The sequence below is a fragment of the Hibiscus syriacus genome, unplaced genomic scaffold, assembly GCF_006381635.1.
Source record: "Hibiscus syriacus cultivar Baekdansim isolate YM2019G1 unplaced genomic scaffold, ASM638163v2 tig00116951_pilon, whole genome shotgun sequence".
NCBI lineage: Eukaryota > Viridiplantae > Streptophyta > Magnoliopsida > Malvales > Malvaceae > Hibiscus > Hibiscus syriacus.
The window spans coordinates 2,170,937-2,228,543 of record NW_024063482.1 but is presented as its reverse complement, the minus strand read 5'-3'; the positions used below and the strand labels follow the sequence as shown (position 1 = coordinate 2,228,543).

The 57,607-nt window shown below is 31.8% G+C and overlaps 5 protein-coding genes and 1 pseudogene across 5 annotated transcripts; 4 read left to right on the top strand and 2 right to left on the bottom strand.

Moving 5' to 3' along the window:
* Positions 1-21,949: 21,949 nt before the first annotated feature.
* On the bottom strand, positions 21,950-23,536 carry LOC120188982 (putative pentatricopeptide repeat-containing protein At1g12700, mitochondrial). The gene has a single exon (XM_039192338.1). The coding sequence runs from the start codon at positions 23,534-23,536 to the stop codon at positions 21,950-21,952; it is 1,587 nt and encodes a 528-aa protein (XP_039048269.1).
* A 2,481-nt stretch (positions 23,537-26,017) lies between these two features.
* LOC120188743 lies at positions 26,018-26,706 on the top strand (annotated as a pseudogene).
* A 1,286-nt stretch (positions 26,707-27,992) lies between these two features.
* LOC120188592 (cytochrome b5-like) lies at positions 27,993-29,273 on the top strand. The gene is made up of 4 exons (XM_039191984.1): positions 27,993-28,063; positions 28,190-28,284; positions 28,612-28,678; positions 28,895-29,273. Exons 2-4 carry the CDS (start codon positions 28,198-28,200, stop codon positions 29,155-29,157), a joined length of 417 nt encoding a protein of 138 aa, XP_039047915.1. The 5' UTR covers positions 27,993-28,063; positions 28,190-28,197; the 3' UTR covers positions 29,158-29,273.
* A 5,749-nt stretch (positions 29,274-35,022) lies between these two features.
* LOC120188927 (BURP domain-containing protein 17-like) lies at positions 35,023-37,653 on the top strand. The gene is made up of 2 exons (XM_039192303.1): positions 35,023-35,139; positions 35,235-37,653. The coding sequence occupies exons 1-2, from the start codon at positions 35,068-35,070 to the stop codon at positions 37,419-37,421; spliced, it is 2,259 nt and encodes a 752-aa protein (XP_039048234.1). The 5' UTR covers positions 35,023-35,067; the 3' UTR covers positions 37,422-37,653.
* A 3,248-nt stretch (positions 37,654-40,901) lies between these two features.
* LOC120188569 (AAA-ATPase At2g46620-like) lies at positions 40,902-42,309 on the bottom strand. The gene has a single exon (XM_039191958.1). It carries the CDS (start codon positions 42,292-42,294, stop codon positions 40,903-40,905), a length of 1,392 nt encoding a protein of 463 aa, XP_039047889.1. The 5' UTR covers positions 42,295-42,309; the 3' UTR covers position 40,902.
* A 12,555-nt stretch (positions 42,310-54,864) lies between these two features.
* Positions 54,865-56,253, top strand: LOC120189151 (proteoglycan 4-like). The gene is made up of 2 exons (XM_039192484.1): positions 54,865-55,448; positions 55,506-56,253. Exons 1-2 carry the CDS (start codon positions 54,908-54,910, stop codon positions 55,934-55,936), a joined length of 972 nt encoding a protein of 323 aa, XP_039048415.1. The 5' UTR covers positions 54,865-54,907; the 3' UTR covers positions 55,937-56,253.
* Positions 56,254-57,607: the final 1,354 nt, after the last annotated feature.

The following is a 57,607-nucleotide window of genomic DNA, read 5'->3' as shown; positions in this document are numbered from 1 at the left end:
GTGGGAACGAAACAACACGTAAATGTCAAATCCTGCATCTTCCAGCCCAGGTTGTCCACCTCTTCACTTAGTTATATATTAATCATAATAATCTTATCAGAAACAAAAGTTTCATAATTTAAAAATGGGTATTCAAAGTTTCACTTTTTTCAGTGGCCTTAGGCTTAGCCTTAACATGTTCACTCTTCTCCATATGCATCGTCACGTGCTATTCCACCGTCTTTCTCTTTCAAAGGTCTACGCCATTTGGGAGAGCAGTTGAAAAGAAGGGACAAAGTTTTAAACTTCAAACAAACTTTAGGATCTTTTTGCTCAATTGGGTGTTTAAATCGAGAAAATGAGAAATATATAATATAGTTATATTTTCGTACATCATCTTCCAATATTATTGATCATATTTTCATAGAAATCTTTTTTGAAATCAGTTATAATATATAGTTAAGACATTCGTATAAGATTTTTGATCTGTATACAAAATCCAGAGTTTAATCATCAAATTTATCTATTCTTATCAGTATACAAAAAGTCATCATGACTCTAGGATTAACATGCACAATAAAAGACCATTATAAAACTCTTAATCAAGACTGGAATAGGGGCTGCTCAACTTAATGATCCAGCTTTCTCTTATTGTCTCTTCCTTTACTATTTCATCTCTATATTTATCAATAGTCAAATGTTTCATTAATCGCGACTCTTCACCCAAATAAAAAAATATATATCCTTTCCATCCGACAAATCAAAATTTTTTTCTATAAACAACTATAAAGCAAAATCAACATACAAATGAAAGAGAAAGGGGTTCATTAGAGAATAAGAGTTGATATAGCTGAAGTTGGTATGTTGCGTGAGCTGAAGGTGGTATGTTACGTGTAGCTGAAGGTGGTGCTGAAAGCTTGTGAAGTTTGTTAGAGCTATTATCAAAGATGTTAAGATTTCCAACTAGGAGTTGGTTATGCCAGCTAGGCTAGTAGTTGGTTATAGTTTTACCTATATAAACTTGCCATTCTATCTTTGAAAATGTGTGAATGACAATATACACTTGTGATACTTTTTTTTGAGTTTCTTAGCATGATAATTTTCGCCAAAGATCCTGGAGCTTGTTTGGTTGCGTTTTGAGGGGTGTGCTCCAGCATGTGGTGTTTAGTTTGTGGCTTCTTCCGGTAGTGTCAGGATGTTTATTAATAAGAAGGTGAACGTGGTTCTTGACGAGATGAAATTTCTTTTATGGAAACAACAAGATCTTCTTACTATAAGGAGTCATCGCCTTGAACGATTGCTTACCGGTGCGATGCAGCCCCTGCCTGAGATGGTTGCTGGTGAGAATGGAGCCTTGTTATCCAATGAAGCGTATGAGGATTTTGTTGCTCAAGATAGTGTAGCGACCTCCTGGCTATTGTCTACTATTTGTGCTCATTTGTTGCCTCAATTTGTAGATACTGAAACAACTGTTGCTGTTTGGAGTACGATACTTCAATTCTTTGCTAATAGATCTACAACTTATGTTATGAATTTACACTATAAGTTGCAGTCTCTTTATAACACCCCAACCCGTATCCGACCCGAATCTGAGTCTGAGGTGTCACATCGACTTTTCAAACGTTTTTCTTTACAAATAGGAAAAAAATTAAAATTCATAATACAAAATCAAATTATTACTTTTCATTAAATAAAGAAAACAATTGGTTTTACAAAACCTATCAGAGCATATTCAATTCAAATCTAATAGTACATGTCAACTATATCCGAAAGAACAAAAATACATATTATCTTTATTTTTCTGATCTGAACTTCGTAAGGAAAATGCTGACCTGTCTTGCTCATCTTAGCTTCTCTTCTCGCTTTCCAACCTACGTGTGAAACACTCACACGCTAAGTCGATGACTTAGTGAGGCATAAATAAAATTATGATATAATTATAACTTCTACAATGCATGAAAATTTAATACTTCTATATCATACAAAAAAATATATTATTCTCTATCACATATACACACACATGCACATATCATGTAACATGACATCATACATATATACATACTTAACCCCATCATTAACCTGTTTAACATTACTTATTTTATCATTACCAATTTCCTTTTATACCGTATCAACATATAATGTAACTCTAAATCACACCAATGCATGAACCATTACCATCTCATATCATATACAAATAGATATCACCTTATAAATCATGTAATAACATTCATATCACAAACGCATATACTTCATAGGTATTATGTTTATTGTTATCTCTTTCTTTAGCCCATGTACACTTCTGAGAACTAAAGATATGTGAGTACATAGAGGTTGTGCACTATGCTCTCACCACAACTCGTATAAAATCCCACAAGGGGCACTGAATATTTGTCATGAATGACCACTATATCCCGAAGGACTACTATGTCCCGAAGGACCACTGATAATCTCTCGACTCTTGGCATGCCAACTATACCTCTAGCTCTCATATTACATAACATGGGCATTATCATTTATTCTTATCACATATTCACATAGTTACACAATTTATCACATAGTTATACAATTTATCACATAATCGTATAACATTTCACATGTAATCACATGGGTCATATAACATTTTCATGTACTCACTTAAATCATTGTCTTATAACACATATCACATAGCTTCATCTCTAATCTCATATAACGTCAACCAGGTATATCCATACACACATGTAATCACCTACCTTATTTTATATAATTTACTCTTTATTCTCTCATGATCACCTTTTAATTCATATAATTTAAGCAGATACTCTTATATTAATACAATATAATTTACCTCATCGGTTTTTTTTTTCGTAATCATCAATAACATATAAAGTTCATACTATTTTCGTATATTTACTTAATTCAACTTCAAATATTTTATTACCTAAGCATATATTCACATATGATTTGTTATCTAATTATTATACAACTAATATTAAATGCTAATATAATTACTTATACCAGTATTTCTTAGTTTACATCTGATTTTCATTTCATTTCATTATCATATATATATATATATAATGCTACTTAACCTTTATCAGTTTTCATGTAATCACATAAGTCCATCATATTAATTCACATAGATCTAACTTATATAACTTATACTTGCTTATTATATTTTAGCAACATCATTATCATACCATATACTATATGTTATATAATTCCCCTCAACTTAAAATATTCTTTATGGTTCATGTGCACTTATTACATGTTCACATACGTACTTAAATTGATAACACATAAATACATAAATTCTTATTCTATAATTTATCTATCGTTCTTATCTCTTCTCCTTGTCATGTAGAGACATAACTACTCTTTACATAAACTATATTGCATGTCCATATAATTATTGGTATTTATACCATAAAGCTTATGTCACTTCCTCTTGTTATTACTTAATTCTTTGTTATCTACATAATTCATGATCATGTAACTTATATCATATTCTTATACAATCACATTACTTATTTATATTTATTCGCATGATTTATTACACTAACATGTATTCATACATATCATGTAACACATACCATAACATATAGCACATACCCAAACATATCAACTCATATAATCAAGCATACATACATTTCATGCCATTGATATACTTATGTTTATGACTTCACGCACTAGACTTAGAGGAAATAGACTTATCGCATGTCAAATTTTTTTAAAATCCTATATTTAAATAAGATGCACTCACATTGGCCTCACTGACTATTAATTATTCTTATGACTTATTTTCTTTCGATCGAATTCTAACTCGGCGATCGTTCCAAAGCTTGCTCGAGTCCGGTATCTACATAATCATACATTATACATATCAGTATTCCACATGACATACTCTAATCTATCATTTCTTAGACCAAAAGAAAGGTCTATTATATTTTCCCTTGAAGTGCATCGGTACACACTATAGTGTATCGATGCATTCCTTAACGTGTGTATCGATGCACTACCTATGCATCGGTACACAAATTACATTTGATATTTTCAGTTTAATGGGTGAATCGATGCATTTCCTGTGCATCGATGCACACTGAATAATTTTTGGAAATTTACCCTCGATGCATCGGTACATGATGAATGTGTACCGATGTAAACTAGCCCAGAATTCCAATTTATGCACGAAAATCACTTCAATTTCCCTTAAACACTTCATATTTCATCCCCTATCATATTCTTAACTCACATACATACGCTTAAACTCATTAATATACATTTATCTCATCTTAAACTTCAAAATCCTATCCACCACATGAAATTCAAGAATTACACCCAATTTGCAACATGTTCTAAATCTAATTCTAACCCTTCATATGTCTTAATTATATTGATGACAAGTCAAATTTAACTTCCAATTTAACTTATCAACTCTCATACAAGATTTCCTTTCAAAGTTCCTTAACTTTAATTTCTTCTAACTCCTTCATCTTATGATTTTAAGACAACTTTTTCTTAAGCTTAAGTATCACCCAATGATCAAAACCCAACTTAAATTTAAGCTAATAATCAACTACTAAGAAATCTTAACTTTACAAGTTGGAGTTCACGGCTGGGAGAAGAAAGAAGAAACTGAAGAAGACTCTGGAGAAATTCTCTCCTTTCGTACGTGCTTATTACCCTTTATAAAGGGAAATAAAAATCTTCCTTGTGAAATGACCATAATACCCTTATTATTTTCAAAATTTGCTATTAAATCCAACATAAAATTTCTCCAATAAGTCTTCGAACTAATAATCTTTTCTAAGATTGGTCACTAAATTTTCAAAATTTTATTTTAGTCACTGACCCGACTTTTGGGATGTTACAAATCTCCCCTCTTTTTAAGAAAATTTGTCCTCGAATTTTCACTGAACATATCAATAAAAACATATCTTCTAATGTTCTCATGTTACCTGATTTACTTAATCTTTCCTTTCTTTATTTCTTCAACTACCTTTTTCTTTTTTACATTCATTTACTGAAGCTTATCATATAAACAACAATCAGTAACCTTAATCATTTCCATTCAGAATCATGAATCAATTGATTCATTATTAATTTCTAATTACCTCACTACAATAGCCAACTTCTTATTCCATCACCATTTGACCCAGAACACAACCTTAAATCTTCTTAAAATGTGATTAAACATATATTTTATGAAATCAAACAATCTTTTCACATCACCTTGCACCCTTTTCTTACTTCTATATCAAACTTATCATCTACACTTCTATATAATCTTTATTATATATAATCCTTTAAACTCAATCCTTTTCATTTCTTTATTTATTCAAAATCGAAATCTCTTTATACACAAATCCTATCTTTCCTTTCATGTTCACATACTCTTGTCTTATCATCTATACTCATCTTTGAGTACCAATTATCATTGTATCCTCGTAACTTTGATAACCCACTGTACTTATACAGAGCTTCATTCTTTACCATCTTTTGTACTTGTAATTCCTTCACTTAATTCATCAAATATCAAATCAGAGTAATCACTCAATCCCTTTGAATACTTGTTCTACTTCCTTAAAGCTATCTTTAAACATATAATTACTTTTGTCTTTAACTACTTCATATCTACATAACCATGATACATAATTATATTCAATTTCCTCAAGTCGATCATATACATTCTTTTCCCATCAAAATTTTTCCTCAGCGATATCTGACTCAACTTTTCCAACTCATACTCTTACTCATACACAGTACTACTCCCTTGTTCCAAATTTAAACGTTATAACTTCCTTTATCTTATAAACTGATCGCCGATATACTCATTCTTAAACTTTTCTATTACTCTGTAACTTCCCTTAAACATACGAATTCTTGCCTCTTTCACTATATCACATTTACATACTCGCGATACACAACTATATTCATATCTATTTCATACCTGGTTAACTTATCCTAACAATGTCTTAAAATCTTATAACTCCAATACATTTTTCATCACATAATCTTGTTAGCCAACGCTAACTCTTTCCATCTTAACTGCAAATCTTTATCATATCCACACTCTTGCTTATACGCAATACTATCCCTTCGTTTCAAACTCATAAGCTCTGACTTTATATATATAGCTTATACGCTTGTCACTGATACACTTATTCTTGAACTCTTCTACTAATTTTCACTGCATCATTTGATCTTTTAACGTTCTTATGGTGACACTTGTTCACCACATTCTATTTTATCTGTAAAATAACAAAATTACTCCATATAACTTTTTCAATTCAAAACAATGAATACCTTATATCACTATTCTGATATGATTTCAACTTCCTGAAATCAACCTTTAATCTTATGAGGCACTTCCTGAGGTATCCGCTCTTCATCCTTCCTGGCCAGGGCAAGTGAATTACTATCACCATCAGGTTTACCTCTAACTTCATTTCGAAATCATCATAATCATACTTCTATTATAACTTAATAGTCTAATTCTATTAGCAAGACATCATACTCCTTACATAATCAGATCAGAAATTTTCACTCTATGTTGGCATGTACACATTTTTAAAACTCCTTTACCTTCGGTTTAAGCCTAGAATCGGCTAAAACTTAGCTTTGACTCCATTAAATGTAACACCCCAACCCGTATCTGACCCGAATATGAGTCCGAGGTGTCACATTGACTTTTCAACCGTTTTTATTTACAAATAGGAAAAAAACTTTAAAATTCACAATACAAAATCAAATTATTACTTTTCATTAAATAAAGAAAACAATTGGTTTTACAAAACCTATAAGAGCATATTCAATTCAAATCTAATAGTACATGCGAACTATATCCGAAAGAACAAAAATACTTATTATCTTTATTTTTCTGATCTGAACTTCATAAGGAAAATGCTGACTTGTCTTGCTCGTCTTAGCTTCTCCTCTCGCTTTCCAACCTACGTGTGAAACACTCACACGCTAAGTCCATGAATTAGTGAGGCATAAATAAAATTATGATATAACTATAACTTCTACAATGCATGAACATTTAATACTTCCATATCATACAAGAACATATATTCTTCTCTGTCACATATACACACACATGCACATATCATGTAACATAACATCATACATATATACATATATAACCCCATCATTAACCTATTTATCATTACTTATTTTATAATCTCCAATTTCTTTTTATACCGTATCAACATAGAATGTAACTCTAAATCACACCAATGCATGAACCATTACCATCTCATATAAAATACAAATACATATCACCTTATAAATCATATAATACCATTCATATCAAAAATACATATACTTAATAGGTAATATGTTTATTGTTATCTCTTTCTTTAGCCTATGTACAATTTTGAGAACTAAAGATATGTGAGTACATAGAGGTTGTGCACTATGGTCTCACCACAGCTCGTATAAAATCCCACAAGGGGCACTGAATATTTGTCATGAATGACCACTATATCCCGAAGGACTACTATGTCCCGAAGGACCACTGATAATCCCTCGACTCTTGGCATGCCAACTATACATCTAGCTCTCATATTACATAACATGGGCATTATCATTTATTCTTATCACATATTCACATAGTTACACAGTTTATCACATAGTCATATAACATTTCACATGTAATCACATGGGTCATATAACATTTTCATGTGCTCACTTAAATCATTGTCTTATAACACATATCACATAGTTTCATCTCTAATCTCATATAACGTCAACAAGGTATATCCATACACACATGTAATCACCTACCTTATTTTATATAATTTATTCTTTATTCTCTCACGATCACCTTTTAATTCATATAATTTAAGCAGACACTCTTATATTAATACAATATAATTTACCTCACCAGTTTTTTTTCGTAATCATCAATAACATATAAAGTTCATACTATTTTCGTATATTTACTTAATTCAGCTTCAAATATTTTATTACATAAACATATATTCACATATGATTTGTTATCTAATTATTATACAACTAATATTAAATGCTAATATAATTACTTATATAAGTATTTCCTAGTTTACATCTGATTTTCATTTCATTATCATATATATATATATACCAATGCTACTTAACCTTTCTCAGTTTTCATTTAATCACATAAGTCCATCATATTAATTCACATAGATCTAACTTATATAACTTATAATTGGTTATCATATTTTAGCTAAATCATTATCATACCATATACTATATGTTATATAATTCCCCTCACCTTAAAATATTCCTTATGGTTCGTGTGCACTTATTACATGTTCACATACGTACTTAAATTGATAACACATAAATACATAAATTCTTATTCTATAATTTATCCATCGTTCTTATCTCTTCCCCTTGTCATGTAGACACATAACTCCTCATTACCTAAACTATATTACATGTCCATATAATTATTGGTATTTATACCATAAAACTTATGTCACTTCCTATTGTTATTACTTAATTCTTTGTTATCTACATAATTCATGATCATGTAACTTATATCATATTCTTATACAATCACATTACTTATTTATATTTATTCGCATGATTTATTACACTAATCTGTATTCATTCATATCATGTAACACATACCCAAACATATCAACTCATATAATCAAGCATACATACATTTCATGTCATTGATATACTTATGTTTATGACTTCATGCACTAGACTTAGAGGAAATAGACTTATTGTAAGTCAAATTTCCTTATAATCCTATATTTAAATAAGATGCACTCACCTTAGCCTCACTGACTATTAATTATTCTTATGACTTCCTTCCTTTCGATCGAATTCTAACTCGGTGATCGTTCTAAAGCCAGCTCGAGTCCGGTATCTACATAATCATACATTATACATATCAGTATTCCACATGACATACTTTAATCTATCATTTCTTAGATAAAAAATCTTACCTTTACAAGTTGGAGTTCACAGTTGAGAGAAGGAAGAAGAAACTGAAGATGACTCTGGAGAAATTCTCTAATTTCCTATGTGTTTATTACCCTTTATAAAGGAAAATAAAAATCTTCCATGTGAAATGACCATAATACCCTTATTATTTTTAAACTTTTCTATTAAATCCAACATAAAAATTTCTCCAATAAGTCATCGAACTATTCAATCTTTTTTAAGATTGGTCAGTAAATTTTCAAAATTTCTATTTTAGTCACTGACCCAACTTTTGGGATGTTACACTCTTAAGAAGGGCGATGATAGTATGCAAGTGTTCCTTACTAGGGTTAAAGAAGTTTGTGATACCTTAGCATCGTGTGGCAGTCTTGTTCCTGTTGTAGAGCATATTGCCAGTATTCTCAAAGGGCTTCCATGGGATTATCAATCGTTCATGGCTGTCATAATGTCTTCTGGAGATTATCTTCCCTTAGATTAAGTTTACAATATGCTTGTTGATGCTGAAACACTGCTTGGTGGGTTTGCTGCTCAAAAAGAGAGTGGTATTACAAGTACACATGTTGCTCATAGTGATGTGGTTGGTTTTGATGATGGTGGCTGGTCTAAGCCACATCGATCTTATTTTCGTGGTCGTTTTAGGGGTATGGTCGAGAGAAGCCACGTATCCAGTGTTAAATTTATGAAAAGATTGGCATCTGGTCAACAGATGTTGGCACAAGTCTGATGAGACGTTCATCAGTGTTACTAATGATGCTGATTAGTTAATGCTAATGTTGTGGTTAGTGACACTTCTGGTTGTGATTGTTGTCATGCTAATAAGCGTGATAAGTTGCCTTTAGCTTATGCAGATCTTGTTTCTGCGTCTAATCAGTATGTGATAGATTTCGGTGCCACGCACCAAGTCACGCCTAAGTCTAAAAATATCACTCCCCAAGCTGATCACTTTGGTCTAGGTAATTTAGTTATGGGTAATGGTGTTTCATTAAAGGTTAATATGGTTGGTACTGTCGTGTTACATTCTTCTTCTTGCCATTTATACTTAAATGATATTCTGTATATGCCTGGTGTAACAAACAATTTGCTTTCGGTTTTAAAGTGTGCTAGGGATAAATGAGTTTACTTTGAGTTTTACTCAAATGCGTGTTATGTTCGTGATAGCTCTATGACTGAGGTGTTGCTTACAGGAAAGGTTAAAGATTGTCTATATGTATTTTCAGAAGATTGCTCACCAGGTGTTTGTAATAAAGTGTATTCTAGTGTTTCTAATACTTATGACTCTAGCTTATATAATGTATGGCATAGAAGACTATGTCATGCCAGTTATAATACGTTAGTCACAACTTGTAAGGTCGTTGATGTAAAACTTCTTTTGAATGTTAATGAGAAATGTGATGCTTGTTGCATTAGCAAAATTCATAAGTTATCATTTCCTTCTTCCATTTTTGTTTATAATGCTCTATTTGAGTTGATATTTACTGTGCTTCTAGATTATTTAAGTATTACATAACATTTGTTGATGCTTATTCTTGGCACACTTGGATTTATTTTTTGCAAAACAAATCTCAGGTTGTTTTAGTATTTCGATTATTTTAGAAACTAGTTATGAATCAGTTTGGGGTTTCTATTAAAGTAGTTCAGAGTGATTGGGGTGGAGAATACAAAATTTTGTCCCCAATTTTGCTACATGATGGCATTGTGCATCGCCTTACTTGTCATCACACTTCTGAGTAGAATGGTGTTGTGGAGAGGAAATATAGACATGTCATTGAAGTTGCATTAGTTCTACATGCTCAAGCCTCTATGTCTGTGCAATATTGGTTCTATGTAGCATGATTGTAGTATATACTATTAATCGATTACCAACTAAATTGCTACGAGGAATATCATCGTATGAGCAGCTTCTTGGGAAGAAACCGGATTATGCTGCAATGAAAGTGTTCGGTTGTAAGTGTTTTTTGCATTTAAGGTCGTTTCAAACACATAAGCTTGAGTTTCGATCTCAAGTGTGTACGATTCTAAGTTTTAGCCCTCAACACAAATGATGTCTTTGTCTTGCTTCTAGTGGGAGAGTTTATCTGTCTCTTCATGTAGTTTTTGAAGAATATATCTTTCCATTTGTAAGTTTATCTAACAAGTCTCCAGCAGCAGGTGTAGCTGGTTTTCTGCAAATGAGTCAGCTGAACTTGAATTTGTAGCTGACATTTCAAGGTTACGAGCAGTAGCTGCTCAGTCTGATTGTTCGTTGACTAACCTGGGTACTATTGAGTCTAGTGGTATACTATAGAGGTCTATGCAAGATAAGTCAATGAATTCTGAGTTAACATCTACAGTAGCTGGTGAATATTTATCTTCAGCTGACTCCGATGAATTGATGGTGTCTAATAATCAAACATTTGTTCAAGTTGTTGATGCTGTCATCAATATGTTTGAGCATTTAGCTGCATATTCACCTGCAATAAATAGTCACCCTATGCTCACAAGGAATAAGTGTGGCATTTTTAAGCCTAAAACATTTGCAATGACTTATGAAACTGTGGAACCTGTTAACGTGTATGATGAATTGAAGTCTTCCAATTGGAAAATAATAGTTCATGTTGAGTTTGATGCTTTACAGTGTAATAGCACGTGGATCGTGGTGAAGTTAACCCTTGGACGTTCAGTTTAAGGTGCAAGTGACTTTTTAAACTGAAAACGTATACAAATGGTTCGGTTCATCATTACAAGGCTTATTTAATAGCTAAAGGGTTCTCTCAAGTCCATGACAAGATTTCAATGAAACTTTTAGTCCAGTGGTTAAGTTTGCTACACTTCATGTTATATTGTCTCTTGTTGTGGCTTGGTAGTGACAGTTGTGTCAGGTTGACATTAATAATATGTTTTAAATGGAGAGCTGCATGAAGAAGTGTATATGTAACAACCTCTATAACAATATGCTAAGGATGACAGTCAACTTGTGTGTAAACTACACAAGGTGTTATATGGATTGCGTCAGACACCTCGCAATTGGAATGCTCGGTTAAAGCAATGTCTACTTTAGCTAGGGTTTGTTGAATCTAGGGCTAATACATCATTGTTTATTCGCAATAACATGGGTATTTTTACGTATATGTTAGTGTATTTTGATGATATTTTCATCACTGGAGCTTTAGATGTTGAGATTGATGATATAATTCAACGCTTGAGTGATGCTTTCTCATTGAATGACCTTGGAGAACTTGGCTACTTTCTTGGTATTGAAGTTAAGAAGTGTGGCGAGTTTTTTTTCTAATTCAACGCAAGTTTATAGTTGAGCTATTGATGAAAGCTAAAATGGATACAACTAATTATGTGGTAACTCTTATGACGCTAACCAAGCTGTCAGAAGATGTTGATGATCTGCTCTATGATGCTAAGGAATATCGCAGTATTGTTGGTGCACTGTTGTATACTTGCCACACTCGTCCATATATCACCTACATTGTAAATAAAGATGCCATGTACATGCATGCCCCATATCAGGATCATATTCTTGCTATAAAACAGATTCTTCCCTATCTTGTTGGCACACTTGATTATGGATTGATGTTTTCTCCCTATGGTGTGGATGTGAAGGTGACAATATTCTGATACAGATTGGGGTGGTAATCCTGATGATAGAAGATCAATATCAGATATTGTGTTTTTGTAGGCAACAACCTTGTGTCCTGGACCTCTAAAAAACAAAAGTCAGTTTCAAGATCCACCATGGAGGCAGAGTATCGTAATGTAGTGGATGCAGCAACTAAAGTGACATGGGTCAACGAACTTCTTTCAGAAATGGGGCATACACACCAGGGTGTACCGGTTTTCTGGTGCGATAATAGTGTTGTTGTTGCCATGAGTAGCAATCCAGTGTACTATGTAAAGGCTAAGCACGTTGATTTGGATGATCATTTTGTAAGGGAAAAAGTTGTTATTGAACAGATGTTTTTCAATTATGTTCCAGCTAGTCTTCAGGTTGAAGATGGGTTTACTAAACCATTGTCCAAATCTTAGTTTGAGCAGTTTTGATCTAAACCATAGGTTTTTCATATGGTCAAGGAGAAGGAAAAGAGTAGTGAGAATATTAGAGAATAAGAGCTGGTGTAGATGAAGTTGGTATGTTGCGTTGCGTGAGTTGGTGTAGCTGAATGAGGTATGTTGCGTGTAACTGAAGTTGGTGTTGAAAGCTTGTGAAGTTTGTTAGAGATGTTATCAAAGCGGTTAAGCTTGCCAACTAGGAGTAGGTTCTGCCAGCTAGTAGTTAATTATAGTTTTACCTATATAAACTTGCCATTGTATCGTTGAAAATGTGTGAATGAGAATATATACTTGTTATACTCGTTTGAGTTTCTTAACAGGGTTGTATTTGTTCAAGTATATACATGGTTTTTAGAACCGGACCGATCAGCGAACCAGCCGTGCTACCGGTTCACTGGTTCAACCGGTCGAACCGGTCAGACCGGTCGGAAGAATCAGACGAAGTCATAATTAATTAATTATTTAAAAAATTAAATAAAAATATAAAAAAATATTTAATAAAAAGCAGTTTTTTATATCACAAGTCATATTCAAAGCAAGTTATAACATATATAAGTTAAAAACCATAAAATCAAGTGAAACAAAATGATTCAAATCAACTATAACATAATATTTAAGGTAAAACATATTAAATAATAAATATAATTATATAACTATAATCAAAAAATAAATTTAGGGCTAACAAAATCATAACAAACGATGTCGTTTGATTTAATTTAAAAAAATCCCACATGGCTAAGAAACATAGAAAAACATCACAAAAGTCTAAAGAGTAAAAATATGAAAACAAAAAAATCACACATGGTTAAGAAACATAGAAGAGCATCCCAACTGACTTCTATAAATAATAGAGGTAATTTAGCATTCAAAATCACGGAGCCTTTTGGTGAGCATAGAGTGAACTATTCTTTCGCTTCAATCGAGCTCGAATTTCAGGCTTCAATCGAGTTTCTAAATTTTTTTTGAGTATAGCCTTTTTGAGTTCAAGTTTTAATATTATATTTCAAGTTCGAGTTGAACTTGATAATTTTTAGCTCGTGAGTTTTTGAGTCGAGTTTACTTTTAAAGTTTTCAAGTTCGACTCGGCTCGTTTAACAAACGACGTGTCGTCGTTTGATTTAATTTTTTTTTTTAAATAGAACCGGTTCACGGTCCGGTCCGGTTTGAACGGTTCACAGCCGGTTCAACGGTTCCTTCCGATTCACTAGTAACGATTTAACCGATGTAGAATGAACTGGACCAGACAACAGTTCCCGATTAAACTGGCCGGTAGTACTGTAATTAGTGAAAGTAGTAAGAACGTTAAAAAACCTCTGTTTGTTTTGTTTTGTTTTGTTTTCTTCTCTTTAATTTTTCTTTCCCTGCCCTCTCTGCTCTGTCCGCTCTGGTCTTCTGCACTTACTGGTATTCTTCCAGCTCATGAATTCATGGTGCTTTGTGTTTATCCTATTGGTTCCCTCCTGCCCACCCTCACCTTTTTTTCCGATTTGAAACAAACGAAGATTAATACAATCTAATCAATATTCTATTCAAATATATAAATTAGATTAAAGCTGAGCGACTATTGATTCCATTTCCATATGGTCAATGAAACAATTACTTCACAACTCATTATTAGGGTTAAGTATGTGAAAATATTTCGAGTTAGTTGAGTGGGTGAATCTTGTTTTATAATTTAAATTATTTAAAAATTGTTCAAGTTGAATTTGTAAAATTCGAGTTTTTATCCATATTCTTTTTCATATGTTAAATAAGATTTATAATTTATTTGATAAATCAAATATCATTTAAAATTAAAAAAATATATTTATAATGTTATTTTTTAAAAAAAATATTTTTATAATGTTATTTTTTAAAAAAAATTAAGGATACAATATTGATGATAGTGTAAAGGAGTCGAGGAATTGATTGAAAAAGAATTTGAAAAAAAAACTGCAATCAATGGACGAAACTAGTTAAAATGCAAAGTTGATGAATTAAATTGAAAAAAAAAATATAAAATGTGTTGTTAAAAATAGGAATTGTAGCTCATTAAGTATTATAGAGTACTATAAGGTATGTGATTCAAATTTGGTTAAAATTAACTTAAAATGAAGGTGAAATTGAAGAAACAAAGAAATCAAAGATCAAATCATAAAACAATCAAATTATTTAGTTAAAGACGGAAATGACATTATAATTTTTAATTTTTTCAATTACTTAAATTTTACAAATTCAAACTCAATTCAAAATAAAAATTCATATTAACTCAAAAAAATTCAAAAAATTAAATTTAAACAACTTAAAATTAAAAAAAAAAAATAGAATCGAATTTATTCACCCTACTCATTATCACGCATGGATGCTGAAACTCAAGTTAACATATTAAGAAAAAAAACAGATACCAATTAGATCCATGAGCTTCAGCCCATATATTTAAATAGCCCAAAAATCATAAATTTGAGCCTCTTCTAGTAAAACTTAATCTAAGCATATAGGCACGAACCAAGCGATCTCGGTGGTAAAATATTTGTTGTTATTCTTGGAGGTCCCAGATTCAAACTCCATGAATGCTAGGGGTGTGAGAGTTCAATGTCTAATGATTGAAAGTTATATTTGAACAAATATTACCTTATACTTGCCCCATATTAATAAAAAAATAATGTAAGCGTATAGATCCCTTGGGCAGAGTAGAATGAAGAACAGAGAACATGTTTTGGACGAATATGGAGCTGTGAAATAATGTTGCATTGCAGCAATGACATATGTGCATGAGGGTATATAAAAGACATGGTTTTGCTCTGTTGATGACATGGATTTGCATTTGTTAGCATGTTGCTCTCCTTTTACGGGTTCGTCCTCATGTTCGAATTTATTTTCTTTGTTTTGTTTCAGGTATGAGCTAGAATGAGTACTCACTACGTTGTATGTTTTATTTAATTAGTTTTTTCGTTAATGTGTGAATGTCGATTAAAAATTAAATAGTTACATAATTATTAAGATTCGTTTAGATTCATATCACTTTGATAATCAAATATGATATTTAGTATCTCTTTAAAATAAGAAACCCTTATACAATAAAAAGTCATAAATGTGAAGTAAAAGTTTCTATTATGATTGTTCAAAATAAGACAAAACAGAACATATTGAAAGTCAATACAATTTTTAGATAAATCTATACTTATTTTTTAGGAGATATATGAGAGAGTATTTTTGAATAATATAGAAATATTATATGTTTAGAAATATATATACATTAATCAAGATATTTATAATATTTAATATTATATCTAGAATTATCTATAAGAAGAATGTATATACATGTATAGTTAATATGGCTAAGACATGTATCAATAAACCAATGGTTTGTATGAGTTATCATTGTTGTTACATTGAAAAAAGTTCAAAAAGTGTGAGTTAGAACTTAAAAATATAAAATAAAAAAATTGAGAGATAAATTTGTAATATTGTAATTGTATTATGGATTAATAAAAGTGTTATATTCTATTTATAATTATAAATTTCCTGGTTAAACAAAAATGGAAAGAGTCACAACAAACAATATTTGTAGTTTTCATTGTGATAGGAATACCTCTAATTAGATATTAGGATATACAATTACAATATATTATAATTTAATTTATCCAGTTGGAAGTCATTGTTGCAATGACACTTTTGTTCCTTGCAGAAACAAAGTTTTCTAACAAAGAGATGCGAGAATGAGCAATTTGAACAAAAAACACGAGATTCTTAGTTAAAGCATCGAATAAGGTAGAAATAAAAGAAAAAAGAGAGCAGAAAGTTAAAATGTTTGTTCGAGCATTAACAAGAATGAATGAAGAAATAAGCTTACCCATGTCGTGGAAGAGAATGGTGTGAGATTTAAAGTTGAAACAAAACAAATAAACAAACGGCAACAACTTAGTTGTACTTGTAAATTAATCTATACGCCCTTCAAAATCTATCAGTTGTAATCTATACATTACTCTCTATAAAACCTATTACTTGCAGGTTAGTGTCATGTTGGATAAATTGAAAGCTGAGTCATATTTTAAATAGATAAAAATGGATATTCGAATAATGAATTTACTAATTTGTATTATACTCCATGAGATCTTTTCAACAGTATCTCATATATTTAAAACGATTGAGTGATGAATGTGAAATTGATGCTCAAAATAGGATACTTGTGAATTATGTTGTGTAAGAAAAATGAAAAACTCATATCCCACACTTTTAGGATAAAAAAAATGAGAATAATTTATATACACCAACACACTTACAAATAATTGTTTTATTTAAGATGATATTGTGCCTTGTGCTTTAAAGACCTTATATTTAAGCTTGCGAAATCCCGGGGTTAGGATGCACTTGTAGGATTTGGACAATACAAATGTTTGAATATATTTACTATAAAATAAATGCTTTTTACAAGCCTCAACTTATTTTCAATTCGTTATTTTGTCAATAATCATATTTTTTTTATTTTGAATTGTACTCTTCAATTATTAATAAATTAAATGATTTTTCTTTTTCTTTCATATCAGATTGTTATACTTTTAACATAACAGAATCTATAGAGATTGTATGAGGGATAAGCCTACAATGAATGACATTCATTGAAATGCATCACTGATGACATGTATTGAAATGCACTCTTAAACTTTAAATCTAAAATCCTAAACAAGAAAATAAACCACCCCTAAAAATTTTAAATTTGATTTTCGTTGTCTCTATTGCATATGAGTGGTTTAATGTTTTCTTACTTTATATATATATATCTTATACATTGGGCTTTTTGAAATGTTATTTCCATTTTAATTTGGAGTTGAAAGTGAATTGAATTATTTGTTGGAAACATACTAAAATATACCTTTAATTATGAAGACTAAAGGAAATGTTACGAATAAATCAAATTCATAAAGTATGCCAATATCATGATTAAATGACGTGTTTCGAACATTCTGACGATTAAAATATACTCATTTGCTTGTTGGATATGACAATAATATAACTTTGATATCCATATAAAAAAAATGGTGATATAAGATTTATATAAAAATGAATTTAAGTTCCGGCTGTATGGTTATGGTATGATTTTGCCAATTCAGTTATATGGTTATGGTATGAATTTGTCAATTCGAATACAATGTATGCATATTATTCAGTAAAGTTCAAACTTACAATGAACATACTTTATCGGCAATTTTATAACCAACAGAATGGTTTGCAGATGATCAAAGAAGGTGCATCCCGCCCATTACTTGATCTCCTCCATATCGGCTCATCATCCCCATCCTTACGTGAACAGGTTGCTGCAAAGGTTATGCACCTTGCTGTATCCACTATGTCACAAGAATCCAATGAGACTCCGGTTTCATTTTTGGAATCCGATGAGGATATCTCCAAGCTCTTCACTTTGATTAACCTTACGGGACCAGAAGTCCAGCAAAACCTTCTCCAGATGTTCCAAGCATTGTGCCAATCTCCCTCTGCAACATGTATCAAGACGAAGCTGACAGAATACATTTTATTGGAGAATGATGTAACTCCATGGCCACGTTAAACAATCTAAGATAAACATTTTATTTTATCTATGCACTTTTTCTTTTTGGACATCTTTCTCATTCTTCCAATCCTTTATTTTATTTTATGATCATGTACTTAAGGATTGTTCTCATTTAGAACTAATTCATGTAAATGATAGGGAAGGTAATGTAAGAATACTGCAGGGGTGATTATCCTCCCCCAAAGTTTCTTTTTTATGTTTTTGTCTACTCTGGACTCACATGTCTCCAATCAAATGCATTTATCTTTAGATTTGACTCATCTTTGTAATTCTTTTGCTGGATATTTTTTCAAATTTCTATTCAAACTGATATTATTTCAATTTTCAATGCAAACTGACTTATGGCATTAACAGAGCTCCGCCATCCAAGTGCTTATCCAGTTGTGCCAGCGTGATACTGAGAATGCACGGATGAATGCAGTGAAGCTTTTCTGCTGCTTGGTGAATGATGGTGATGAACAGGGATTCAAATTGCGGTCGCGGACGTTACGGATGCTATCGGGGTCACTGCGGGTATTGCGGACGTGCTTTTTTTTTAAATTCAAACAACTTATTATAAAATATAGTAATTATAATTATAATTATAATTATAATTATAATTATAGAAAATCACTTTTAATGATTTTTAGAGTATTTTGTAACACTTATAGATTTTTATTAATACATAAACACAATTTTTACCATCATTAATTATTTTTATATTTATTTATAAATTTCTTAAGAATATTATATTAACTCATAACAAATAAAAAAATATAAAATATTGAGTAAATAATAAGATTTAAAATATGAATATAACAACTAAGAATAATAACAGTTAAGAATTTTTGTCTTAAAATTCTATTTGTGTACACCTTCGTACAAAAAAATTGTGTTTTTTCTAAAGGCGTTTTGCATGGATTTATTCACACTACATACAAAACAAGGATAAACAATATGAATTTGGTTAAAAATGATCCTAAAGTCTATCATATTTTTGTTGAACAAGGAACAACCACCACAATTGAACTCGACTATTACTAGATTTTCCAATCTAGGATCACAACCCAGAACCCCTAATAATTACCATCAACAACCTTTGAGCAGAAACAAGGAAACCAAAAAATGGGAACAAACCTATACAAAAACTAACGGCATCACCATCCATTCTTATCAAATAAAAGGCCCCACAAAACTCTGTAGCTACTGTCCAAGAGAAGACCATCACTGCAACATTCGACCGATTAAAACAGTCAGCGAGAGGTTATCAAGACTTGGCCAGCAGCATCAAAAGCGGTCAACCACAAGGCAGACAGATACCAACGAAACAATAACAGCAGAATCAAGCGACAGAGGGAATGGGACGATACAACACAGCGCAAGCAGTACCCCAGAAACCTATCTGCAATTCTGCAGGATCCTCCACTGCAAATCAACCAAAACCTATAGCCGAAAAGGAAGACGAAGCTCTTCTCGAGGAAGACGAAGAGGACCCCACTAACGGAGATTAACAGGAAAAACGATCCGTTATAGCCGCGATTTACCTGTTAAATTGAGGCCGTTATCAGTGTGATACCGTTTTACACCGTGATTTCGGCTGATAAAGGTAACGGGAGTAATCGATACCACGATATAACGGCCGTTATACCTTTACACCAGAGCATGTGCATCAGAAATGCATAGGACTTTACTCAGGATCATCAAATCTTCTAATAATGAAGAAGAGATTGCTTCTGGGATGGACAATATTGGGCATCATCTCTAACCTTCCTGAAAATGACCAGATCACCCCGTGGCATTTGGATGCTGGTGCAGTTCCAATTTTTTTTTTTGCAGTGGCAGGCATAATGATTCCAATAGAAGTCAGCTAACAGAAAATGTTGTTAGAGCCCCAACAAATCTGGAATGGAAAAAGAGAGTAGCTGAAGCCGGTGTTATCCCCATGTTAGTTCAATTGTTGGATTCTGGAACCACCTTGACCAAAAACCATGCAGCCACTGGTCTGTCTCGTTTTTCACAGAGTTTGCTTCAGCTAAACCTGCCAATACTAAAGCGGAAGGGGTTCTGGTATGAGTTTATCAATTCGAATACAATGTATGCATATCATTCAATAAAGTTAAACTTACAATGATCATATTTTATCGATAATTTTATAACCAACAGATCGTTTTTACGCCGATCATTATTGAATACAATTCAAACCATGTGAAATTGAATTAAACTCAAAGGAGTTTGAAAAAAAATTGGATCCGTAAAATAAGATATCCAAACCAAACTTAACAGTGCTATACACTACATTTCTATGGTGCTATTATATTTGTTGAAAGCTTTTTGATTCGTTCTTGTTAATAAAATAAAATCACCAGTGTTACAGTAGTTAAATAAAGTCTAAATCTATAAACTCAAACCAATTGCATGAAATGCGAAATTCTTATTCATATTCAAGCATCTTGCTATTAAGCTTTCCCATATCTTGAGATTAAGCAAAATGGAAAAGCAAGATGTGAGTTTGAAATGAGATGGTATGTAGTGGTACTACTCGAAAAACTTATGTTTTCATGGTTCAAAAAGTGATACGCACTTTAGACCTATAGGGCTGGAGCAGGTCATATAGAAATTTATGGATTTGAATCAAATAGTTAACTATACAAAATTTTATATATTTGCTATCTATATGAAAAGTGGTGATATAAGAGTTGTACACAAATGAATTTGCCTTGTGGCTAAGTGATTATGGTATGATTTTACCAATTCGGTTGTATGGTTATGGTATGATTTCGTCAATTCAGATATATAATTATAATATGATTTTACCAATTCTGTTATATATTTATTTGTAAGTGGTGATTAAGAAAAATATGTAAACAGAAAGGAAAACAAATATCATTTTGCAAAATTGATTACCAGAATTTCGATATCATATGTTGCAAAGATATTCCTTACCTAAATCTTTTAAGGAAAAATTTTAAGAGTGACGTGACCTGATTCAAAGTTATTTGAGATAAAAGGAGAAGGGAAGGGTCGAACAGGTAGAATCCGGGGCCTATCGTCAATTAGAATTTCATTTCAACTTGTCATTACATCACATGGTTGATTGATGACTCCGAGCAATTCTTAGTTATTCATGACCACTACCATTACCATTACATACACTTGTCCCAAGTCCAAACCACACAAAAGAAAAAGGAAAAGAAAAACAAAAAAAAAAATCTCTTTTCATCTCAATTTAACTATTTTAATATGATAATGTCCTCTTCCTACTTCAAGTGCTCACAACCGTATGCTATTTTAGAATTTCATACTGCATTAGAGTTATTTAAGCTTCTAAACCTTTCAACATATCATTTTTTCCGCATTTAAAATAACACACTCTACAGCCAAAAGTCTTTTAAGTTTTTATATTTGAATCATAATGATAGGATCCAAACACCAACTGCAAACATCAGCAACAATAAACAGAGTAACAAGAAATGCATACAAAATTCATATACCATACGTCATGAATTGCACAAGAGCGTTGCAGGTGGCGTCATCAGGCTCAATGCCTTGCTTTCTCATTGTGGAAATGACATCTAAAGCTCCGGTAACCATTCCCTCTTTCCAATAGGCATCCACCAATATATTATACGTGACATCACAAGGCTCAATGCCTCGCTTTCTCATTTTGTCAACAATATCTTTAGCTTTGGAAAGTGCAGGGATCAACATATCATACCTGACACCATCAGGCCCGATGCCTTGCTTTTCCATTGTGTCAAGCATATATTCAGCTTCGGAAACCATCCCCTCGTTGTAAAGTGCACCAATCAATGAACGATACGTGACAAGATCAGGCGCGACGCCTTGCTTTGCCATCGTGGCAAAGATATCTTCAGCTTCGGATACCATCCCCTTCTTGCAAAGTGCATCGATGAATATATTATACGTGACAACATCAGGCTCAATGCCTAGCTTTCTCATTGTGACAGCAATACCTTCAGCTTTGGGAACCATTCCGTCCTTACAATGTGCATCCACCAATATACTATACGTCTCGAAACCGAGCTTAATTCCTCGCTTTTCCATCGTGTGAACAATCGCTTCAGCTTCGGGAACCACCCCCTTATCACAAAGTGCAGCAATCAGTATATTGTACGTGACCACATGAGGCTCAATCCCTTGCTTTCTCATTGTGTCAATGGTATCCATAGCTTTGAAAATCATCCCCTCCTTGCACTGTGCATTAATCAATATGTTGTAGAGGGAGATGTTTAGAGAAATTTTGTAATCCATCATGTCAGTCAAAACCCTAGTTGCCGCCCCCTCCGACTTATATATTGCATGCATTAAGAATGTGTAAGTATCGACAATTGGTCTAATACCCTTATCCCTCATTTGGGACACGAGATGGAGAGCCTCCTCCTGTAACAGCCCCTCCTTGCAATAAGAGTCGATGACAGAGGTATATGCAACAGTATCATGTTCAATGCCTGTTTCTTCCACCATCCTTAGAAAACTAACAGCTCTTTTGGCTTTTATGATCTTAAGCAATCTGCACAATATTAAAACTGTAAAATTGAACCTAGGTTGATAACCTCTTTCAATCATCTCGTGAAACAATTTATCGGCTTCCAAAATATTAGGTCGCATACAAAGTCCACTAATCAAAGCGGACAAGGTTACAACATCAGGTTCAACTCCTAACTTGAGCATTTTCCCCAAAACAGAAAACCCAAAATCAGTTTGGCCTAATTGACAAAAGCAGTGAATCAAGATGTTGAGAGAATAAGCATCATGAGAAACTCCTACCAAGTCCATCTCGCTACACATAGAAACAGCATCCGCATAATGTTTCATTCCAACCATGTCTCTTAAAGATTTGTTGAATTCCACGATGGAACGCTTAGGTTCCTTGTCAAGACTCTTAAGAAACAAGGTGAGAGAATTATATTCGTTGTACTTTTCCCGCACACACACCGGATTCGTAGGTAAAACATCGAATATGGTAGCAATGGAAGAAAAAGAAGAGCGGGAAATTGAAAGGTTCATCCGAGCATTAACAAGAATTAATGAAGAAATAAGCTTACCCATGTCATGCAGGAGAATGGAAAAGCAAGAGGCTGTGAGCTTTAAACAAAACCAAAAACAAACGGCAGCAAGACACTTGTAGGCAGGGCGGTATTTAGGCCAGGGCAGAAGGAGTACATGTTCCGGTTTAGAGTTTTTATAATATATTATACTTATAAAATATAATTTTATATTAATTAAAAGTCCAATTATTTTTAATACTTGTTGTTAAAGGTGTAGTTTATCTTTAATATTTATTATTAGGGATTCAAATTTTTTTAATATTTTTTATTATTATAATTTTTTAAAATATTTGTATAAGTGTCTAATTTTTTGTCAAAGTTTTTTTCTGATATTTGTTATTAAGCCCTCAATTTCTTTAATACTTGTTATCAAAGACCTATTTTTCACGATTTATTATAGGGATATACTTTTAAAATCTAATTTCTTTTCTAATATTCATTTGTTACTATGATTTTAATTTTTACTATTTATTGGAGGTTCAATTCTTTTTCAGTGTTTGTTATTATAAGTATACTTTTAAATTTTTTTTTTAATATTTATTATTAGAGATTTATTTTTTCAATATTTATTATTATGTAGCTATTCTTAAAATTTATTTTTTCCAATATTTTTATTAGAAAAATTTACTTAAACATCTATATGTAACCACAACAACAACAATTATACAGAGGTAATGTTTTCGTCTGAAATTACAATATTAACAATGATTATGTTCATAATAGTATATGTTATTAAAAGTTTATAATCACGATACTTGTAGTGAACTTAATATCATTAGTTATATCTGTAATATTAATAATACAACATGACTAAAGAAAAAAATTAGTTGATCCTATTCTCATATGTAATGGGGTAAGGGGGAGGTAGGATAGTAGGTTACCCCCAACGCCAAGTTGAGAGCAATTTCCGTGAGAGACCTATGACAGTCAGAATTATGAATTACCCACCGTGGGACACGATCCCACGACCACAAGATTAAGAGCATTGCGATCTATCAACTGAGCTGAACGAGTAATTCAGAACGTGACTAAAGACATAAATATAAATTATAATTAAGGACTTAATTTTTTTAATTTGTCGTAGGGTGACCAAAATCTAATAATGGGTAAGCAGTAAAGTTAACCTATGCACCCTTTAAAACCTATAACTTGTAATCTATACACCCTTTAAAACCTATACTTGTAATCTATACACCCTTTAAAACCTATAACTTGTAATCTATACATTACTCCCTATAAAACCTATTACCTGTAAGGTAGGGTCAGATTCTGTAGGATTGTGACGAGTTAATCGTAAGCCAAGCGGCAGATGTGTGTGGCTAGGATATTTCAATAATTTCGGCTACAACTTAAATGACTGTAAAACTCTTTATTTATTTTTTTTAAATTATTCTTTTGGATAAACTACAGTAATGTTCCATTTGGTTTTGCTCTGTCTTATCTTGGTCACCAATTTTGAAAAATTTACATTTTTATTACTAATATGATCACTTCATTACATTTTAGTCACTGAATCGTTAATTCAGTGACTAAAACTCCATAGAACAGCAAATTTTCAATTGACGGCAAGACCTGCCACGTGTCCCATGTTTTTAAATATAGTTTTCCAAAGTTGAACCACTACTTTATTATGGACTTTAAATTTAAGGAAGAGTTTTACTCGACTCAAAAAATCGATTTTTTTGATTTGATTTAAAAAAATTTGACTTAAATTAACTTCAAGTTATAATTTCATAAACTTGACTCGACTAAACTCTAAAAAATTCAAGTTCAAATCGAGTTATAAAATACAACTAGAATAACTCGAAACTTTTAATAATTAGTAGATTGATTTTTAAATTTGAGTCGAAGTATGAATCGAGTCTATTGACTTTGTATGGTATATATAAATTACATATGAAAAAATACAAAAAAATATATGTATATTGTATATGGTTATAAAATAAAATTTAAATTATAATAAAAATATCATAATATTGTAAATATTTAGAATTAAATTTAAACAAAAACTTAAAAATTTGACTCAACTCAAAAAAATTTTAAATCAACTCCGAATTATAAAAAACGACTCGTAAACTTAGTAATTCAAAATTATATGACTCTACCCGACCGTCCCTAAATCTTCAAATAAAATGACTACGTCTACGTAAGGTGTTACGCAGGTTTGACTTATGCCATGTGTCAAGTGTTCGTTGGTTGACTTGTGACAGGTGAAAGATACTTGTCCGAAGGCAAACTGTTTTTATTGGCGAAGACTAATAGTAGGAATACATTCCTATTTCTTTCATTTATTTAAAAGTTTTTCTTGAATTAAAAAGGGAGGGGTTTTATGCATTTATTTTTGGGGGGATTTGGTATAATAAGTAAAGGAATTTTTTTTAATAATTTTTCAACATTAATACTTGAAATTATAAATACTACAAGTACAACAATCCAAAAATATTATCTTTTCTTGCACACTGCTTTGTAGTAGTATTTACCAGCTTGTATATGAAGGATGAATGGATGATGATTTCCGGCAGAGTTCTCATGGAAAAGATGTTAGATGGGGGTGGATTGTACTCTGGAGATGATGACAAAGCCTTCTTCCGCCAAGAAAAAGAACAAGCGGAAGTTCACCGATGAACAAGTCAGATCGTTGGAATCGATGTTCGAATCCGAAATCAGGCTGGAGCCTCGAAAAAATATGGAAGTGGCTAAAGAATTGGGGTTGCACCAACGACAGGTCGCAATCTGGTTTCAGAACAAAAGTGTTCGCTGGAAATCGAAGCAGCTTGAACGAGATTACGCCATCCTTCAACAAAATTACTCCGTCCTAGCTTCAAATTAAGCTCGAAAGTTTAATTAAAGAAAAGCAGGCCTTGCTGATTCAGGTACTTAACCATTAAACTTTGAATATAAAGAAAGTAAACGAAGCTTTAAAATGATTATAACGAACATGTTTTGGATTTTGATTAACAGTTGCAGAAGTTGAACGATTTGGTTAAGAAGCCAAAAGAGGAAGGCGAGGCTATGAAGTCTGATTCCGAAGGGCAGCTCAGTTTATCGATGGAAAGATTGGACTATGATAGTGCCACAAAGATGGAGTATTTTTGAGTACCGGAAGAAAAGCTTAACCTAATAAGAATGGTGGAACCACTTGATGGTTCTTTAACATCTCCAGAAGATTGATGCAGTTACGACTGTCTCTTTGGTCAGTCAAGTTGTGTTTATCAGTGGTGGGATGTTGGGCCATTAAATTTGAAATTAAACTTTTAAACAATATACGGTAAGGAGGAAAATGCGTGTAAATCCAATATTTATCTAAATTCAGCTTTCCTTCTGGACTAAAGTTATTCTCATTCACGCTAAATGTATGTTTCAATTTTAATAACTAAATAAATTTTTATTAGGCTTGTAAACGAATCGATCATTTAATGAATCGTTTATGAACCGTTCGATGAGAAGTTCGTTGATTTTTTAAACAAACGAACATGAATAAGATTTTATGTTCGTTTAATTAAATGAATGATCACGAACAAATGGTTTGTTCGTTTGTGAAAGTTCAATAATCTGTTCGTTTAAGTTCATTTATCTCCAAACCCGTTTAAAATATTAAGACCTAATAAATTTTAACTTTAAATCCATTAATATTTGAAAACCCAAATAATATTAAACCCAAATAAAAAATATCCAAATCAATTAAAGAAAATATAAACCCTAAAACTATTTGAAAAGAAAAAAACTTTTCTCAAATACAAACCAAATTAATTTTATGCCCGTTCATTTATCTTCGTTTACGTTCGTTCGTTTGTATTAGTTTATGTTCGTTCATCATTTTAACGAACGAACACAAACAAGTTACATTTATTAACGAATGAACATGAACAATAAATTTTATTCGTTTAGTTATTTGTGTTCAAATCGTTTGTTTGATTAAAGTTAAATGAAAGAACATGAACAAAAATTATTTGTGTTCGTTCGGTTGGGCTACATGCATAGTTTTTATAATAATATTTTAACTAAATAATATATTTTTAATTTTTTTATTAATCTAATATAATTATAAGGTAATATATATTCGAACGATTCTCAATCACTTAATAATGATCTCTCATATACCTTACATACTTCGTGATTAAATTTAAAACTTTAAAATATAATAATAATAATAATCCTTTTAATCTCCGTATATCTCAATTCATACATATATTTCTCATTTTTAAGAAAGGAATGGCATGCTTATTAACAAATAATAATTAAGTGTATTTTGTCCAATAATAAGATAACACATGCGAGATTTTATTCATCGCTAAATGTAAATAAAAAGAACTCGTGAAAGAGAGAAGAGATCAAGTGTGGAACAGATAGATCCAGGATGGTTCACATGGACAATTAAAAAGGAAACACGTGTCTAGCTTCTTATTGGTCAATCATAGCCAACTAAGATAAAATTCAGCTTCTCCCACACATTTTATGACAACCCTGGACTCAAATTCTTCCTACTTCCCCTCGTTTCCATTCCCCTGTCTTCTTCTCCTCACAACAGGTAAGACAATCCATCTTCTATTTAGTTTGTTGTCTGAAATTTACTTTCTCATAATACCACTGTTCGAACTGTGAATTTTCCTCTACTTTTCTGGGGTTTTTCGATTGTTTTCATTCCTTTATGTAGTTGAAGCAATGGGTTCTGGAGAAAAGGTTTTTGTTTTTGAAGACGTGGCAAAGAACAAGGAAAGGAATAATTGTTGGCTATTGATCTCTGGAAAGGTTGGGTTTTTCTTTGCTAATTTGATTTCCGGGTTTCCCTGTTGTTTTTTATATAATTGATTTAGATGTTATAGCTTAGTTCTGGAATTTGTCAACTATGTTGAATGTTCTATGTATTACCATCGGACTATCAGATTTTCACTTTCGATTATAAGATTTACATGTAAGCTGCCTTTATCTTGTTTCCGATCTGTATGCATATTAATTTAACCTATCGAGAAAAATCACGATAGAGCTCAAATGGTGTAGTAAAACTTGTATATTGATGGCAGCAATGTTGATTTCACTGTGCAGTTAACCTATTTTCTTTTCATCCTATTGTATCAGGTGTATGACATAACCCAATTCTTGGAGGATCATCCTGGAGGAGATGAAGTCTTGCTAGCCGCTAGTGGTAAGATGATATTATTGTCAGATAAGGAGAATTTTAGATTAGGGATGAACTTTTGAAATTTTAAGGGACAAACATATTATAAATAAAAAAGTAATGATAATTTTAAATTTTCAAGACAATTCGTCACTTAGATCCATCCCTGATTATTGCTGTCATCCGACTATCACCGGCAGATCGTATTTCTTTAGCTCGGTTTGATTCATCTTATTGTTGCAGGAAAAGATGCGACTCAGGATTTCGAAGACGTTGGTCATAGTGATGATGCAAGAAACATGATGAAGAAATACTACATTGGTGAGGTTGACAGCTCCACAGTTCCTCCACCAAAGAAGATCAAAACACAGCCACATTCAGTGACTCGTAAAGACGATGAATCTGGGTTTGTGTCTAAAATGTTACCGCTCTTGGTGCCCCTCTTGATCTTAGGTTTTGCATTCGGTTTGCGGTTCTTAGGGGAAAAGGGAAAAGCTGAAGCTTAGATTTCTTACTTTTCCCTTATTGTTGAACATACAAAAGGAGTGCGGCTAATAATAAAGTTGGTGAAAGCTGTGTTTGTTGTAACATTCAATCTAAGCTTAGCATGCGTCATTCTCAATCTCTTGCTACTGTTTCTGATCCATTCTATCAACTTTTAATCTTCTTGCATAAATTAACAGATTTCTGAGTTTTAAGGGAATGAGCGACGGAGTCAAGATTTTACGTTAGGTTTGTAGATTTAGTAATTTATATTAAAAATATAAGAATGTAAAGTTATAAAATTTCACAGATACTAATTAAATAACCAATAAAAATATAAAAAGAAAAAGTATCAAAATTATTTAAAAATTTAAAATTTTCGAAGATACGAGTGTATCCAAGCACCCCTTAAGCCATCCTTGCTTGCACAACCTTATGATAAAGGTGAATGTAACTAAGAATCCCTTGTATTATATGGGGTTGATCAAATTAGTCCTATTATTAAATGGATCAATTTAATCTCTTTACTATTAAAAAAATATACAAATAAACTCAAAATTTAAATTCTATTAAATTGTCATCTTAAAAATACGTAACAATAAATTTATCAAAGATCATGATAATAGCCTGATAGTGATCTTTATAATCATTATTTTAATAGAGCATTGTTTTATTTTAAAATTTTGTCTCGATGTTTTTTCGAAGTATTTTTTATCGAGTTTTGTTGATTTCGTCGTCAAAATTTAAAAACTTTTTTTAAATCAATCACTAATTTTATTCAAAATAGGAAATATTCTAAATTATAACAAAAATTCACAACCATAATCGTAAATTAAACACATAATTAAAACAATTTCCTATATTGAAATAAAACTAGCAACTTTAGATCACATGACACCATACAAAGAAAGATTAAAATATAACCAAGAAAACTCGAAAAGAGATTGATACAAATAGATTTGATCGCATCGGTAAACGAACAACAAAAAGTAATTAAGATACTGAAAGACCACCGACAAACCACAAATCAAACTCAAGTGACGTGAAAAGTTATCCATAAACGCATAATGAGTATCCAAATCCAATCTGAGGGTCCAAAGCAGGGAAGATTAACAATATTACAGATAAACGCCATCTTGATCATTCGTGGCGATGTCTAATCAACTCTTTAAAAAAAATAAGAGAAAACAACAACCAAAACGGTCAAAAAACGTGCCATAAAAACAGAGAAAAACGTGTTATACATGTAGACTTATTAAAAATGAAAAACAAGAGAAAATAAAAAGACAATAAAAAATATCAACGATCGGCAACCAACATTAAAGTTGATGCCGCCGTCGATCAACAAAAACAAAAAGAGAAAAAGATGAATGATTTACCAATAAAAAAATAGGAGAGAAAACGATTATAAATTTAATTTATAAAGTTATATTTCAAAACATTTTTTTAAACAGTAGAACAGTGCTTCCATTAATTAAATTCATAAAGTTTTAAGAGATAAAGATTATATTATAAATGTTGAAATCTCAAGGATTGAACCTGTCGAGCTATCCACATATATCATTAATTTGCATTTACAATTTTCTTTCTACTTTGAATTTATGTATTTTTATTTTTCTTGTTTTCACTTTTTTAATTTTATTCATCCTTTTCCTTTTATTTTTTAGTTTTTAGTTTTTTTTATAATAAAACACTAATAATGATAATAATAAAAGTAACAGCGATAAATACTAATATTAGGAACAATAATGACGATGATGATTAACAATAAATAACAAAAATAAAATAGAGAGGGTTATACTCAATGCCCAAACACATTGGGCTAGCTACAGATCTAGGCCACTCTTTCATTAAAAATACTTATACAACTTCAATTTATCCTTTTGATAACATTTTTTTTTCCAATTTAGTCACTTAATTTTGTATTTTTTTCTTCAATTCTTCGTTCTTCTTAAGTAAATTTTTAATTAAATTTGAATCATATACTCCTTTATCACTTTATAATTTCTATGTAATTTCACTTAGTCTAATTTAATCCCCTAAACTTGTATTTTATTCAGTTTGATCCTAATATTGCAACTATTTGCAAAATGGTATGAAGAATTAACATTACAAATTTTTATTACATATACGAAAAATGGTATGAAGAAATATACATGTATAACTTATAAGGTTAGAGAGAGTTGTTTCATTTGAAACCAAATAGTATTATGACTTTATAAATAAGTATATTTAAAATCGAATAAAAACTCAAATAAATACATTTTATCCGACTAGACTCAAATTTTATAAATTCAACTCGAAAAAAATTCAAATAAAATTTAAATGATAAAATAGTACTCATAAATTCGACTAACTCAGATTTTTTAATTTGATTCACTCAATCGAGTACTTTCTCCTATGAAAAATCCATTAATTATATAATGATTTATGTAAAGGATTAAAACTCTTGAACTTGGAAAGGATGAAGGATAAGCACGGGCTTGTTTTAATTATGGATTTCCTCATCCAACAACCTTGGATCCTGTAAAAAGTCCACACTTTAACTTGATTTTAAAGTATTAGATGGATTAAGCAAGACAAATATATTTTTTAATATATTATAATTTAAGTTTAATTAACTTTAAAAATGAATTGAACTCATCAAGTAATTTCAGTGATTAAAATGAGTGTTGTCCTTAGTGATATTGACTTCAAGATGATATGTTTACGGGTATATGTACGTTATTAATAATTAAGAAATATTTTAAACATATACTATCTCATAATCACCATAAATTATAAATAAATAAAAAGTGATTATTTCTTTTTTTTTTATTTTGCAACTCTTTGAGAAAATTAAAGATACAAATAATTAGGCAAAAATAATAATGATAAATAAAGTCAATGTATTACTTTGTTCAAATTGATGCCATCATCTTTATTCTTGAGCCTTTTTTTTCTTTTGATAAAGAAACCTTCATTTTAATTTTTAAATGAATTAGTTTTGTAATATTTTGTAAAAGTCAAATTAATTATAATTTTTGGAATCTTAAAACAGAGTTTGAAGGTCGTATAATACACAAACACAATTAAGTAGCTCGTGATAATGACGGCTTTGTGCTTAACGCCAGTATGGTTTTCCCTTCCCATCGCACATCGAGGATTCCATTAATGAAAGATTCTCTGCAACATAATTCGGATCAACAAGTAATTTGGATTTCATTACAATAATTTAAATTTTTAAGAAAGATGATGAGTCTGTCAACCTTGATCGATCTATCCCTGTTTATACATATCACTTATTAATATTAATAGATGGATATGTGTTAAAATGTTACCTCTAAAAATTTTAAATTATCATGTATTTAATTTTTTTTTCTCAGTACTTTTTATTGATAAGATGCTTTCATCATTTTTAAAATTTTATAAATTTAATCTTTCTTAAAATTTTAAAAATTTATCAACCTAACATAAAATCATGTTCGACCCTACTTATTTACACCAACAATTTTAATTATAAAAGAAAACTCTGCTCATATTAAACGAATTTTAAACAAATTATGATTGGTGATATTTTTAATGAATTGACATGACATTATAATTTATTTATTTTTTATTTTCAAATTATTTTTCTTAATCTTATAAATAATATATATTTTTTATTAATTTTATTCAGGTAATGAGATTAGGTAAATTTGTACAAAAAAAAAGAGATTAGGTAAATAAAACAAAAAGAAACGACTAGTACAGAAGACGCGATAAAATTCATTGGACAACTAAAAATAAATATATAAAAGGGATAACTCTTGTATTGTATTTAATTGGAATTTGGAAAGGGAAAAGGATAAATGAGCTTATTTTAATCACGGATTTCCTCACCCCCAAAAGCCTTGGATCCTGAACAAAGTCCACTCTTTAACGTGATTTTTAAGTGTTAGGTGAAGAAATCAAGTTTAGTTTAGTTTTTTTTCTTCTTCTTCCAATTAATTGGAACTTAAATCGTCATACATTGTGATGTCATAAAAAATGTAAATACTGACGGTAGACATATATTAATTAAAAATTAATACAAATAAAAATAATAATATTAAAAAATACTACTTTATATTTCAAATATCTTAGAATGCACTTAAATATTTTAGAATAATTATGAGACTATAATTATTGGGATATTTATATTGTTATATAATTATAAAGGTATAATATTAAAATTAGTTCCCAACGTTTATTAAAATGTTCATTTTAGCCTTTATATATTTTTTAATATTTTAGCCTCTAACGTTTTAATATTTAATCAAAATAACTCTTATTAGATAAAAATTATAAGTTAACTAACTATCAACTTATATTTTTTACAACTTGACATGACATTTGTATATATAATACATATGCTAAATTATTGACGTGTCACATGTTACATCGCTCATGATAATGACGTGTCATGTCACATAAGGTGATTATATGTCATGTACCACGTCACACAAATGATGACGTGGCATGTGCAACATCAACAATTAAGAATATTTGAAAATATTACGTCAGCAACATGTGTTAACTGTTAATAAATTAATAATTTTTGTCAAATATATTTTCACTAAAATTAAACGTTGAGTGATAAAAATACTTAAAAAAAATAAGTTAAAACTGATTCATGTTGTGATCACTTATACTTACCACTAATTAAGCTTATTTACACCAATAATTTAAGCTATAAAAGAATTCTGCCTCGGAGTAAACTAATTTATTTTGTACTTATCATAATCACTAACAACTTCGGAAATAGAAATTTTAACACTTTTTTTTTTAAAAAAAAGGGAAAGTCAGAAGGAGTGATGTTTGTTGAAGTGGACATTATATTATAGGGATGGGCTTAAAATTAATGGTAAAACTAGAATTATAATATATCAATTTTGATAAACTTTTTTTTATAGAAATAAATTTTGATAATTTGAATATTATAATAAAAATATTTTTTAATCAGAAAATTGTGCAGCATGTAATTAAATAATTCACAGAATGTAATCAGTACATTATTAAAATTAACAAAAGCGTTATTTATTTGAATTAATCACTGGTATTCGATCTATTGAACGATTAATTTAGATTGGGTACTGCAAAGGCGAGGACGGCCCTCCCAACCCAATTTGCTCTATTCGCAGACGTCAGGATTCAAACTCCTAACCTTGCTTAAAGGACCTAGTACCTCATCCCATTAGAACAACTGATTGTTGGTACAAAAGAGTTATTTTAAGCTCAAATTACACATAAATTTGAATATGCATAAATTTAAATATTAAGTTAATTCAAGGCTTTGAGGTGAGGTGATTGTAATTTATAAACTCATGCTTATCTTTTTATGAACATATTTTTTTATATAAAATACTTACACTGTCTAACACCCCCCAAATTCTTATATTAGAGGATTATTGGCCCCTTGGTATGACTTTAATAGGCAGGAAAAACTATTTTTATGCAGAAACTATATAGTGATTAAATTATAAGAAAATAAAGGTAGAACAACAATATTCGTAATATATTTTATATAGTGGTTAAGAGATTTGTAGTTATCCCTTAAAGTCTCGAGTTTGAATATCACGTTTGTAAGGGATATAAACGTTCGTTATTAAAGATTTAAAAGTCTTGAACAAATGTAATCTTATATTTATTCCATATTTATAAAAATAATAATAGTGAAAATTCAGTTACATCTTATAGACAGTTCTGTTCAAATTTGGGTTAATTAGAACGGACAAATCATCCTTTATTATTGGGACCAAAAAATAATTTAGTATCTTAGAGTTTTAAAAGAACAAGTTGTAAAAAACCGTGATGAAAAATAATAATTACATTAATGAAATAGAAAGCTTTTTCGCTATGATTCGTGCTTATAAAAGGCTGTGCAACCTTGAAACAATTCAGCCTGGAAATCACTCATACAAGTTCCTAAGTGAATGAGAGAAAAGAATATGGTTAATCTTCGCTTCTTTTATTCACTTCTCTTATTCCATCTTCTGCTTTTAAAGGTAAATTCCTGTCTATTCTCTAACCATATAGCTATTATGGAAAAGAAAAGTAGTGTAATAGATTCTAAACTTTCTTCTCTTTGTTTCTTCTGCAGTCTGACCATTGCAATGCTGTGAAGGATTTGAAAGAAGCACACCCCAGCGCTAACATTCATAATAGTTATGATGAGGCGGAGAAAACGAGTCCTTCATCGTCCACTTACATTTCCCGTCTTGAAAGTATGTACAAGCCAGGTTATATGGTGGATGATACAGAGCAAAAGAAGTCTTCTCCTGCTTCTCGTATTGCACACCTCGAAAGCAAATACAAACCAGGTTACATAATTGATGAAGCAGAGGACAAGAGTTCTTCTCAATCTTCTTATATTTCCCGCCTTGAAAGTGCATACAAGCCGGGTTATGGAGTGGCTAATGCAGAGGAAAAGATGTCTTCTCCTTCCTCTAGTATTGCACGCCTTGAAAGCAAATACAAACCAGGTTACATCATGGATGAAGCGGAGGACAAGAGATCTTCTCAGTCTTCTTACATTTCCCGCCTTGAAAGTACATACAAGCCGGGTTATGGAGTGGATGATGCAGAGCAAAAGAAGTCTTCTCCTTCCTCACGTATTGCACGCCTTGAAAGCAAATACAAACCAGGCTACATAATGGATGAAGCAGAGGACAAGAGATTTTCTCAGTCTTCTTACATTTCCCGCCTTGAAAGTACATACAAGCCGGGTTATGGAGTGGATGATGCAGAGCAAAAGAAGTCTTCTCCTTCCTCTCGTATTGCACGCCTTGAAAGCAAATACAAACCAGGTTACATAATGGACGAAACAGAGGACAAGAGATCTTCCCGGTCTTCTTACATTTCCCGCCTTGAAAGTACGTACAAGCCGGGTTATGGAGTGGATAATGCAGGGCAAAAGAAGTCTTCTCCTTCCTTTAGTATTGCACGCCTTGAAAGAAAATACAAACCAGGTTACATCATGGATGAAGCAGAGGACAAGAGATCTTCTCAGTCTTCTTACATTTCCCGCCTTGAAAGTACATACAAGCCGGGTTATGGAGTGGATGATGCAGAGCAAAAGAAGTCTTCTCCTTCCTCTCGTATTGCACGCCTTGAAAGCAAATACGAGTCGGCTTACGGAGTGGATGATGCAGAGGAAAAGAAGTCTTCTCTTTCATCTCGAATTGCACGCCTTGAAAGCAAATACGAGTCGGCTTACGGAGTGGATGATGCAGAGGAAAAGAAGTCTTCTCTTTCATCTCGTATTGCACGCCTTGAAAGCAAATACGAGTCGGCTTACGGAGTGGATGATGCAGAGGAAAAGAAGCCTTCTCTTTCATCTCGTATTGCACGCCTTGAAAGTAAATACAAACCAGGTTACATCATGGATGAAGCAGAGGACAAGAGATCTTCTCAGTCTTCTTACATTTCCCTCCTTGAAAGTACATACAAGCCGAGCTATGGAGTGGATGATGCAGAGGAAAAGAAGTATTCTCCTATAGCAAGCCTTGAAAGCAAGTATAAGCCCGATTATGGAATTGACAAAGATGAGAATATAAATTCCTCTACGAGCGACGAAGATGATGACATTGGAAGCGAAGACGTAGGAGTGTTCACCATAGAGGACATACGTACTTTCAATGTAGGAAGGAAACTGAGCACTTTCTTTTCCATCAGGAACCACTCTCTTTATCCTGGTTTCTTACCAAAAGAAGTAGCCGATTCCTTCCCATTTTCCTCATCAGAAGTTCCCAAAATTCTCCAATTCTTTTCAATTTCACCACTCTCACCGAAAGCCAAAGCTGTTAAAGATACAGCCAGGAAATGTGAAATCGAACCTGCCATAGGGGAGACCAAAATCTGCGCTACCTCTTCAGAATCCATGCTTGAATTTGTGAGAAATGCTTTCAGACCCGAGGTCGATTTCGAGCTAGTAAGCACAAACCACCCCACGATGACCACCCCAATATTACAGAGTTACACAATCATGGAACGTCCTCGAGAGATAGAATCTCCAAAGAAAGTGGCATGTCATCCCCTCCCATACCTTTACGCGGTCTACATGTGCCATTACGATGCCTTTGAGACCAAGATTTTCAAAGTTGCACTCGCTGGTGAAAATGGCGACAAAGTGGATGCTCTCATTGTTTGCCATATGGATACTTCGACTTGGAGCCCTAAACATGCCGCGTTTAGCTTGCTTGGAACAAAGCCTGGGATCCCTGTGTGCCATACTTTTTCAGAAGGTCATGGTGTTTGGATTCAGTCCTCCGCTGCTGCTTCAATTTAAGATGTTCTCAGACTTGTCTTGCTTCTGCCATCACATTCACAGCTCAAATCACCATTGTGTTTGTAGTTTTTAATAGCCGTTTCCATGTAATAAATTGAAGGATGTGAGGCTAGAACTTGTTACTATGCTTTTAGCACTTTTAGTTTCCAAGTGACTCCATCACCATTGTGTTTGTAGTTTTTAATAGCCTTTTCCATGTAATAAATTGAAGAATATAAGGCTACTTTTAACATTTTCTGTTCCCAGTGACTCTTTCAATGTTACATTAGTTGAACATGTGGTTCATATACATACATACATACATATTGTGTTTAATGTTACATAAGTTGAACGTGTGGTACTTTCTTTTGTATTTTGTTTTATTTAATTTATAGATTGTATTTTTATTTTAGTTAATCAGTTCACATAACAATTCATAAATTTGATTTAAAATTCATATTTTATTTTATTGACAAAATGTTTTTTAAAATTTTTAAATATGCATTTAAAGGTATGATATGTATACATGTAACTTAAAAATTGATCTCTACGAAAAAAAATTAAAAATAAAAGACTCAAGTGTAACTGAAGTCTTCCAACTTCTAAAAATATCAATTTAGTCTTGGAATCTCTTTTACACCCAATTAAATCCTTATACTTTGAAATTTCATTAATTCACCCATAGATCAAAGTTGGACATTAAATCTAACAATTCTTTTGGATTAATTGATATCTCATCGCAAAGTTTCTAAGAGGCATTTCCAAAAATTACTTTTTAATATTTTTTTAGCATTTTTCTTTAAAAAATTTACGTGATAGAATTATAGTGTGCACATGATAGTAATGTCTAAAAAAAAGTAAGATTTAGTGGTCAAAATTGGACAAAGAACTAATTAATTCAATTTCTCAAATCAAGAGTTTAATTGATTTAATTTCTTAGTTTGAGGGTTTAAGTAGGGCTTAAATGATTTTTTTTCCAAAAACTTGAGAGCTTTATAAGCTATATTTTCAAGATTATCCGACCCATTGACATGTCAACCCGAATAAAAATAACCATGTTTTTTTTCCTAAATTTTTTCTCGTTTCTGATAGCCGATCCGCTAATTTTCATGGATTGGGCCACGAGGCACAATATCCGACTTAACGGATACTCGAAGATTCAGTTCCATGTTTCTTTTATTTTTATTCTAGATTAGGTTCTCCATTTCCAATTCCTAAATTATTTCACCCTGACATTCTACATTTCTAATTTTCCAAATTATTTCATTTTAACATTCTAAATTTTTTTTTTTCATAACATTCCAAATCTAATTATATTTTTTAATTGTATTTTTAAAATTTTTAAATTTATCTTAACATTCTAGATTATATATCCCTAATTCTTATAAATGGGCCTTAAAGCCTTAAAACTTTGAGAAATGAGTAAAAATACCTTCAGAACTTATTAATAATTATCTAAACCGTATATGCTTAGAAATGATTAAAATGTCCTTAATTTGTAAAAAAATCAAAATGTCCTTTGTCAATTGTGAATATACACATATATGCGATTCTTTGTCAATTCTATTAGTTGTCAATATACGCGACTCCTTATTAGTTGCCAATATACACAATCTTTCGCATTTAAACTTAAGGAGCGTGTTTTATTCTTTTGATTAAAAGTTACGATCCACACTTTAATGTTAAACGATAAAAATAAATAAATTTGATATTTTTATCATAAATAAACTATTAAATATTAATAAAATCAAATATTCGATAGAAAATTATTATCATTTTAGTATGATTGTCGAGGTTTAAAATGAAGTTATTTCATACCTCGAAGTTTAGGAGTGTATTGATTTTGTCATATATTTTTAAATAATTCGCTTTTAAGTATTGAATTTTTTCGATTATCGTTGTCAGTAAATCATCACCCGTCAATGGTTGTCATTCACAACAAGATTGATAGCAAAATATTCATAATTCACTCCTCTTTCTTCTCACAAGATTGATGTTCCATAAAACCTACTCGAAATCGAAAAAACTAAGCAAAAAAATCTACTATTTTTAGAGATTTGGGAGTATTCTCGAGTTTAAAAGATTTGGAGTGTTTATTTAAAAATTTAAATGGTGAGAAGGATTATTTCAAGAAAACAAAATGCATACCTCAAAACTAGTTTCATCGGATAACAATCGAAAGATATCAAAATATTAGAATGTCGATTTTGAGTGGGTTTCATGAAAAATCAATCTGATGAGGAAAAGATGTGTGAAATTTGAACGTTTTGATATCAAGCTTGTTGTAAAAGAAGATTAGTAACAAGCGACGATTGCTTCCAACGGTCGTAAGAAAAATTAAACTCCTAAAACTGATTTTTTTTTAAAGTATAGTGATAAAATAGATATATCTCTAAAGTCCAGTGTCTAAAATTATGTCATTTTGGATATTAATAATCTTATCAAAATGATATCAATTTATTCGTATCATTACAATAATAAAATATCTATTTACATCACCGTATCGTTCAAAATCATTTAAACAATTAAAAATTAGATAATATAAATAATATTTCGCCTAAAATTTAAAAAGTACTATTATAATTTACTCTTTTTCTGTTGAAATCAATGGCAACGTTAATAAATAATAGTAATTAGAAATGTTATAAATTTATATAATTTTTAATTAAATATAATAATATTTTAGATTAAAATTATTTGAAATTAAACTGTCGCATAACTCACCCATATTGCTTCATCCCAGGCCAAATCTTATGCACTAATTTCCGAACTGTTCTCACTCCAATTCCTTGTACATCAGAAAAAGAACAAAATTGGTGTTGGATGCAAAACGCTTTGATTAAAATTGCAGACGTTATATTCGACTACAACACTCCAACCGCCCATTCAGACCATTAATTCCATGCTGTTGCGTCAATGGTATTGTTTTCTACTTTCATGTGCTTCTTCCCACTATTCATTACGTCATTCACGCCGCTCATATCATTACCCGAACCATCTACACCCTAATCCCTATCCCTCCCCTAATCATTCCACATTCCATACATAAATAAATAAACGAACCATATTAGTAGTAAACAAAAATATTATTCATTTTATTTAAATAACTATAAAAAATTAAACAAATACTATTTTATAATCACTCAAATTATTAAACAATCAATACATAAATAAACAATGAAATTAGTCCCAAGTGTACTTTCAATAATTCAACACCTCATCCTTTATAATAAGTTCGTTTAATAGAATAAAGTATAAGATTCTTTAAATAAAATTAGATACTTAAATTTTAAAGCTAATAAAGTTTTTATAATATTAGACTTAGATTAATAATTTAATAAATAAGAAATTGATCACTAAACCTAAAATAAGCAATCATCAATCTAATGCTATTATGAACAATTACAAACAAAGTTGAGAATGCAATTGAAGGGAATCAAATTCTAATTTCTATGAAAAGTAAAACTAGAAAGCTAATAAAGAGTTTGATGAGAAATCAACATTATCCACCCTCCTTTTGATCACTGCTAAGATCCAACGACTGAGATTTCCTACTGCTTTTAACCCTCAACAAACCATACCATTTCTTAAATTCCTTAACCGCATTTGCTCCTTCCTTGCCAAATACCCCACTGGTTTCGCCACCTTCATCTAACGATTTACTCGACCGTCCATCACCCTCCGATTGTAAAGCATTGATTACGGATTTCAAAGCTCGGCTAGGCGAATTCCGGTTCGCGATCATTAACTCGCCTATCTCAGCGGGGCTTAAACTCGACCCGTTTTGGAATATCTCCTCTACCTGCGGGAACAGCTTATGATCCTTGAGGCCTAGATAATTATTGGCCAGCGTTTTAAATGCCGTGAAATCACATAAAGGAAAATGTATATGAACATCAATCCTTCCGGGTCTGAGAATCGCCGGGTCAACGTGATCTTTGCCGTTCATTGTGAACACCATGACCCTTTCATTGCCGCAGCTGGAGGTTAAAATCCCGTCCATGAAATTTAAAATTCCTGACAAACTCGACGCCGTTGACTTTTCCGATAAATACCGGTCAAGATCTTCGATTACAATCACGGATTTGGCCGTGCTTTGCAACAAAAGAAGTTTAAGGTCGGAGTCATCAGAAACTTTGGACAAACCGATGTCGTAAACATCGTAACTCAAGAAATTAGCCAAAGCTGCGATAAAACTTGATTTTCCGGTACCGGAAGGGCCGTAAAGGAGATAGCTCCGTTTCCAAACACGACCCAGTCTATGATAATACTGTTTGGCTTTGAGGAAAGATTCCAGATCGGATTTGACTTTGTTTTTAAGGTCGGCTTCCATGGCTATCGTTTCAAACGTTGAAGGATGCGTGAAAGGAGCGGATCTCCACCGTCCCTTTTGATTGTCTACGACGTTCATGTAAAGCTTCAAATCTCGTTTCTGGTCTTCCAAATCATCGGAAACTGAGTGGATATGTTGAAGGTAAGGCCGGAGAACTCTTCGTTTATCGGCTTTTCGAATCTTCAACAACAAATTGTTGTCTTCGTTAATCCAAAAAATCTTGGCACCCAGAAAATCATCTTCGATGATTTGGTTAGGGTCGAGGCGGAGAACGATTTCATTTGGTTTTTTGCCGGTGAAGAGGTTAGTGAAATCGGAATCTTCAACAGAAGTGAGAGAATTAAGATAAACCCAAACTTTGTGATAGAGGTGGTTCCTTTGCATGCTTTCGCTGAATCTGGGGACTTTGAAGAACTGGTAGACATGGAAACAATCTTCGACTAAACGCCATTTTTTCTTGACAATATAAATAAGTCCGGTCTTGATTAAAACAACCCGGAAAAGGAACAGGACAATGAAAGTTATAAAGAACAGAAAAAATGGGTTATAAAGAATTGACATGATTTGTCAGAATCCAGACAGAAAGGGGGGGAATAATCTTTTGAAGGCAAATTTTCATGCAACTGGAAAGTAAAAATATTTTTCTGGGAAAGGGAAAAAGAGAACGAAAATATGAAGAATTGACAGAGATTCTTGTTTGGGTTGAAGAACCGTGAAGGTATAGAATAAAAGATTAAAGATCAGGGTAGATATAGTGTTTATGTGACACGTGAGTTAAATATATATATATATATATATATATATATATATATAATCTTAATGACAGAAAAGACCGTATAATATATGATTTTAATAAAAAAAAATTTAGATTTGCGAAAATAATCAATAAATTCGCAACGCAAACTCCAATTTCGCAATCCAGTTTCTAAATTCGCGTTGCGATTTTCTAAATTCGCAACGCGAATCTGTAAATCGCAACACAAAAGTCAAATTCACAACAAAAAAATCAAATTTGCAACAACAAAAACAAATTTGCAAAGCGCATTTATTTTTGCAACGTGAATTTTATTTAATTTTCGAATTCGAAATACAATATTAATTTCGCAACACAAATGTAAACAGTATTATCGCAAATCATAACCTAAAACCCTAAATCACAACTCAGTCTCATCTCCATCTCTTACTCTCTACGGCGACATCTATCCCCATCTCCGACGAAACCCGTCCCCATCTCTGGTGAAATCCGTCTATTTCCATCTCTCAGAGCAACCCTCACAACCATTCACGGTCGATAAGGTTAGTATTTATTTTTTGAATATTTTAAAGGTGTTCATAATTTATCCTGCGTGGTGGGAGGTCGATAAGGTTAGTATTTATTTTTTGAATATTTTAAAGGTGTTCATAATTTTTATTTGATGTGCGCAATTATTTATGATTGCAGGTGTTTATCCCTGTTTTAGAACGTCGTCATTGACTTCTAGTCGAGGTTCAGCTCCCATCTCTGAAGACAATGTTATATGACAGCATATTGAATTACATACCATTGTTTGATTTGAGAGATATTATTACAAAGGGATGGATCGCTCATTTGGCTAAATACTTGGCTGCAATTGATTATTGGACTAATTCTGGAAACAAGAAGCCAAAGAAGTTCAAAGTTATAATGATCAGAGATGAGACTGCGCCACAACAAACGCAGGGAGCCAGAGGGGATTGTGGTCCTCTCGTATGCATGTGCTTGGAACGTTTGACGACAGGAAGTAAACAGTTTCTACCTCCCACAGATAGAGATAGAGGTGTAGTAGGCTTGCAGTTTCGATATTTTATGGCTAGATCGATATATGTGAGACGCTGCCTACCTGCATCCGCGTGCTGAAAGTGTGCATAAACAATTGGTAAGTTTGAGCAAGTGTTGTTAACATATATACTCTTTAATTGGTTTGAAAATAGTTGGCTAAATACCTAGAATTCAGTAATTTGTTGTTTGTTGGTTTTAAATGTGTAGAAAGTGTTGTTTGAGCAAATGTTTGGTTTCTGCAAGTTAATCCTGAAGTGAGCTGCGTGAAATTGATGTATTTGTGCAAAAACAACAGTCTGGGCTTGTTTAATTGAATTTTACATTGAAAGTTGATTTGTTTAATTGATGAGGAAATAAGAATTATTTTTTGCTTGTTTAATTGATTTATAAAAGTTGATTTGTTTAATTTGATGTGTAAATAAGAATTATTTTTTTTCTTGTTTAATTGATTTGTAAAAGTTGATTTGTTGTTTTAAATTCAATCTGCATTATGTTGAAGGCAAAAAAGACATGTTGAAGGTACAAATTCGCAACGCGAAATAAGCGTTGCGATAGTCAAATTCGTGTTGCGATTTTCGATTTGCGATTTCGCGTTGCGAATTCAAGGAAAACACCTTCAAAAAGATAACAGACAACAATCTGATAAGTGATAACAATTGAACAAATCATAAAAATGTTCAAACTCAAGTTACTAATGAATGTCTAACTGAAATGTATGCATTCACACATAAAATAGGCATAATACAACATTTGCATTTAAAAATCACCTAAGTTAATAAGTCCCAAAAGGTAAAGCCGGTTGTGATTGGGATTTTGATTTTGATTGCGATTTTGATTTCCTTTTGCTTGGCACCATATGAGCTTTGGATTTTGATGAGGATCCATATTTTGGTGGAGGAAAAGATGATTGTGATGGCACTGCTGATCCACAGGTCAACCTTGTATGACCACTTTCCTTGCACCGACTACATGTCGATATCCTATTCTCTTTACCCTTAGACAGTATACGATCGTGATTTTTTGGTCGGCCAGGTAGCCTGCTGTCCATGACTGGTGGCAAAACTATTTGTAAGTCATCTGGTATGTCTCACTCAGAAGAATGTGGAATAGGGTAGACAATCTCGGTATAAGTCTGTCGATATAGTTTTGTAGTGTAGCAATCCATAGCGTATGCGCTTGAATCATCTTGGTTTAGATGAAGAGCAACTTTTATAACATGGCCACACGGATAACCAGATGTTTGCCATTTCTTACAACTACACGTCTTTGCATTTAGATCGACAAGCCCATTTAAGTTATTATCCAATACTTCAAACAAAGTGTTTGAACATGTTCAACTCTCCATGACGTTGACTTCACAACACGTTTCGTTATCTTTTTTTCAGTCCATGGTGTAACACGACGTTCCAATGTTCCTGTAAATTTAAATAAATAATACGTAGTAAAATATATTAAATATGATAAGTTACGAATTTAAAGAAATAATACATGCATGGTTTCTTTTCTTGTAGTACCACTGTTGAATAGAGGCTCGAAAAAACTCCATTAACATAGTAATGGGTAATTTCCGGGAATGACGACTTAGAGTGTTGATTGATTCTGCACTATTAAACGTCATGAAACCATATCTTGCTCCAAGTTGATGTACTTTTGACCATCTTTCAAACCCGACATCTTCTAGTGTTTGAGCACATTGAGGCAAAACACGTCTTAAACAATTTATATGCTTATTAAAATCCACTTCCCGATAAGCTTTTACAGCCTTCCAGTATGTCCATTTGTGATTTTTTATACCAGCAGACCTTGATTTTAGATTTCTGTACAAATAAACACCACAAAGTCCATGAAAAGCATATGGGAAACACCTTCTAATGGCGTTGTCAATTGAGTTTGCCCTATCAGATATGATTGTCAGATTGCTAATAGGACCTATGCAATCCCTAAGATGCCCCATAAACCATATCCATGAATCAGAGGTTTCAGATTTGCCAACCCCGTAAGCTATTGGCAATATCTCATTGTTAGCATCCATGGCTACTACTAATAAGTTTACTCCAAGGTCTCGACATTTCAAATGTGTTCCGTCAACTATAATAACTGGGCGCATGCAAGTAATAAACGAATGAATCTACAAAATCATATACACAAGAAATATAATCATTTAAATGTGAAATGCATGCAACTAACAAAAATGAGTCAACAAAATTATAATGATTTACTAACCGCAGCACCAATGGCGATAAACAGCAACTCAAAGCGTCAATCTCTATCTGTTTTGATATGAGTTACCGACCCATGATTTTTAAGCTTTAAATTGTGAAAATAAGCCGGTAGTTGGGCAAACGATGCTTCTGGCGACCCCCTCAACAATTCCAAGGCATAACATTTGGCTCTCCAAGCTTGAGAATATGAGATACTAATCTTGAACCGGGCATTCATGTCAGTCATAATTTCATGTCCCCGATATACATTTCTATTCAAAAACATTAACTCAGCCAGAAAACCACCCAACACCTTTTTGTTTGCCTGTCTATGGTGAGGAAAAACTTGGGTTATTGAACATGTATGTTTATCAATAAAAGTCATAACTTGAAACATTTCGCAATCTTTTATCCTCTTTGCAATCATACGCCACGTACAGTTTTTGTCAATCACACACTTTGTTTCGAAACGATCTTTGCTTGATTTGTTAACTTTTAGTTGATAGACATCTTCCACACATTTTGTATACAAAGCTATCTTCAAGTCTTCCTTTGTATCAAAACAATCATCTTTCTTGATACGAATAACTTTTTTGTAATAATCAACTGCTATCTTTACCAACTCTTATTCCTGTATCTGAAGTAATTCTGGCATATTCCAGTTATACTCCCGTGACATTTTCTTCCTTTTCTTTTCTTCGGGGACTTCTTTTTCTTTTTTTTCTTCTTCAGGGTTATATGAATTACATAATGGATGTTCATCATGTTCATTCACAGTCGTAACTTCCTCCTCATTATCATCAACAACATCTTCCTCGGCAGCGGCTGTTTCATCATCAAAATTTGGGTATTGACCAATATCAAAATCATTACATGTAGGGTCTGTTTCTTCTTCTGAAACATCATCAAAATCTGAGTATTGACCAAGATCAAAGTCCGGGTTTTGACCAAGATCAAATTTCAAATACTGACTAGTACTCACAATTTTTTCTGTTGGCTCATAATTGTCTAACTGGTCAATACGAAAATCAGAATTTGGTGCTAAAAGTTGATTGAGATTTGGATTAGGAAAATGTTATGGGTTTTGAGATTATGTTTGATATTGTGTTTAGTATTGGAAATGTGGTGAAACAAAATTTTCTTGGTGATGAAATTGTGGTGGAACCATTAAATTTTGAGGTTGATAACAACGTTGTACATTGTGAGCACCATAAATTGGGATTGAAGAACTTAGTTGATTACTACCTGCTACTGACCCAACTTCACTACCTCTAGGTTCAACAACATATAATGTAACATCATCTTCTTGCGAAACACTAATGTAAGCAATGAATCGTTCAACATCTTCATTATCGGTTAACAAATAAACTTTACATTTTCTCTGATAAGATAGCCTAAATCCACTTAGAGGCTCTAAATTCAATTTCTTTGCAACACATAACATTAGAGTTTCATAAGTTAACTTTTTTAATGACAGTTTTAGTTGAAGATTCATGGGTAAAGACACATATTGTAAAACACCATGAACATTCTCCCACGACCCTCCAAAACACAAATCTATCCAAACATGATCAACATTATATGATTTCATTATACAAATTATAAATTAATTTACTAAACAAACGAGCTATAAACTACATATCATCACTAACTTAGAGAAAAATATACCTTTATTAAGTTTATAGTTAATAATTTTGGAGAGAAATCATTGAAAAATTATATAGAAATAAAATTATGTAAAAATAATTAGAGATGGGGAAGGATGTCGTTGGATATAGGAATGGATGTCGCCGGAGAGAGTGATAGATGGAGATGAAATGAGTTGCAATTTAGGGATTTAGGTTATGAGTTGCTGCTGCTGCGTAGTTATATACCTAAAACATTTGTGTTGCGAAACTAAAACATGTTGCAAAATTAAATTCGTGTTGTGAATTCGAAAATCGAGTTGCGAATTTGAAATTCAGTGTTGCGAATTTGACTTCTGTGTTGCGATTTACAGATTCGCGTTGTGAACTTGACTTCAGTGTTGCGAATTTGACTATCGCGTTGCGAATTTAACTTCTGTGTTGCGAATTTGACTTATGTGGTGCGATTTACAAATTTACGTTGCGATTTACAGATTTGCGTTGTGAATTTGGAAAATCGCAATGCGATTTACATATTCACGTTGCGAATTTGGAAAATAGGTTGCGAAATTGGAGTTCGCGTTGCGAATTTGTTGGTCATTTTCGCAAATCCAAAAAATGTTGGTTAAAATCGTATATTATAAGGTATTTTCGGTCACTGAAGTTATTTTCTCTAAAAAAAAAATTGGCAAGAAACGGCCACTTACCGGCAAGTTTGATGGGTCAAAATTCAAAACGGCTGCAATCGGAGAGAGATGGTGTTTAAGTGAAAAAGATTTATTTCCTAATTGTTTTGTACAAACTTAAAATAATGGTTAAAAATTGTATTGATAAATTAAAAATTATCTGAAGTGTTAAAATTTATATTTTAAACATTAAATTTAATATAAATTTTTATTGAAACTTAAGGGTCAAATTGTATATTATTTTTTTGATTAACCAAATTGTATATTAAAATTAAAGTCAATAGTCCAATTGTAAATCAAAGGTAAAATAAGGAGATAAATTGCACCCAACAAAGAATCAAGATTCAAAATATATATTAAAACCAAAGTAAAATGTCAAACATACACTAATCCTTATTTAATAGAGGCAAAGGAAATTGAAAAATGAAATAGTCTTTTTTAATAGTTTGTGGTGATTATAAGGTAGTATTTATTTAAAATTTTATTAATTTATTGAATTATATATACCTTGCAGCCGCAACTGCTCAAACTCAAAACCTATAGAGAGAAAACAATATTTTCATGTTTTTTGATGAATTTAGAAAAATAAAATAATTATAAGAAAAAAAATATAAATATACAAAATGTTTGTTTCCTTTTTCCTTTCCTTCTTAATACGAAAGATGAAAAAATGCAAAGAATTTTTCTTTCTTTTCATAATTTGAGTTATGAAATGAAGAATTAGAAAAATATTTGTGTTATTTTTTATAATTACAAAATTTTATCATTTTAATCTTTATTCTTCTCTTATATTATTGTTTGTTTTTCCATAGATATTATACGAGTTTCATGTTAGTTTCCTAGTGTAATAATAATTTAATAATAATTTATTGTTGTTTTATGATAGCATGTATTTATTCAATTAATGATTTGGTCCAATGAGCTTGCTAGATTTAATAGTATTATAAAAGAAAAAAAAGTAAATTAATGAAATTTTTAAATATGAATGAATTTATTTTTTGAATAAAAGATTTAAAGTTTAGGATTTAAAAAGAATATTGTATGAGTTGACCTGACTCCTCCAAAGGTTGAAATATTTGTGTGGCTATTGTTCCGGTTAGAGTGAAACTTCTAAAGAGAGGTATCCCAAACATTATAAGTACCCTATGTCCCATGTGCCTTAAAGTTACCAGAATCCGTCGATCATTTATTTTTTTCATGCGAATTTTTGTGGAAACTTTGGACTAGAATGTATGGTTTTTGGGGTATTTCTTCTGTGTTAAATCAAGATCATGTATCGGCTTTGATACCTTGGTAGAATCCTCATAGGCGCAGCTCTTCTGGTTTGATTTGATTCTTTATCCCTCTCAATATTATATGATCAATGTGGTTGTTTAGGAATGATATCATGTTCAAAGGTTCCTGTGTTGATTATTTGCAGCTGGAAAGTTCGGTGATTATTTTTAATTCTATTTTTATAAAAAAAAATGGTATTGTTTTTATGTGGCTTCAGGAAAATCAACTTTCTAGTAGAAAACGACAGCTTTACAAAAGAGATTTGATGATTACATCTAAAAGTTTAAAAGAGTAAGGAAATTATTTCCTTGTGTTAGTCCAACTAAGCTTAAATTTCAAACTTGTTTATGGCCGCGAACATCACTTTATTGAAAATTTGGGATGAATGCATTGATGAAATTGAAATGTCAACCTCAAATTTGGCTGTTTTTGGTTACTGTTGTGCCACCTACGGACAACATTTTTATGTGTGAACCCTATCTCCCTACAATTAATTACTCTTGAATTTACATTAAAAAAATGATTTATCATAATTCACGCTTCAGATCCAGATTTAAAATGATTTTATTAATCAACTTATAAATTATACGAGTCTCGTTTTTTCTGTATTTAATACATGAAAAAGTAAACTACATAAATGCTGAATAGTTATCGGACTATTAACTCTTTTTATTTGATTATAAATATTATAAAACAATTATTCGATTTATCAGATTTACTTTCTTATATTCAGTTCTTAGATGACGAGACAGTTTACAAAATAAATATATTTAATTCTCAATATTTATGTATTATATTAATTTGATATTTCTTCTAAAAATCAACTCTCAATATTTACATATCATTTTTTTTTGGGAAATTAAAAAAATTAAAAAAATCTATGAAAAGATTATACAAGATTTTTTTTGGGAAAGTGGTACAAATTAATAAAAAAATATATGATACTCAATACAAAAGATTATAAAATGAAAAAATATTATACTCTATACACGAGTTTTTTTTATACGATGTATAAATGTTGCAGATTAAATTTTTAGAATAAAGATCAAGTTAATATTGTTATAAATATTAAGAATTAGTTTATTATTATGTAAATTTTAAAAAGTATCACATCATACTTTTATTAATCATTTAAAGATGAGAGACAAAAAGCAACTTTAATAAGTCAACACTTATTTTAGTTTTTAATAATATGATTAAAATAGAAAATATAAATAATCCATAGTAATTGATTAACTATGTAACCAAAAATACATATTTGGGTCAGTTCTCGCTAAAATAAAGAAAGAAATTTTTTTATAAAAGTAATTCTAACTATAATTTACAAAAATATTTTTCTTATACGATTAAACTGAATAAAGAGCAATAAAGGTTATATTAAACTTATGTTAAGATTTAAATTTCTTACATTTTAAACAAAGAAAATTAAGTGGAAGAATTACCTTTATAATAAATTTATATATTATTCTATTTGAATTAATTAATCAAACGATGATTATATAAAATTTATGGTTGGACTAGACCGACATCAGACTTTAATTATCACGACCTAGAATAATTATTTGCTTTAATTCAAACCCTTGAAAATATGATGAATTCAACTAAGTATAAGATTACAAGCAAAAACTATATATTATAATATACGTAATAGTTACTGTACTTAGTTAGCGGTCCATTATTCCTATAAGAAAACAGCAGACCAACGGAGGCCTCAATTTTGATGGATCAATTTGATGACTTGTATTATCGCATTTTGTAAGTCGGATTCATGAAATTCTAAATTCTATTTCTTTTCAGGAATCAAGATACTTATGTGTTTAAAAAAAATGTTATTTTTAAAAAATTTAAGTTTGAGCACCAAAAGTCAGAAGAGTGTTTAAACTTTTATTACTAAATAATTGAAAATATTTAAAAACATATATAATATTGTTTAATCTATGATTAATAAATACATCTTTTTTATCAAAAAAAATTAGGCAAAAGTAGGGATAGACATGGGTTGGGTTGGGTTGGGTCGGATTTTTGATCAATCCGACACGAAAATTATACATCCTCCACCTGACCCGAAATAGTATATTTATTAAAAAATATTATTTTTATTCAATAAAAATAGGAATTTAATTCAAAAAAAATAATGTATAGAAGGGCTTTATTGAAAATTATCTCCAAATGTAAAGATAAAATTATATATTTTTCTCGGGTCGAGTATTTAACACCCTAAACTAGAACTTGACCCGAACTCAATTTTTTTAAAAAATTCGATTCGATCGGGTCAAGTCGAAACCCGTTGAATTCGGGTTCCATGCCCATCCCTAGGCAAAATGGTACATAAGTAGGGATGGCAAAAAAACCCGAACCCGACGAGAAAAACCGAAAACTGAATTAAACAGGTCGGGTTCGGGGATGATAAACGGGGACGGGGAAAATCCGTTTATGTTAAACGGGGACGGGTTTGGTAATCCCCGCCTCGATTACCCGATTACTCGACCCGATTACCCGGCCCGATACCCGACCCGATAAATATTAAAAATAATTATTTTATATATATATATATATAATATTAATAAATTTAATTTAAATTAAAAAAATATGGGACTGCTGTAGCAGTGGTGCAGGCAGGTCATGGGTGTTGCAGTTGGATTTGCGAGCCAACTCTGGAATATGGGAGTAAAACGTGGTTTTGCACGTTGATGTGCAGCAACAAAGTATAGACAGAAATAAAGTGTTTACTGCAAAAGTGGTGAAATAATAAAAAACAAATTATGGTGCTTATTACAGATGGTGTTTTATTAATTTATGGTAACTTTTGGGACATTATATTAAACATATATATATATATATATTTGTCGGACTGAGATGAATGCTTTCAAAGTAATGGTGGGCCTGCATGGTGGTCAAGGGAACATCACGGGATGAATAAGTTGTATAAAAATTATTTTATACAAACTATCTCAAGTTTTAAAACACAAAATATTATTCTTTAAATGCTAAAATCCTGAGCCTATACCGTACATAAACTCTAAACCAATGTAATTAAAGTTTCAAAACACTGTGTTTATGCTAAACGGAGATACTCGTTTCCCTGCGATTTTTCCCGATTACCTGATGGAAATCCCCGTTTAAATCTCCGCGGTTTTTTAAACGGGGATGAGTACCGGTTTTTTAAACGGGGACGGGGGTACCAATACCCGCCCCGAACTCGCCCCGTTGCCATCCCTATACATAAATCCCTTATTCTTTTCAAATAAAAAATGACCCTCGAACTATTTTTGCGCTTAACATAGCCCTCAAACTAAGAAAAAAAAACCCAATGTGACCATTTAACCAATAATTTTCGTCGTTGACCGTTACGATGTTGTTGTGACACTTCACAGTGCTGATGTGACGGTTTAGATGGTAAATGTGGCACTTATAACAATAGTTTTGTGTATTTTTAAAATTTAATTAATGTTAACTATGCATTAACATTATATTTTTATTATAAACTAAAATAAATTTTGTGTTATTGAAATTACTTATCAATTTTATCTTTTATATTTTTATAATTCGTAATAATTTTTTTAATAATTATATTTTAATTTAATTATTTAATAACTATTTATCAATCTTTATTTTAAAAAATTTGATACCAAACACATTTTCATTTTTTTTTAAGAAACATAAAGGGAGACGAACATCATTTTGCAATGTGGCAATATCGTGAAGTTTTACCAAAACGGAAAACCTATTTAGAGTAAAAACTACAAGACAAATCTCGAATATGAAGTAACTAAATCGATCATAGATTATTTTAGTTAGTGTCGCGTGCTTGCCTAAATAGACCGTTTCTTGGCCACTGCCTACTTTAGTTCACCATCCATTTGGACCTTTGAGATTTTAATTATCATTTGAGAAAGTATGAAAATTGAAAAATGACCTAATGGCTTTCCAGTTTTGACTGTTCGGTTAGGCTGGCCTAATAGCTTGAAACCATATGTACTGCCAAAATACTAGATTCTCACTTATATTAATAAATTGCTGGAATCATGGCCGGATATAAAATTCTATATTAAGAAAAACTTAAATTATAATATTTTAAGATAGATTAACTTTAAAATACGAAAAAAATTATTAATAAAAATATAAGAAATATCTAAATTATATGTTAATTTATTTTGTAAATAAAAATACTATTATCTCTATTCTATCTCTTAGTTCATCCTAGAATGGGTGGCTGGTGTTAACGACATAAATGCTGCCGAATTTGTACAACGTGGAAACCACATCGGGTGCTTTCATAGACATCACTCGAAACCGACACGAGAGGAATATAAAATGAGTCCTATTCTACACGCACACGATAGACCCGTGTATCTTTATATAATCCAGATCCTAGTACCTTCCTTGTTGACTGGGCCCTTTAAACAAACAAAAGCTATTCAGAGTTATATCAGTCCATTCTTTTTTTAATCCCAAAATTTACATTTATACATTTAAATTTAATTCATTCCATAATACTATATGAATTTTAACATCATAATAGCAATGCTATGCCACTGGTGCACCATCACCACATTTTTCTTTGCTAAGACATCATGAATTAATTATTTACGGATTACAGACGCCAACTTTGCAAGTTTACACTTTTCATGTGAAATTACTGATCAACTCTAATGAATTAATTATTAATCTTTGAGGACTAATTAATAAAAAGAAAAGGAGAGCAATATTCTAGGGCCCCACCTTCACAATTCGGTTCTTCTCTTTTGTGACAAAAAGGGAAAAAGTTAAGATCGTGATGTTTCGAAAGTAAGCCCTCAAATGTTCTCATGAGCTAAAGTCAAGCCACTTGATACAGTGATATTCTTCATTTATTTATATAAAAAAAATATAGGATTAAAGATGTATGAAGTTTTCAAATCTAAAAAATAATAATTTTTTTTTTTAAAAAGAAAGGTAAACTATTGGTAGCAGATAGCATCAAAATCTGCTTGCTGACCAATCTCAGCAGGCGACGTCGGAAGAAACAGACAGCAACGGCATCAAGTTTGTCTAGTAAGAATCTGTGTCACCGTTTGCTGTATGAAATCTAAGGGAATATGAATCGTTGAACAAGTTTTTGTATGAAGTGCAATGAAGCCGTTATAAGAACAGGTTCGATGAAAAAGGAACGGTGGTTGGAGAAAGTGGGGCGCTGTCGGTTTTACTTTGAAAACTGCATAATAAATTAAGAATGATTTCCATTTCTGCAAACAACTTCAGTCGGCCGAGGATTCATAAATGAAAAGAATTTGTTCTAGGCTGTGGCTAAATGTTCATTGAAACGACTGTACAAAAATCCTTATTGCACGTTGATAACATGAGGATTCTGAACCTTGTGTCCAGACCTGGGTGGAAAAATGAAGCGTTCAATCTTATAGTTTACACCATTCGATTCCTATCGTAAGACGTTTAACTTTTGAGCTGTTAATGTGCAGAATCAGTTGCTTTTGGCCGGATGCTTTTCTTTCTACTATATAAACATATCATGGTTACGCAATAATTTCATCGTTTCTTGTGCGTTTAGTTTTCAGCTTTTGATCTTCAGATTCTTTTGAACCACTCCGCAAAATGTCGAACCAACCGGCACCAACTCGGCCCTGGTTTCGTTTAGCATCCATTTCAAGGCCAGCACCAACCTCAACTCCTGAACCAGCTCCAGCTCTGCCAAGTTCAGCCACTATTGGACCTGCATTCAGGCTACCATCTCAAGCTCAACCAAATGCAGCCGCTCCACCAGCAGCTGCAGGTAGTGTTTCTACGGTTCCACAATCCCCTGCAGATAAAAAACCAACGGTTCCGGTCAATGTAGCAACTTCTTCGGTCCCTAGTTCCACCGTGAAGACCGCGCCAACTACTTCTCCTGTGAAAACAGCAATAACATCGTCCTTGCCATCTTCTCCAGCGAAGCCAGTGGTTACTGATAATACCACCGCGAAAGTTTCATCTGCCAAGAGAGCTCCAACTGGAACATCAGTGGCAAGTTCCTCAACCCAAAAGCCTGCCTCCTCTGTGACCACCACGACCCGTATGCCTAGCCCTAAATCATCAGTAACAACAATTAAGCCTGCCATAAAAAATGAAATGCAATCACCGAAGACCAAACCGCCAACTGGTAGGCCACCTTTCCAGTTGAAAGCTCAAGCTGAGATTGAACCCAAGAAGATTCATGCTGAGGCAGAGCAAAAGCCCAAGGGATGGCTATTTGGTGGCACTCGCAAAGCACCATCCAAGGAAAGCGAGGCAAAGGGCAAGAAGAATTCTTCTGAATCCGAGGATGCAGGAATGAGGATCATAACAATTACTGGTGATAATAAAGGTGCTTTCATGGAGATAAACCAATCATCCCACCATAAAAATGGGTTTCAGGGAAGTCTGTATCTTCTCGAAAGCGGCAGCAGCAGCCGCGAGGCAGGTGATCAGAAGATGAAGGGCAAGAGCAACTCATCAAAGACAATGCCTATGAACGCATTCATTAACAGCAATGTGCAAGGCATTAATAACTCAATTGTGTACAATTCTTCATGCGTTTGTCATGACCCTGGCGTGCACCTTACTCTCTACACAAAACCAACTGTTGGTGGATTCCACGTCGAGTAAAGCAGCAATGGCTACCACAGCTACAGAGAAAGCAAAACATTAAATTTAAAGGGTTTTAAGTGTTTTTGGTTGTTTGAATATACTACTTTCGAGTTGTTTGAGTGACGCCTAAAGGGCAGATGGATTCGGATTCTTCAATACCACTTTTTCGTGGCGTCTAATTGAAGAGGATCCGAGCCCAGAAGGCCCTTTAGAGTTTAGAATTATGAGCTAAACTTGGAGTGTAATAAAAATGGCGGATAAAACCCTTGTGTTTGCAATTCACCAACTGGCTTTTATAACACCAATTTTATTTTAATTTTGCCTTGTTAGTTTCCCATGTACGTGTATATATATACCATTGCTCTTTCTCACTGAGAATAATTACTTATAAAAAGATGATATGAATGAATCATATGTGGTGAGTTGTTTCTCACAATTGGAGAAGCTAAGTGAAATGTTGGCTGAAACCCATGATGAAAACAAGGTCAACAAGGTAAGTTTTGAAGCTGAAGCTGAGCCAACTCTCCAAGGGGCAGCAATGGAAGGCAACGATGGGTTTTTTTGTCTTGAAAGAATTTATGAACAAGGATGAATACAGATCATTCTTGATTTCTGAGAAATTTCATAAATTTAATTCGGCTGCTGACGTCTGATTATCCGTGTAGTCGTTTGCAGTGGTTGAACTTTTAGACTTGAGAGAGTGGTTGGCTAATGCTTTTTTTTTTGCCATCCCAGAGACCAATTTAATGTTGCGTCAAAATTCTATTATCCTACTAACACCGTTACTGGTAATGATTAATTTATTATAAATTAATAAATCTTCCTTTTGAACTACTAGTGAAAAAAGAATTATTCAAATATTAATGATTATTTATGTAGTTTACCCATAATTTCAAGATGTTAACACTCATAGATTATTTTATTATTATTTTTATATAATGTGATATATTTTATTAATATTTTAATGTCACATAGAATTATAATAAAAATAAATTTAAAAATATTAAATTATACCTTAAAATTTATACTCAAATTCTTAACTCTCAAATCATATCCAAAGTACAAACTAAGTTATTTTAGTGGTTAAAGATGTGGTTGTTATCCCTAGAAGTTTCAAGTTTGAGCACTGAAAATTATAAGGGTTTTTGAGCTTTTATTGTCAAATGATGAATAATTATTAGAATAAATACTACCTTATTATCACTTTAAATTAGCCAAATCATATTACAAATCATATACCAAATCCTAATCTCATAGTAACCCCACCCATCCTCACCCTTGACAAGGACATAAATATTAAGGTTGAGAACCTTGAGTTTCAAATTGGTGCACAAGCAGACAATAGCTTCCCGTTCCATAAGTTTTATTTTATAATTTTTAATAATCAGAAAATTCAACAAAACGTATGGTTGGAGAATCATTTGTGTACTTTATCTTAAATTTTAAAGATATAATTTAAAATTTTTAAATTTATTTTTATTATAATCCTATATGGCACTACAATACTAACAAAATATGCCACGTCATATGAAAATAAAAATCAAATAATTAATGTCATTGAAGAAGAGTGACCAGAGTAATTCAAAAGTTAAATAATTAAATTAAATTTTTTTAAATTTCAGTGACCAAAATAAAAGTATAAAGATAATTAAGTGGTAAATAGTATAATTTACACTAAAAAGTCTAATT

What these genes read in the sequence shown, in the direction of transcription:
- LOC120188982 (XM_039192338.1), bottom strand. Translation starts at nt 23,536, where the DNA reads ATGGGTAAGCTTATTTCTTCATTAATTCTTGTTAATGCTCGGATGAAC.
- LOC120188592 (XM_039191984.1), top strand. Translation starts at nt 28,198, where the DNA reads ATGGGTTCTGGAGAAAAGGTTTTTGTTTTTGAAGACGTGGCAAAGAAC. An exon ending in GGCTATTGATCTCTGGAAAG is followed by an intron (nt 28,285 to 28,611) that starts GTTGGGTTTTTC and finishes CTATTGTATCAG; the next exon opens with GTGTATGACATAACCCAATT. An exon ending in AGTCTTGCTAGCCGCTAGTG is followed by an intron (nt 28,679 to 28,894) that starts GTAAGATGATAT and finishes TTATTGTTGCAG; the next exon opens with GAAAAGATGCGACTCAGGAT.
- LOC120188927 (XM_039192303.1), top strand. Translation starts at nt 35,068, where the DNA reads ATGAGAGAAAAGAATATGGTTAATCTTCGCTTCTTTTATTCACTTCTC. An exon ending in TCCATCTTCTGCTTTTAAAG is followed by an intron (nt 35,140 to 35,234) that starts GTAAATTCCTGT and finishes TTTCTTCTGCAG; the next exon opens with TCTGACCATTGCAATGCTGT.
- LOC120188569 (XM_039191958.1), bottom strand. Translation starts at nt 42,294, where the DNA reads ATGTCAATTCTTTATAACCCATTTTTTCTGTTCTTTATAACTTTCATT.
- LOC120189151 (XM_039192484.1), top strand. Translation starts at nt 54,908, where the DNA reads ATGTCGAACCAACCGGCACCAACTCGGCCCTGGTTTCGTTTAGCATCC. An exon ending in ACCGAAGACCAAACCGCCAA is followed by an intron (nt 55,449 to 55,505) that starts CTGGTAGGCCAC and finishes CCAAGAAGATTC; the next exon opens with ATGCTGAGGCAGAGCAAAAG.